General features: G+C 38.8%; 1 protein-coding gene and 1 long non-coding RNA gene across 2 annotated transcripts in view; one reads left to right on the plus strand and one right to left on the minus strand.

Moving 5' to 3' along the window:
* Nucleotides 1-27,723: 27,723 nt before the first annotated feature.
* Nucleotides 27,724-50,484, plus strand: EPYC (epiphycan). The gene is made up of 6 exons (XM_050913373.1): nucleotides 27,724-27,891; nucleotides 42,368-42,521; nucleotides 45,273-45,431; nucleotides 46,939-47,141; nucleotides 48,669-48,764; nucleotides 50,314-50,484. Exons 1-6 carry the CDS (start codon nucleotides 27,724-27,726, stop codon nucleotides 50,482-50,484), a joined length of 951 nt encoding a protein of 316 aa, XP_050769330.1.
* A 15,075-nt stretch (nucleotides 50,485-65,559) lies between these two features.
* Nucleotides 65,560-72,089, minus strand: part of LOC127029499 (uncharacterized) — a 19,227-nt gene continuing 12,697 nt past the window's right edge. The window contains exon 2 of the long non-coding RNA XR_007768203.1: nucleotides 65,560-65,999. This is a non-coding gene — a long non-coding RNA (uncharacterized LOC127029499). The remainder of the gene's footprint in view (nucleotides 66,000-72,089) is intronic.

Consider the following 72,089-nt stretch of genomic DNA (forward strand, 5'->3'; position numbering starts at 1 on the left):
ATATATATGCTAGAAAAATCATGAGTTGCATGACTACTAGTTATCAGAACTGCCACAGTCTTTTTTAAGGTAGTGACTAATGGCGAACAACCACTTAACATGTAAATAACTCCTAAATTGCTGTCATCCTTTGAAGATTGATACTTTTAAGGCATGAAGTATATGAGGCTTGGAGTCCAAAGCAATATACTGAATATATGTTATTGCATGGATTCATTCAGTGTATGATTTCAAAATTGGAATACACTGATCCAACTCAAATCCAGGGACAAGGGAACATGAGATGAAACCTTGGTCTATCAAGGTGCCAATTTTCTGCTGTTTCATTCTTCAATATTCCATTTCTAGTTTTGACACCATTTCTTTCTGTAGCTTTGGGATAGTCATTGAATATTTGGTTTATTTTAGTTTCCATAGAGACAAAGCCAAGAACAGTACTGATGACATATTTCACAGACTAGGTACTTCACAAAAATTGGAATGGCTAGTTAATATAACGGTGATAAAGAGAAAATTAAGAAATTAAGAGATACGTCCCCTCCCAATTATTTACTGAACTAGACAAATACTTGCATAGGAATTGTATCAGTTTAAGCAAATACGATCAACTCAGAGCAGTATTTAGCTATCTGTTAACTCATATACATGCACATAATAACATTGGATTTTAGAGAAGTCCAGGTATTTAGAATACAGCACATTCACAATTCACTAACAAGGGAGATATCAGCAGGCATCTTTTTATGAAATCTGGTTAGTTTTTTCCTATTTTTATAAGATAATATTGGGATTTCAATACACAACTTGAATATTAGATTCAACTAGTCACTGGGAGAGTATGACATTTTTATTTCTGATAGCCAGCACAACATACGATCCATCAGTCATATTATTTTAGTCTTCTTGTATTTGTAGATAGAAGCAATTAGTTGCTCTTTGATAGCTTGCATCTATTTCTAACATTTTAAGACTGGCCTCAGTAACAAGCATTTAAAGACTATGCATGTGGTATAATTTTTTCTTTGACGATGAAGCATTTTCTTAAAAGTGGATTTTTAAAAGGGTTGAGAACTGCAATTTCTAACATTCAATCTCTTTTTATCTGAAAATCAGGCCTTATTCTACTCCAGTGCACTTGTGGGAATAACCCAGTATAGAAACCCAGCACAGAAATAACCCATTCAGAAATCCTATCACAAAAACATTTATTTTTGCAGTTCTTCTTATGTGATTGCTGAGAAACTCCTGCCCTTCTAGCAAAATATTTTCTGTACCTCTGTGTTCACCCTATATGAAAAAAATACAGATTTAAAAAATCTCTACAATATGTATGCATGTTTACCTATGTTCTTTACTCAATAATAGCATAGTAATTTATTTTTTTGAAAAAAAATAATTATGTGACAATACTACTAATTAAATTATAACAATAATTATGTGCTTGTACTTGGAAATTAATTTCTACTTTAAACAAAGAACAAATATACATACTCCAAACTGAATATTCACAGGCATATATGCATATTATTAACAATATTTACAGTTCTAACTGATCATACAGCAAAGCGTCTTGAAGTTCCAGCCAAAAATTATGACCCTTTTAGGCACTATATACATATTAAAACAGAAAAGACGAACCCTTCCCCAAAGAGAAGTCAAGCTTATATATGAGAAGGGATGATATGTAAAATCATATAGGGACACTGGAGCATCAAGGTACTCAATTTTCTTGATAGGGGCATTATGTGATAAAATCAGGGGCACATAATCTGATGAAATCACTTTTAGCAGTTATTTTTCACCAGCTGGCATGATATTAATGGATTTTTCCAATCCACTGTGGAGCGGAAAGCCTTATAAATTAGTTCTTCAAAGGTCAGTACTATCTTATGGAACAATCTTTTGACACATGCAGATTGATGCTCAAGACTTGTCCCTGTCAAATCCCAGTTAATCTGAGTGAAGACAAAAATTCATGATACATCCTTGGACAAACTTTTATTGGGCTGAAGAGCTGCTGCTGCCCAGTCCTCTGTGTTTTACACCTTTGATGCAACCCGCTGACTCCACATCTGGGAACTGTTTAACAGAGAGAAAATCCTAAGTATTCTCATTTAGGCTAATTTGTCCCATCTTGATTCACTCTCCCAGAACCAGCAGTATGAAGTAGAATGAAAAATAGTTACGTTACTGCAGTGGCCTTCACAAGATAAACCAACCCTGGTTGGGGTTTGAGCTGCTTTCCTGCACACGTCTCTATTTGCAACAGTCTTAATGTTCTTAAACATTCTGGGAAAGTTGGTGAAATTTCCCCTCAGATTACAATAGCAGGCCTAAATTGCATTATTGTGTGGAACTAAACAATGCGGGCTTTCAGCCACACGTCATTCAATCCATTCGTTATGCCAGAAGACTATAAAGGAAAATGTAAAACACAATGTCCTTTTCCCTGTGAAGAGGGTCCCTAAAACAATGTAGAAAGCATCACTGTGCTTGAAAGTCTGGTGTTAATTCTTCTTAATCCAAGATTGGTCTAAGACTCCCCACTGATATTTCCTGGTTCAGAAAAAATTGCAGTCTCTTCCACTGCAGGGAGGGAGGAACAGACCTCTCAGCTGTCCTGTCTGAACCCATAGCTGCCTTCATAAAGCCGACATTTGTTTCACTTAATTGTCAGAGCACATCGCAAACAGTTTTGAATAGAATGTCATGTACAGAAACAAAGACATTTACAAGTATGGGACATTGAGAACGAAGCAGGCCACCTTAAGCACACTGCAGTTGTGGTCAATCGCTAACCAAACCACAAATACCTAGCGCTTTGCCAGAAATGCATATTATGTATGAGTTAATTTTGAAATTATGGCCGTTAACACAGATGTGCTATCACCTCAGCCCAGGGTACAGACAGTTGCTCTGTAAAGAAAAGCATTAAAGCAAAGTGAGAGGAAAGTGAGCAAAGTAAGCAAAGAACTGAGAAATACCCAGACGTTTCTGACACGTCTGCCAGCTTGATTGGAGGCTGGATGCTGGATCTATCAAAAGACTGTGTGGTTTTATAACGCAGCTTGCTCTGCAGGAAGAAAAGTCCTTTATAGATGCTGCCAGCATAGTTAAGATTTCAGCCATATGCATGAATCTCCCTGCTCCATACTCTCCTCTGGCAGTTTCTGTTTCTTTCTCAATATTCCAAACAGTTTGCTACCACTTTCTTCTTCAACATTTTAAATGAAAAACACCACCACAATAATCATCTGCAGAGATGCCAGTGACCACAGCAGCTTGTATGACACTTGAAGGAAGAAACACAAACACTAAGAGGTAAAAATCTGGAACACAACTAGAAAGCAAATTTGCATGTTTGTAATTACTAACTCCTACACATATCCTGTGTCTCTGAAGGGATTTTCATTCACCCTTGCTGCACCCAAATGGTTTCCAATGTTTGCCACAAATACTTACTGTCATTTTTCCAGCCTAGAAAAACTATTTGCTGATATTATATTGCAGCTAGTTTCATTATCTATCTGCAATTAGATTACTGTAACACCTAAACTGCTGTGTTGGTTGTTGCACAGCTAATATCCCACTTCTGCCATGTGTGGCAGAGAATCCTTAGCACTGTTGAAGTCAGCAAGTAAATCTCCTCTTGAATGAAAGTCTCCTCCATAATTGCATTTTTTCCCCAGAATTGCTTACCCATTTAAACATAAAGGGCAGCTCTACAAGGCACCACACTGTGTAATGATACTCAGGAGTAGTACTAACCACTTCAGCTCAAGCGTATGTCATTTGCATCATGTTCTGCCTTAGCTAATTTACCTTCTTCCCCATTAGTAGAGCTAATATTGCTTCCGAGTCCTGTGCTTGCTCTGTCAGTGCTAGTTCAAACAAATCTGTACTGTAATGAATTTGAAACCTTTCCCAGTACAGTTGTTTCTTACACCCCCTGCACTGTTGCCAGTATCCTGGGTATTCTTCTTACTGTTTTTGTCTTGGTTTCTGTAGCATATGCATTTGACCAACCTATCTGCCTATCAGGTTGATTTAGTTTTGTTTCTTCAGTGTTTTTTAGCTTAAGCATGTTTATGCGTGCTGCACTAATGGCTGTTCTGATTTCATCTGTTTCCTGGCAGTTCAGCTGCATCCGAGTTTCTCTAGGGGAAGCGCCGTCCTGACTGCTGCACACGTACCGCAGTAGAACAGCATGCCCCATTGCTCACAGCATTCACACCTCCTCCCACGCACTTGCGTGGACCCAGGCTGATGCCGTCATGTAGATAGGGTATATCTGGAAATCTCTTTTCCAAGGTTTCCCCTCCCCGCCCCCAGTCTTTTTTGTAGGAAAATTAGTGAAGAAACTGGAATTGCATCTTCCACAGACAAAAGCTGTTCCTAATTAGGGGCTGAGGCAATGAAAGTTACATGTGGAATCAGCAGCTCTCAGTGAAGCTAGGCTTTTTCAATACATTATTTATTCACTAAAATGCTCTATGACAGTTTTTATGAATTATTAGTGAATTCAAAAAAAATATGCAAATAGTTTCAGCCACGGGAAAGAAAAAAATAATTTAAAACAGTGCTCACGCTTCTTATTTAATAATCCTGTTGCTAAGACATCCATGTAGCATAATATGCCCTTCTCCAGGTAATGAAACCCTGGAATTTGTCTGAAATCATACTCCTACTACTAGGAAGCCTGTTTCAAGGAGAGTAATCTCCTTGTGATGCTCTGCATTGTTTCAGGACTTGAAATTATCACCGATTCTCTATGCTGGCAGTGAGGATAGCCTTCATGATATTATAGAATCTAGGCTCAAATCCCTGTCTGAATCAGAAGCAGAGTGTGTTGGAGTGTAGATTTTTTTCTCTGAGGAGGCTGTTTTGAGCACCGGACTAGAGGTTCACTCTGTTTTGTGAATCCTAAGATTTGTTTCTTTTAATAACTGGAACTGCTTCAAACGAAAAAGACTTACAACAACCCTTCTCAACACTGCTTAGCAGCAGAATAAGCAGGAGTTACACCTAAAATGTCTTCTCTGAGAAAGCTGCAGGCACAGGGTACTCAAATTCCCTGCCTCTGAATTACTGGCCAAATGGGGAAGTGAAAGCTGTTAGTGAAGATTTTCTCTGAAGGTCATGGTGTTTTGGAACTTTTAAAAAGATAGTCATTTGTGTGTTTGTTTTGGTTTGATTTAAAGTTCTTTAACATTCAGTTTAAAATACAACATATAAACATGGTGTGAGGTTTATTTCCCATTTCAATAAGAAAAGAAGATGAAAATATTTAATTCTTAGTCAAATAAACATAAATATTTTTATATTGGTCTGACCATCAAACAAACACACAGAAGAGCCAATTTTCTGTTCTCGAGCCAAGATTTCCATGCTTTCCTTTTTTCCTCCGTTGTTCTTTTTTTACATTTGCATTCTGTCTGGGATCATATAACAGACTTATCAGGTATTGAATAACATTGAGAATGATTTCAGCTGCAATATTATGCATGTTTCTTATTCTCTTCAAAGCATTAATAAGACTTGTGCCTGTATTCTCCTACTTTTGTGAGCTCTGCGTACAGGCCCCCTTTTTTGTGCTGTTTCCACTGCATTTGTCGTCAATGTTTGTGCAAGATGCCTGTGCAGGAAATACAGTGCTCCCACGGATTCAAGGCTTTCTGTGGTGCTTGCTTTCCTCATATTCCTCACTGCCTACCTCCTGAAGCTCTCGTGGGGCTTATTCCTGATGGTTTAACATTACCTCCATACTGGGATTTTTCCCAATGTTGGTACTGTGAAGGACGGAACAGGTTAATTCCTGTTGCTGCTGGGCTGCTTCTAACACGGGCCATCTGGGCTGATGGAGGAATGACAGCCTGTGGGCCTTGTGTCTGAGGAGCTGAAGCAAGTGACCAGCTGCTCAGGCTTATGAAGATGTTGAATTAAGTGGTAGGAATCAAGGCAAGAAAGGGGATTCAACAACTCAATGAAGTCTATTTTATCAAAAACATGCAGAGCAGAAAACCATCCAGTGCAAGACAGACGGAGATGAAGATGTAATCGGGGCAAACTGTCAGACTTACAAGTATGTGCAAATACTTGTATATGTGAGAGAGAGGCAACAATTAGCTCTGCCTGGCCAAGGATCAACAATGATGGAAAAAAACCCCATTTTTTAAATTTGTTTCAAGCTTGGAGGATGCTAATACTGACTGAAGTCCAAGAGCCCACTTGATGCATTCTGCTTGGCACATTAGACCCCTATAAAAATTCTATCAAATTTAGAAAAAAAACCCTAAATCCTTGGTATATCAGCCATGCCTTCTGTCAGCAGTTTTACAGAACTGCTCCCTGAAATACATTTTCTTTTACAGCAGACCTTAACCTTAAATGTGTCAAGAAGAAATTAGGAGACAAGTCCACAGTCTCATCTATATCAATGTCAGCAAACAGTCCCCTTTAGCTGGGAGCTGCATGCACTCTGGAGGGCAAATATACTTCTAAAGTAATTGCCTCGCTCCTTTTCATGTTTTCTTCAAGCAGCCATCCACACAGATTGAACTATCTGAATGTCCATGAACTACCTGGAGAAAAGACATCCCACTTCTTGCACTTCCATTCCCACAAAGGAGTCTGGAGGCTGAATGAGGGGCAAGGGAAGGAAGGATCCTGGTCTGGCTGGGGAAATTTTCATGGCAGCCCCTGGTGACTGGAGACACGAGCCAGGCCTCTTAGACTGGGATGTCTAAACAAAAGGAGGGAAAAAAAAAGGCAACCCAAAACCAGGGGATTCTTCTTAATTAACTTTTGGATTTTAAGCATTCATAGGGTTTATGAAATTGTACTTTATCCATGTGCAACTGGACTAAAAATTTCACTGTTTTTTAACCAAAGCTGAAATTCTCTACAATCAGTGACTTGAGGAACAGAATTTTAACATTGTCACTACCTCAGCCTCACTTGGTTCAGTGCCATTTGTCACTGAGTCCATGTAATGATCTGCCACAGCTGCCTCTTGAGTCATGCTAGCTCAACTCATCGATGCAGATGGGAGAGAGATCTTTGGAAACCTATGCATGAAGCTTGGGCTGTTTGCTGCTAAGGCATAAAACCAGAGGGACTTCAGAGAGAAGAAACAGTGGAAAGCTGTGAATGCAGAAATGATAACCTTTTTTTCCCCCAAAAACTGGCTCTTTTGATTGCACTGACTGACTTAACATTTGCAGAGTTTTCTGATAATACATAATGATTTGTCCCTTCTTTTTACTTTCTCAGAGGTAAACAGTAGGTCGGTGACACAGATGGGTTTGTGACATTATTTTTTTTTCCATACTGACCATTGTGATCAGGTCTAAACAGACATCAGTCAGCTCTTCCAAGTCTCCAGAAACTGTTTAAACATAGCAGTTCAGGCACAGCCCAGCAGTTACAAGTGCTGCTGAAAGCTCATGTAAACATATCCTTTGTTTAAAAAAAAAAAAAAAGCACCTCTCCTTTGAAAGCTGTTACTGTTTTCAGGGAGAATATGTCAAATACTCCTACGGTTTTCATTAACTTTTTCATCATTTCAGAAACCATTTCCATAACAGTTCTGATGAATTCATGCACCTTATTTAAAAGAAAATAAAATTTGAACAAGCATTGCTTATCATTAGCAGACAATTTGAAATGTTTTAGATAAATCTTCACATTGATCTGCTAGAAGACACATTTCGTATTGAATATTTGCATCCTATTGAAGTGAAAACACTTAAAATTTCTAAATTGTTCTGGCTCTGTGTGGGTGTAGAGACACATATTTTAATTTTAAGACTGTTCTCAAATTCAACAAAATGCCTGAAGGACTGAGAATCGCCTCAGCTGGTGACTGCAGTCTGCTTGCTTGCTGGGAATGGAAATTCCTATTCTTTCAAGAGAGTAAGCCCTCAGACCAAAGCCTCTTAACTTGTCTCTAAATTGGAGAGACATGGATTTGATGGATGGACCACTTGGTGGATAAGGAATTGGCTGGATGGTCGCACTCAAAGTGTTGCAGTCAATGGCTTGATGTCCAACTGGAAACCAGTGATGAGTGATGTTCCTCAGGGGTCGGTATTGGGACTGGTGCTGTTTAACATCTTTTGTCGGTGACATGGACAGAGGGATTGAGTGCACCCTCAGCAAGTTTGCCAATGATGACACCAAGCTGTGTGGTGTGGTTGACACGCTGGAGGGAAGGGATGCCATCCAGAGGGACCTTGACAGGCTTGAGAGGTGGGCCTGTGAGAACCTCATGAAGTTCAACAAGGCCAAGTGTAAGGTCCTGCACACGGGTCGGGGCAATCCCAAGCACAAATACAAGCTGGGCGATGAGTGGATTGAGAGCAGCCCTGAGGAGAAGAACTTGGCGGTGTTGGTTGACGAGAAGCTCAACATGACCCGGCAATGTGTGCTTGCAGCCCAGAAAGCCAATCGTATCCTGGGCTGCATCAAAAGACGCGTGACCAGCAGGTTGAGCAAAGTGATTCTCCCCCTCTACTCTGCTCTCATGAGACCCCACCTCGAGTACTGCGTTCAGCTCTGGGGCCCCCAACATAAGAAGGACATGGACCTGTTGGAGCGAGTCCAGAGGAGGGCCACAAAGATGATCAGAGGGCTGGAGCACCTCTCCTGTGAAGAAGGGCTGAGAGAGTTGGGGTTGTTCAGCCTGGAGAAGAGAAGGCTCCGAGGAGACCTTACAGCAGCCTTCCAGTACCTAAAGGGGGCCTACAAGAAAGCTGGAGAGGGACTTTTTACAAGGGCATGTAGTGATAGGACAAGGGGTAATGGCTTTAAACTGAAAGAGGGTAGATTTAGATTAGATGTAAGGAAGAAGTTCTTCACTGTGAGGGTGGTGAGGCACTGGAACAGGTTGCCCAGAGAGGCTGTGGATGCCCCCTCCCTGGAAGTGTTCAAGGCCAGGTTGGATGGGGCTTTGAGCAACCTGGTCTAGTGGAAGGTGTCCCTGCCCATCGCGGGGGGGTTGGAACTGGGTGATCTTTAAGGTCCCCTCCAACCCAAACCATTCTATGATTCTATGACTCTATGATTCTGATTCTATGAGTGGGACGTGCTGAAGCCCTGTGCTTTCTACAGCTAAAAAGAAGCTGAAAGCACTGCAAATTAGCTAGCTCATACAGCCCTTGAACAGGATTAGGTGGTGCTTCCCCCTCTGCATCACAAGGTCATGGAGTTGCATTGTCTGTTGTTGTTGAACTGTGAGCAAATACAAACAGCGTGGAAAGGGAAGTGATATGATAAAGCCTGGTCATATGAACAAATGGGAAATCAGTTAACAGATTACAGCCAAAGTGGCTGTGGATGGTATTCTTTACTTAGAAAGGTATATTAGCTTTTGCCACATTGATGGTCTTTTCCACTTGAAAAAAATGCCCTTTTACAGTACTGTAATTGTGGAAAAACTACTTGTTCAGGGAGAATTCTTAGAGATCTCAAAAATCTGTGCAGGAGCTTCAGCCGTAGTTGATATCAATTTTACACAGTAGTCCCAGATACATGAAAAGCCTTTTGTGGTGGCCAATATCTGGCCAAGTAACAAAACAACTATATTTGTAATTTGTCATGTCACCAATATAACCACAATTTGATAAGGAAGGAGAAAAAGGAAGTCAAATACTAGAAGAGAGAGAATGAGAGATATGAAAAAGAAGACTAGGGAGGGAAAAGAAGAGAAGGAATTTGAGATGGGGGGATAGAAGAGGAAGAAGGAAAATAAGACTAATTTGGAAAAGAAGGAAGCTTGACAGATGCCTTGTTGGGCATCCCTTTGCATGACAGTAAAAGGAGGGGGAAGGAGACACAAAGAGCTCAGATGCTCTTTGGAAGGAAAACTGAGAGCCTGGAATCTTGGAAACTACTGGTCCACAATGCCTCTTGTAGCAGTGCTGTGATCCTTCCTAAAACTTGAGACTTATAATGCCTCAGCCTAGTCTAGCACTACTTTTGGGAACTGGCAGGACAGCAAGAGCTAATAGTAACCGTTTAATATTTGTAATGCTGTCTAAAGCACTGTGATTAATACATAATCCAACATTTGAGCCCTGTCCAAACACAAAGAAACTGTGCCGATGTGAAAATAACACCCATGAGCTTTCTTCAGATCATGCATTACTATATTCTGTGCACTGTTTCATGCTGATGTGGAGTTGCCTTTTAGAATGAATTCCAGAAGGAATATGGTAATACGCCACAACCATGAATTCTGTTAAAGATTTGTTGGAAACCACATGAAGAGGCAATGTCAGCTGGCAAATCAACTCTGCAGTGTTCTCAGGCTTAACCTTTATCCTGTAAACCATATTCTTCTCCATGTGCTTAGTTTTATCAGCTAATGTTTCAGACACTGGCTGATAGAAGATCCACGGTCTACTAATTTTCAGTGGCATGCTTACTTGTTGGGTTTTTCAGAAGTGCTATGGCCCCTTAAATACTTTCAGGTGCTGAATCATGGCTCAGATGCACTACAAGCTCAAAAGCAAAGTTTTGCTTCTTGCTAGCCTCCACTTAAGAACATGCAATGAAAAAGTCCTCATTTTTTCTAGGAATACCAGAAAAAAGAGTGTGCATGCTGAATGAGAAAAGTCAACATTGGATGGTTATAGAAACAATATTTAAAGAAGTTCTAAGTACAGTCCCAACACTGGTTAATCATAAAATCTTTGACATCTCTACTCTTGTAAATGTCATTGCTTTGTAAATTCATCTTATTCATGACAGGTAGACAACTGCATACTTAATCTTGATTAAAATGGACCAATTTAAATTCAGATTGCAGAATATCAGAAAACCAACTTGCAGGAATCCGATCTTACATCCTTTGGGGTTCCAGGAATCTAGGAGTGAATTGCTTATTACATGAATAGATTGGGTTACTTTGGTCCAAAACGGATTCCAGTCAACAAATCGACAGTGAAAACAGCAGCACTGTTTTGAAATGGCCATGACAGCAATAACAACAAAATTCAGCTGTTTCCTCACCCTGGACTATGAAGTCAGTGAAGGAGTTGTTTCCCAGACAGTGAGAGTGACCTTATGGGCTCCTGTTAAAAAATGAAGGGAAAAGAAAGGGGTAAAAGGAAAATCGTGTGAATTTCCCTAAGTCCTTTTCTACTTTAACAATATCTAGAACAGTGCAAAAAGAGATTAACTTTGAGGGCTGAATTTCAGTGACAAACAAGAGGGAAGGCAGAGAAGAAAGGACTCAATAGCTCTCATGTCAAACCCCTCTACCCACAGTATTGTTTTTTGGCTCAACCTTAACACAACAGCATTTTTATCTCAATACATAATCTAGTTAAGGAAAAAAAATGTTGTTCTGGATCATGCATTCCCTCTCCACATCTACACATCTTCTTGCCAGAATCCCACAGTGGTAGGGTTGTTCTTTGTGTCAATAGCACATGACTGAGTGATATATATGCTCATTTCAGTACGTTGTTTTCCAATTAAATATATGTGTAGCACACAAAAGAAACATACTGCATACACATAAGACACAGGGTAGAGGAAGAGGCACAAGAGTGAATAAAAGATATTATGAAATGAAGACCTTCATGAAACTGGTTTTAGTTAGAGAAAAATGAAACTTTTAACCATAATCAATGCTTCAAGCTATTCCGGAAAAAATCCAAGAGAAATGAAATGAGAATGAGGTATGTGAAAGCTTCTGGGTTTGCAATAGTAACAGCTGTTTCTAGAGAACCTGGGCAAGGGGGTTGTTATTCAAATATGTCTGTTTAAAATAGTATTTTCAATTCAAGCATACATCTCTATCCATTAAAACAAAGAAAAAATCCAGGGCTAAGCACACAGGACATACACCATATGATCTTCAATAAACAGCCTTATAATCAAACACCATGTAATTAGTGCAAGAACTGAATGCCAAAAATATGTCGTGATTCCATGAAATGTACACTTAAGCATTTGTGAAAAAGAATAGATATTCTAGGACCTGTGCCCATTTATCCCGTTCTGTTCCACATGAAAGAAATTATATTAAATCAACTGAATATCTGGAAAGAATTAAATCATCATCTCTCATTGGCAAGCCTAAAGGAAAAATTCCCAAGAAAGCACAGTTTTATATAATAAAAGTTCTCATGTTTCATGGAGTAAAAGGGAAAAAAATAACTGCCAAAGGGAAAGTTTTTGTTGACTTTGGTTATTCTTCTTCTCAGACAATATATTATGGAGTTCTCCTCTGCTCCTTTTTATTATCTTTATTCAATGATCTAAAGTTGCAGACATAGTATCCAGAGTTATTTAAATGAAACCATTTCAAACTCTATCGCAGAAAGTCCTACAGGAACAAACTTTTCTCTCTAGCAGCTGATACAGTGACAGTCATTGGCACTACACAGTAGCGACCAAAACAGACCGGTCCCCTCAGCAGGATTCTTTTTAATGATAGAAGTGTCTGGCTTTTTTACTGCCCTCAAGTTCTGTTTAAAGTAGCATGTGGGCCAAAATCTGCCTTTGTTAATGGTGTTTCAGAGGTGTAAATGAAAGCAAGGACTTTCTCCAGCAGACTAAGCTCACCACGGGTTCCAAATGATTTACCTCAGAGACGGCTTCAGTTCAGTAATGGAGTTTTACAAGTCACGCTGCACTGTTCTTTAATTTATATTTAGTTTTGGTATATCATGCTTGCATATTAGCTATCATTAAACCACCATAAAATGTCCAGGGCTCAATTTTCATTTAATCTGCACTCTGATGTGAAAATCTAATGATTTTCACCAGCTGAGGCTGTGTCCCTCAGACTTGACTAAGAAGACATAATCTATGAATACTAGAGATTACAAATGAGATGCACATTTACATGTTTGCGTAACAGACATAAACTGAAATTTCTATTTTCCTTCCAGAAAATGATCGTATGAGCAACTGATGTTTCAGCATCTCATTTATGGGTTTAGCAGCAATATCCATTCCTGGGTGTCCTCTTACATCTCAGGTCATTCTTCAGTAGGTCTTAGTCCTTCCCTCACTCTCTTCCATGCCCTGCTGATCTTCCATTGCTCATTTTCCATAGACAAGTCAATTTATTCACACTACTTGATCTTTAACCTCTGTGGTGAGGATTCCCCAATCTCCTGCGGAAGGCTATACTAAAGAAACTAAAATTTGGAATGGGAAAACATGGAGCTTACTCTTTTTCTTCTGTAATTCTCCACAATGCTATCTGTGTGTCTTCCTTACTGCTATTAATTTCTCCCCCACTCTTCTTTTGGACCCCTCCTTCTTCCTGCTGTGGTCTGAATTTTGTCACTACATGCTATACTGTTTCTTATGCCTTAACTATTATTTCTACACATGGCTTTTGTCAGTATTTTTATAAAGCTCAGTTATTAGAATCTCTTACTGCTGGTCTCTGGTACAGCAATTCCTATTTTTTTCCTTCTCTCTCCTCACATGTGATCATTCAGATACACTTCATACCTTAAAAATGTACCGTTTCAAATCATCTTCCTTGCCTATCTTTTTAACCACATCAAGTTATCGCTGAACATTTCCACTTACTCCCTGTCCTGGTTTCGGCTGGGATAGAGTTAACTCTCTTCTTAGTAGCTGGTACTGTGCTGTGTTTTGGAATTAGTGTGAGAATACTGTTGATAACACACTGATGTTTTAGTTGTTGCTAAGTAGTGCTTAAGTCAAGGATTTTTCAGTTTCCCATGCTCTGCCAGCAAGCAGGTGTGCAAGAAGCTGGGAGGGAGCATAGCCAGGACAGCTGACACAAACTAGCCAAAGGGATATTCCATACCATAGAACGTCATGCCCAGTATATAAACAGGGGGGAGTCGGCCGGGAGGGGCAGATCACTGCTCGGGCATCGGTCAGCGGGTGGTGAGCAATTGTGTTGTGCATCACTTGTCTTTTCTTGAGTGTCATTTCTTTTTTTTTTTTGTTATATTCCTTTTCATTACAATTAATTATTATTATTACTATTAGTTAGCAGTGTATTTTATTTTACTTTAGTTATTAAACTGTTCTTATCTCAACCCATGAATTTTACTTTTTTTTCCCTCCTCCCCACCCCACTGGGTGGGGGGAGAGGGAAGCAGCTGCGTGGTGCTTAGTTGCTGGCTGGGGTTAAACCATGACACTCCCTTTCCCCAGCTGATGAAATTCAAGCTTATGATCTTCATGTAGGACTCGTTCATTTGGAGCAAAAATCTCAGTTACTTGCTATCACATAATCCAATTCAAACATTTCTGTGATTTTACACTAAAACTACCAAAGGCTTTTCACCGTCACTGGACAGTTGCTCCAGAATCTATTGCTCTCACGGTTAGAAAACTTTTAAGTTTCCACCTGAATTTATACGTGGCTGATGTAGGCCCTTTTGCCGTGGTGCCAGCAGATTTTTTTTTTTTTCTGGTTACTTACAGTGGACCAACTGACTACCAAAAGGAATCAGCAAAATAACTGTGGCCATCTGGGCAAACAGCACTATAATCACCACGTTGCTCATCAAAGGACAGAAACAGAAAGAAAGCACCATTTATACAATTAAATTTAACACTGTTTCCCTTGTGCTTGGACAGAGAGTTTTCCTCTGCACCAGAGCTGAAGTAATTCCTTCAGTCTAAAGCTGGATGAATCTGGATTAATCTGGGTTTCCTGACTCCAGGAAACTTGCACAAACTGAAAGTTGCCCATGAATGATTCCCTCACACATTCATCAGCATGGTTTTGTGTGAACACAGAACATTAGAAATCTTGAAATAGTACTGAGACACACTACATCTGCAGGTACTTTGAACCTTAAAACTTTCCTTTTCCCTTCCGTGTCTCATCCAGTCCTTGTGTATTTTCCCAACACTTGCTTAGAACTGGTACTCAAGTTTTGATTTGTCTCTTCTGGATGATATACAGTAGTGAAATTTCACTCAACAAAGTATTTTACCTGTATTTTAGCTATATTGGCTGTGCCAGATAAAAGGTCTTTCATCAGCTAACTCTGATCCTGTTTCTGTTAATGGCAACACAGAGATGAGATGAGCAAATGCTGATTGCAGTTTAATTTTAAGCAGTGAGAATCAATGACATATTGTGCAGGCAATGAAGCAAAACAAACAAAACCCCCTAAAAGACAATCCTGCAAATCAGACGTTTTAAGGTCATTTGATTACATTATCTTGAGTTCTGTGAAGCTACCAGGATCTGTCTGCGTGTCTGTGTGTGTGTGTATGTGTGTGTGCATAAATTAGAAAAACACTTTTGGAAAACGGCACATACATTTCAAACAGAAACTGACAAGCAATGTTTTAATACTTCAGTTCAACCAAAAATAATCACAAAGTATTAATTTAGGTATTTTTCTTGGATACTTGCCTTTAAAAATATGACTAATGTCTGACCTGTAAAATGGTAGAGAAATTCACATGTCACTCTTCAACCAGTAATAATTTCCTTTATTGTTATGCTAATAGCAATCTGCACTTTTGCTGAACTGCTATCTGGCTTGATATTTTCTACAAGCTAATATTTTTTAAAAGATGTTTTCCAAATACTTAATTGATAGAAATGGGGGTCTGGCTAACATTGTATTTCATTCTTGTTTACAGTCACATTATTTTATAGATAATAGACAAAACAACATGGTAATTCTAACAGCTAAAGAAAATTAACATTTTGCCTTAAAGCCTATGAGAAAAATCTAGATTCTCACGTTCTTTGTGCATTAGTGTCTCAAAGGACATGTTCCCAAGTCTACTCAGACAAGAAACAGTTTAAAGCAGAAATTCAGAACAAATAAACAGAAATATTGGCTGAAGGGTGGTGTGTCTCTTATTTACAGTGCCAGAGGTCCTGGAGTCAGGCTGTGGTTAGCCATGGCACAGACCAGCTATGTCTGTCTCACTCTGTGCAACTGGCTCAGTCACTTCTGCCCCGCGTTCCCCGACCGCAGCATCCACCTCCCATGCTCCCTGCCAAGTGCCACGGTTCCTCCTGTATCTCTCAACTGTGCCAGTCGAAGCTGGCTGGGTGCTGTCAGCTGGAACCAGGCATCCAAAAGCTGGAGAGAGCCTGAAATAGCGTGTTGTAGTCAAGGTTGGATCATCTAACAGGACCTATACTTTCTCAGAAGCTCTACTGGGAAATACATCTTTAGTTTTAGCCTCGTCGCTCCCCCATCAGATGACCTAGTGCTGGTGTGGATATAGCCATTGTATCACTCAAGCTATCTGCATGCATCTGTGAAGCAGGATAGTCTTTCCTCTGTCACATGAACTAACCTGTGAATGCTGTCTTTTGCTAGGAGCAGCAGTACTGAGGGCTACTAAAGCTGGTGTAGTCTCTTCCCCCTCTTCCCACTCCCTGGTGCCATGAGTCGTCCCGTGGGCCATGGTGGTGAAGCTGCTCCCCTCCTCTACAGCTTGTCTAAAACTCTTGGTGTTATTCCTGCCACCGCAGAGCAAGCCTGGACCATGGCCTTTTTTTTTTATATCAAATACTTCAAAGTCAGAAACTGCTAGTTAACAGAAAAGAAAATTTCCACAGAACGGAGACTGCTATGGGGAAAAAAAAAAAAAATTGCTAAAAAACCCCAACATCTTGCTCTATGAAAACATATGTAATTTCAAAAAAATCATTTCCATGTTATTAGAGTAATGGGAAGAAAACAAATTGTAGACAGTCAGTTGGACTGGCAATAGCAATCCTGCTGAAGTCCAGCTCAGCTCTGGATATAGTGACAGATCTATTTTGCTACAATCACTTTCAACTGTCATCTGCAGCTCTATTTTACAGTGTATGACTTCAATTAAATTTGTTAGAAAAAGAATCTGGTTTGCAGAGCTGCATATTTTGAAAACCCTAAATGCAGGGTTGCAATTTTAATATTTTATAAAATTCTATGAAACATATTCCAATACTATACATATTTTATTCCTGGCTTTTGCAACAGGATAACAATACTTTAAAAAAAAAATGTTAAAATAACTTTCAAGACGAAAACTCATTTTTGTTTTTGAAAACACCTGTAAAAATAGTTGGGGGGAAAAAAGGGAGCTATTTTACTGTCGGTATCCCAGCCTTACAATGAACATCTTTCTAGTTTTTTTCTTCCAGGGGAAGACACTCTTATATTCAATCCTTGATTCCATAAGAGATTAAGAGAATGAATATAATTCCCAAATACTAGACCAAAGCAATGTTGGTTACTGTCAGTAGAGCTTCCCTTGAGATCAATGCCCTCAGAGCCACTAACTTGGCTACTGCTAGAAGAAACAATCAAAAGGAGACAATGCATAGACACCACTGAAGGACACAACTGATACTATGATAACAAGAATGCCAACTGCATGTCTGACACACTGGTGCCTGAGCAAAATATGATAATGACTGGTGTATACACTGCACTAATAATCCCCAGATTATGTTCTGTAGGTTGGAGTAATTATAACTTCTTTGGCTCACTGTAGGTGAGAATTATTTGCTAGTGAGTTGTACTAACATTGTAAAATTTAAGATACTACAAGTAATTAATATTCATGCATTTTGTAACAAATTCAATGAAAGCAGAGATCATTTTCATGTTACAACTGTAGGATTATATGAAGGCATTCAAATGCAGACAATCGTGCTATCTTTACAAACATTTTTTGAAAATTTTAAAGCGTACGTAGAGGGCATAAAACACTGCAATATATGCAGTACAAAATGTAAACCTAAGAACACACATACAATTTCATATTCAAACATCACAGGAAACTGGGTAAAATTTATGCTAACGAGAACAACAACTTTAATTCATGACGTCAATTTCAAATTTACTCAGGATATTGAGGACATTATGACCCTCATTTTGCTACATATAATCTTTTACAGTCTCTATCCATGAAAATAAGTATCGTATAAGTCTTCACCATTTCTTTTGAATAAATGGGTATGTCAACATACAATATACAATACAAAGCCTGTGCTCTAGTGAATTCCAAATCCTTGTCTTATTGAACCTTGTTTCTCGTTTATTTTTCCATCCCAAGCAAAACATCATAGATCTTTTAGCGATAAATATGATAACCCAGCTCTGAACTGTACTTGTTTAGCTAAGCAAAAACACTCTGAAGTTTTCCATCTCTGGGGCCAGGAACTGCATTTTCCTGAAAGGGTCTAACACCACCAGTCCACAGGCTGGGCTGGAACAGCAGACAATAGCTCTGGATGTTAATAAAAACCATTCTGAGACACCACATGCTTGCATACTCAGCAGTGCTATCTTATGTTCAGCTATGATTAAAGAAAGAACAGAGATTTCTTTCCCAACTCCTTCTCAAAACTGATGCAAATTATACCTCTTGAACAGCAAACTGTAAATTTGGTTTTAGAAGAATGGCAGTCTGTCTAATGTGAGTGGCATATAACCCAAGTATGTGACTCTGAAGCTCTGACTCCCATCTTTGGCCTCAGTGGGAATTCCTGACACTGTCTTCATTAACGAGCTACAGTATAACCTGCATATATCTGTGTGCGTGCACATAGCTGATAGACCAATAAAGTACAAAATGCACATTTGTTGTAACCCAATTAATTTCAAAAGTATAAAAGGATTAGTAACAAGGTAGAAAAAACTTGACCCATTACGATTTCTCCAGCAAAATCTTCACAAAATACAGGTCTCCATCTCTCCTACGCATGTTTACATGGAACAAGGAAAAATGTTATCTTAAGCACCAATCTCAATTTAGATTATATTTCAGTATTACCTGCCAGTTGTGTCCAAACCAAAATTACTAAATATCCTGAGAAAAATATATTCCCTTGAGACTTCTGAATCAAATAAAAAGAAGTGGTACAAAGAATATAATTTATTATAAAGGCTATTTCAGACCTGTTTTAGCAGAGTTTGAATAATCAGAGTTCTCTGATTTTCTAAGTGCTTTTCTAAGCTAACCATATGGTTTATTCATATATAATATATAGTAATAATCTGACAAGCTTTTCATCTGCTTGAAAATTTATAACATACAGAAAGAGTGAACAGCATGCTGTGATGGATTTAACTTATGGGCTGATTACACAAACAAATGTTAGAGAGGTAAAACTGGAAATGTATTTAAGGAGGATCTTTGAATTTTACAGGACAGTCACGCCAGCAAGCCTGGCTAAAGATGAGTAAAAGTAACAGCTTTTGGATCATGCTCATAGTTTGCAACAAAGTTTAATAATTTCAGCAGCAGCTATTGCAGGTTCTAAATCATCCTTTCAAAAAGAAAAGTGGGAGCCATCCATTCCTGTTGTTGTAACTATGGATTTGTTGTTTGATTTTACTGTAAATGTGCACAGTCCCTGTTAAAGCTAATGCTTTATTCTTAACAACTGAGAAATTCCAGGTATACTGAACGTAATGATGAATCAGTCTAAATAGATATGGGCTTTACATATGCAAGAAAACAATATTCTGGGTGCTCATTTAGAAAAGCATCATAGTTTGGTAGACCAGACTGCATGAAAATATTCTGAGATTTCACTGTTAGTAATCAATATTAACCAGATCCAGCATACATCTGACAAATGTTAAGTAGGCACGTTATTTTTTTTCTGGAAGATAAAAAAAAAAAAAAAAGCATCTGGACAGGCAGTACAAAAGAGCAACAATTAATATTTGAATGACAGAAAAAAAGTCTTATACTACAAGATCTGACACTTTAATCTGCCTACATCAACCATGGAAGTAAGAGGTGACATAAAAGTAACTTTAAAGGAAAAGAATAACAGCTTCTAAGGGTATGTGAATTGTAAGGGTATTCATTATCAAGAACTGAAAATCAGGCAAACTGAAGTGAGAAATAAAGCACTTGCGTTGATCCACATGTAATGGGTTTTTAGTTATTTCTGTGACTCATTAAAAAGCTTTTTTCCTTCCTTGCATTCACTGTTTATGCAGAAATAATTAAACCTAAACAAGACTTTACTAGTAAAAACAATTGTAGCTATCTCACATTTTCTGTTTAACTCTCTTTTTCCTTCTGTTTATGGTGATTTGCACAAGGGATGGAACAGCTGGAGCACTCTAAATCCTTCTTTTGTACTTTGTTTAACTTTGATGAGCAAAATGGAAATGCTAATCCCTTCTGCAGACACATGATTTCCTTCCTTTCTCCTTCTCTCCGAGACATTTGTTTTTCTGTTCTCCAGCCTTTGTTCCCTAGTCCCAGTGAGGTTCATATGATGCACGCCTTTTCCCAAGGTCCTAGGGTGAAGGAGGTTCCACAATCCAGCAATTCATGAAATGCAAGTGATACTGAGACAGGCAAGAGATGTATCAAAGCAGCCTCCTACCTCTCCATCCTCTCACTGTGCCTTTAGAACAAACAAACAAACAGAAAGAGCCGGGCTGTTCAGTATCTCAGAAGGAAACACTCTAAAATACTGGCCGGAATTTTAGCCCTGAAATTGATTGTAGCCAACTTCAATGATTCCAGGATTTCACATCGTGGTTTCTTTGTTCAATATAATTCCGACCACATATTTAAAATTGGACAATAAATAATAAACAATGATGCAGTAAATAATAACGTCACATACCAAGAACAAGCTGTGAAAAACATTTGTTTGGACATGAAGCAGACTTTCTGGTACAACACGTAACATTCATGAAAATGCTGGAGGATCTAGCCTAGGATACTAGGCTTGAGGGAAGTAGGATGTCAAAGAATATGGATCCAGGTGCAAAAAGGGAAAGCTCTTTGCTATGAGCGTTGGTAAAGTTCTTCATGAACATTCAGTGGACATAGCTTGGAGTGCTAAATACTACTTTTATCTAGAAAACTAAAAACTATCCAATTGGATTAGGTTGAGGTACATATATGCAGGTGAAACTGCATTGGTTGAAAAATCATATTTTAAATTCTAAAATAAAATTTTTACAAGTTCATAATAATAGGTGTCTTTTCAAATAGTTTAAAATGTCTGTAGAAGGAGTTACATCTACTTTGCCGTCTCTTCTCTGCAGTAAAGTCAAAGAAAACAAGAATTCTTTGTGGGCATTTTATTAATAAAGGGTACATGTGTGACACCAAATAATCTGAAACCTGACCTAAATAGATAGCAGTTTATAGTCATTTAAAAAGGAGCAAAAATTTCTAAAATTAAATAGTATATATAAATCAGTAACCAAAGTGACACAATGTATGACATTTTATTACTTCAACTATGAATTCTTTCCTAGTATATGAAAAATAAACTACATATTATACAGGGCTTTTAGGGAAACAACACAAACTTGCTTTTCCTAAAAATAATCCTTGCATAGGTTTAAATATATATAAGGAATCTGCCAAAAATACAAATTTTAATGTTTAAGACCAATGTTATCTATACCCACTGAGGTGACATTCTCATAACAACTTTATTCAGAATAGATGGCTCTTGCCCCTGCTTGGTGAGCCTATCCTATAGTCTTTGGCTTACACCCAGTGCTTTATACCAATTCAACCTGATTATTTTTTGCCACCTTCTTTTGTAAGTGGCCCACATTAACTTCCTCACACTAACATTAATGTTAACAAGCTAATGCTAACATTAATATGTTAATGTTACATGCGTTTTGGTCGCGAGACATAGGATATCTTGAGAAATGAATACTTATGGACCTCCCACATATGACCAAAACACAGTTGTCCCCGCCACATAATGCGAGTGACCCCATTTTGTTCATCTGGCAGATGCGCTTCTGGTTACAGAATGTGGAAAAGAGTTGGAGGAAACCCAGTGCATCTTTTTAAGAAACTGTGTAGCCCAAGCAGCTGAACTTACGTCACAAGTACTGGAACACTCATGTATTTCCTCTCCCTTATGTAGACTGGCCCCTGGCCCAGGAGAACGTGATCTTTCATTTTGTTTCTACTGTTTTATATGAAAATACATCAACATCTTCATTTATTGCTCTTACTCTATAGTTTCAGACTGGGAGCATCTTTCAGCCAGGTGCCAAGTAGAAACAACCAAATGAATGACTCATTTTGGGACTCCCCTGTCACTCCTTCCAAAGCTGGATATTATCTTGCCCTCCTTGTTAAAAATCATCACTAGAACTTTCCAGAGCTGACATAGAAGACTAAAGACCTGTACTTCTGTTCAGGCTGGCAGATCAAGAAGGTGCCAAGAGGGAAACTTGGTACCATATACAAACGCTTTCTGAGGGTCAGACAGGATTTTTCATTTTACGGCAAAGCTAGTATTTTTTCCACACATTCTTATCACAAGTTCCTGGGGATGAATCTGTAAGGCCCAAAAGAAAACAAAGCAAAGAAAAAATTATACTTATATCAAGTGGATGCTGACAGTCTGAATCAAAGGCTCAGTGCTTTATAATCAAGGTTTTGGAAAAACAAGAATAGGACAACCCTGAGGCTTTGGCACTGAGTTCAAGTACACAGTTAGGAGCCATTACACCTCCAAGAACTGGCAGAACTGAAATGGAAACAAAGCCCTCCCAAAAACCAAGGGAATAAATTAATTCATTTAGCACTGCCAGCAATTATACAATGGGAATGCATTTTAGCTAAGAATGTGTTAGGCAATGACCACAGCTGGATATGCTTCCAGCTGAAGTCATGCTTCAAAAACCACTGAATGCGATGGAACTCTCCATTAACTTTAGTGAGCTTTTAATCAAACCCAAGTTAGTAAGTCAGACAGCAAGATTAAGAGACAACTGAGGAAGTTTGCAAGACAGTAACTTATACTGCACAAGGCCAGAGGATCTGGAAAAAAACCAAGTGTCAGGGAAGGGACTAATTAGAGGACATGAAAAGCTCACTCCCAAATGTCCTTTAGTCAGACTCAGGAATTTCATTATCTTCTGTGATAACAGGATTCAGAAAGCACAAGGCAGTGATCTGAATCAGTTCCTAGCTCAAGCACAGATTTTCTGTGAGCTTTTTTAAATGCTTGTCTTTCTGCTCAGCAACACCACAAGGGCTATAAGTAGTCTTATATTGTCTTATAGGCATAAATCTTATATGCATATAATGTCTTATAGGCATAATATTCTTGAACTGCTTAAATGTTGGGTCCCTTGGGTTTCTAGCTAGTCTAGGGTTGCTAGCATCAGGACTTCTAGCATCTAAACTCAAACAAAATGCCAAACATTAATTCCAGCATCAGCTAAGGCGTGTCCCCTACAGATATACCACTCAATCTCCAAGTTCTGGTTCTTTAAAGCATAAATTGAGTCAAACAAAACTGTTTTCTTTGTTTGACCCTTACTGGCAAAATTTGTGTGCCATATGAAACATCATGATCATAAGCTTGTAAAATGCTTTGTATAAAATATATCCTTTTTCAGATAAGTTTCCATAGCTCTAACAAAACGTAGAAGCCATTTCAATGTTTCTAAGTTAATATTTGCCTTCAATTAATTTTACTTGCTTAGTGTTTCTGGAAAACAAGACCAGCAAAGCATATTGTAGTCTGACAGGAATACAGTAAGCCACTAAAATCAAGATTAAGTTAAGATCCAGAGCCAAAGCAGTTTGAACTTCATTGGTCTTAATAAAAAGCAAACCTACAGACCAAAAGATATAAAAGTTTCAGGCCCTAGATCACAGTATGTCTAAATCAACTTAGTTGTGTAAGAATGAAGAAAAAACATTAATATAGATATGAAGAATTTGTTATAGATAAGAATTTTCCTTCAATAAAGAATACAAGATTCTGGGGTCTTTTATACAAGTGAAATCAATGAACACTAGGCCTATCTAGAGAGAATGTTTTGTAAATGAAGAAAACATATCGGGGGTGAGGATTTAGTAGAGTAAATCTTAAATGACCAAACACAGCAGCAAATAAAATACTTAAAAGTGAAATAATGTTTATTACTTCAACACATTGAGCAGCGTAAAAATTACCAGTAGCAGTAAGAAGGTGAAATGATGCATTTAGCTGCAGAAGATATAGCTATTTGCTTTGTTGCCAGGAAGGAGCATACATAGATGTTGAAATCAACTAGATCACTAACTTAAGGAGTAAACTGAGGCCAAAGCTACCAACCTGAAGAACAGCAACAGGACACAGTAGTGTGGTGCTCCCACTGTACTTATTGCCCTGATTCTTCATGGAAGAAGCTGCTTTTACAATGGGAAGGGACTGTGAATAAGGAAATAAAAAATATCTGATTTAATGATTCAAGACCCTCATTTTCATAGAAGCAAATCATGCTGAACCTTCCTTAGAAATAAGTCTGTCATCCAGGAGCCGTCATAGTACTGTAAGGCACTGCAGACTTGACTCAGTTGCCCAAATAGCACGATATCTAGTGCCATTTGATATGTCCTACAATATCCTACCCTCTATGCATCTGCTAACAGAGCTGTTGCTCTTCTACACTTCAGCCTATCTATCTGCCAAACACTTTCAAATGTCTTGGATTCCCTAGGCTAGCACTAGAGGTTTGATGTTGGACATTCAAATTATTAAGAGCTGGCTTAAAATTCTTAACGTGCTTTCAGTGCCTCATACAAATTTGGCCTTCTAGGATGGTCTTCCTATTGGAAAAATTTTGATGTGGAAATTATATAAAGCAATGGGAATCAACTTTGCTTAGCACATTGGAATCTTCTACATGAATCTTATATTCCTCCGTAGATAAGGAATGGGTTCTGCCTTTTCCTAATTGTTAATATAGGACATTGACAGTATTAAGAGGTATATTTCATTGAAGAGTTGGAGGAATGACAAAAAAGTTCAGAGGAATGGTTGTATGTTGTACAAAATACCTGTAATACAAAAGTAAGCACAGAATTAAGTAGGAATTGATAATAAAGAAAATACCAAAAATAAGGAAAAGCAATAGCTTGACTTCTGCTAACGTTGTAAAACGTATTACTGGTGTAATAAAGCACATGATGCTACGGTGTATGCCTATCATTTCCAGCATATTATAGCAGTTCATATCTATTAAGGAAGTGGTATTTCCCCTTCAGAAGGAAAACATACTGGAAAGAGTAGATTGTATGAGTATTGCCTCATAAGTACTCATAGAAAAATAAAAGCAAAAAAAGTACCTCTAAATACATACCAGATAATACCCACAGCAGATGGAAATTCATTAAACATTATCACATACAATGAGCCCCAAAACAGAAATGTTACACATAGGAAAAGATATTCCTATGTAATCCAATTTGCTTAAGCCTTGATTTTGGACATTGGAAAATATGCATTTCTAGATTATCAGGACACCCAAACGATTGTTTCCAGAATGCAACTGAGAATGTTATTGGTATATTTCTGTATTGGTAGGAGCAGTAAGAAATTTGAGGGGAAGGGGTAAAAAGCTGTGACGTGAAATAAATGCCATCTGCTCACAACAAACCTCTGTTTGACCTTCCTAAAATTCAATTCAGCAAAATCAAATATAAAGGTGTTTGAAGTCTGAGAAACTCCGCGGACTGAGGTCTCCAGTTGAGGGTAGACGCTGTACCACCTCCCACAGCCCCAGAATGCCACTGCCATTGGTCGGGGTCTAATACCACTGGCTCTGCATTCTCAGTAACTCTATCCCATTTGAGAGATTGGAAGCTAAAGGTAAGTTTTGGTACTTCTCTCTTAGAACAGTTAATTGGATTTTTAACGCTGGAAATATTTTTATAGTATTTGTTTTATTTTACCATGCATAATACTGATTCAAAGGCTGCAGATTGAGGAGACTATTTATTTTTCCCTGGATATGTCTTAGTTCCTTCCTGTGAGAGGAGTACATAATCTTCATCAAAATATTCGATCTTACAGCTACTGCAGATGCCAATATCATTACAGCGTGTTCCAATGTATTACACATAAGGGAAGTAGAGAGACATGCAAACTCTGCAAGTTAGTGAAAATACTATAGTCATAGGTAAATAGTTTTTTTTTTTCACAGAGATTATCATTATATTTGCTGGCTTTGTCTATATATATACATAATGAAATACTTATCAAGCCCTGTACCCTTTAAAAACCTTTTATTTCTAGGCAATGTGAAATGAAAATAATTCTGAATAATGAGTAATTTTTTATTTAGGAATTGTTTATTCAGAGGAAAAATTACACCAGATATGTTAGCATTCCATTTTGGGTTAATAGATAATATCCTTTATAGCTGAATCATTTGGGATAAATGACATGTAAAAGACAAGCAAGACCAAAAACAGTCCTGTCAAAAATAGGCAGCAGAAAATATAAAGACAGAAAAAAACCGAGCTCCAGTATACTTCAGTTTATTTCAGAAATTGGTTGCATTTTTATTCTAATTTCATTTCATTTTTTTGTAACGAAGCAGAATACCTTTAGTAATATTGGAAGCTAATACTGAAAGGTGCAATTCAACTAAGTCTTCTCAAAGACAAGCCCAAGTGACTCTAGCCTCTCCCAGCAGCAACTGAAAAGTCTTTTTGAATAAAGCAAATGAGGGAAAAATGAACGCCTTGTGTTGCTGACCATCCCCAGAAGAATTTCGTATCCTCATGCCTAAATCAGCTTCATAAAGACCTCTTTTCATGAAGCTAAAATTCAGCTTGTCACTCAGCATACACATTCAAAAAAGTCTCATGTATTTCTTATACTTAATCTATTTTAAGTAGCTACAGTTTAAAAATGAAATATTTAAGTGTGTGTAATATGGCATCACATCAGGAGTACAATTTATTAGACTTATACACTGCTCACTATCAATGTGCTTTTGGTGAAATTAGTGGGAGCTGTAGCTAAATCAAGGTGCAAGTAAAGAATGCTGAATAGAGCCTTGTGTCAGGCATCTTACATGATAACAGGGAACACATCACTTACAAGGAATATGGAAAGCAAAAACACTAGTATTCAAGCCTAGCATGAATTTTCTACTATTTTACTAAAATATGGAGCTTTTAAATGAGTGATAATTTGATTTTACAATTCTGTTCTCCAAGGAGAACAGGTGACTGTACTATGCTACCATTTCTCACTACTTTAAAAATGGTGTTGATTGAATAATGAAGGAATGCAGAGTACTGTCACTTACAGGGCTATGGAGGACACAGGCTACTTTTCATTTTGCTCCCCAGATCTTTGCAGAAATGATGGTCCAAATATGCCACACCATTCAACCAATTAAAATTATATTCTAGCAAAACAACTACTGGGTGAAAAGTGTTTTGATTATGGTCATGCAGAGACAACAAAGAAAGAGGTCCTAATGTTTTCTAATCTTTTTTTTTTTTTTTATGGTGGAGGAGAAAGACAAAATTACATTGTTGTACATTTCAAAAGATTATTTATTGTGATAGACACAAATAATATTTTAGCTTTTGGCTAGTTTCTCAAAAATCCTTTTGTAATGGTGCAGTGGAAATAGGTGAAGTTAGATGAAATGGGAAAAAGATGAATATGTATCTTCCTTTCACCTTTTCAGGTACTTTCTCATTGAGGCCAGTTTATTTTTATACCAATAAAAATCCATAGGTCTTTCCTAAATTATCTAAATGTTAGTATGGCCAAAGCAGTCTGCAGAAATTCTCAGATCCAGGGACTCTTCATGAAACAAAACACAATAAACCATTGAGTCACCATGAATAAATATGAGTTATTCATCAGAAATATTGTTGCATATATATGAACACTGTATTCATGAGATTAAATTTTCATAGATTCCTTGCAAATACCAGATTATCCACATTTTGTCCATTTTCTTCTCTTTCAGAAAAGCAAGCAGAATGCAGACATTTGTAAATATTTTCCTGGGATTTTTTATCTTTGAGTATGTTGGAGCTGCGCCTATCACTGATACCGTAATTTATGATTCTGAGCTCTATGACATACCGCTTGGAGAGCTGCCTCACCCATTTGTCTATGATGAAAATGAGCAGTCTGACCAATTAGAGGTAATCAGAACTTCATTTATTCTATCTTTCCAAAGTGCACAAATTCAGTGGCTACTGATGAATTTTTGTTGGCCATGAAAAAATTTGTCAGGCAAATCTACTCATGTGGTTGCTATTGCCTTTGGTTGATCAACAGTTTTCTGTGCTAATAACACACCATAGTTCATTCACATTTTCCATAATCTACAAATGTGGCCAGAATATTTCCTGATTTTTTTTTTTTTTTTTTTTTTTTTGGTGGTAATCTTTGACAGCAGGTGAAAACTACCATGCTTCCCTCACGTCTCCTTGCATTGCCACAAATTCTGTTGGAGATTGTCCTTGTGATTTATCTGTCTGAATGAGGCATGGAGGCAGCTGAGATAGGACATCCCGCATTCTCCATTAAATGAGGTTGCAAAATGCTGTTTCCTGAGGTTATTTCTTATAGTAATAGATATATTCAATACAAGTATTTCAGGCTATAAATGCTAGGGGTTTCTATTTCTGTTGGGAAAGTGGGCAGAAAGAAGTAAAAAAGAAAGGGAAAGCACTTGAATTGAAAAACAGGAAAAAAAGAAAGATTACTGAAGAAAAACTGTTGAAATCCTGTTATAGCATGAAATAGTAAGATGTGTTGCCTGTACAAGCAAGGGACTCCTATTTGTTGACCTAAAATGCCTCCTTCCCCTCCTACATTCCTGTATTTCTCTACATTACTAAAAGGCTACATTAATTTTAATCTCACTCTGCTGTTTAGACATGGGCACAACTTCCCTGAAGGTGATATATGCACTGTATGATTCAGGATTGAGTGCGAGAGAAGTTGAGTGAAAAATGTAACATTTAAATAATAATATGAGATTTTTGCTATTACACATAATATTTTAGTACTTTTTCACATAACAGTACATAATTCATGAAAATATGTTCCTTTGAGTGATTCATAAGTGCAGCAGGACAGGAACTAGTCTTTCATCAAGGTGAGATCAAAATTGGATAGCAGCCTTGAAATCAAAGGACAGAGACAATTTAAGAATAAATATATCCCAAAACCAGAGAACTGAAGAGATAAAAATCATCTCAAAGTTTGCACTAAGATCAGAACTTTACAGTTTGGAGGAAATAAATTTTCTCATCTAAGAAGGACTGAGAACAACTTTGCTCTAAAGAAATTACTTCGCCTTTGGCCTGCTTCCTTGTGCCATGCAGAATCAAAGCTCTTCACACACCCACGCGCTTGAGCTTTCTTCCCTGATAAAGTCACCCTCACTTTTAGCCACTGGATACTTGTGCTCTATTTCACATTGACTAATAAGTCACAGTTTCTGTCTTTCTTTGCTCTTAAAAATGAAGCCTTTACCAGTCCTACAGAAATGGCTTCCTTCCCAGAAGTGGGAGAGGCTATTTTCTATGTGCCTCACCACAGAGCTTTTCTCAAACAACACATTTCTTAGTTATGCATTGAATGGTCGGTGGGACTCTCCTGTGCTGTGCCCTCTCTGTGAGGTCCTATAACTCTGAAGCATGGGGTGGCCCCTTCCAAGTTTCTGAGTGAAGGATAGAGACAAGGCAAGGCTCCTGTGGTTCTTTTCCGGCTGAAAGGAAATTCAGGATGATCAATATCGCACCCAACAAGAAAAGATACAACAGGTCCTATCACAGGTTGCTTTCTTTAGGGAAGCATGGAATAGGCAGAGTCCAAAAGGTCTTTTCATTTTGTCTTGTAAATGTCTTTTCCAGAGCAGGATTGTCTCCCATTACTGAGCTCTTCAGACAGCCTTCTTAAAATTCATCAAGTGAAGGCCATCCATCATAGCAGCTGGAAGGAATGTTACTTTGCATATGGATGGACCTCCCTGTGAGAGCCTTTTTTTCCTAGATGTTTAGCCAAAATCTTTTTTTGCTTACATTCCTCTTACCATGTACCACCCAAAAGAAACCTAAGCATTCACAATTCCCCTAAACCCAGGAGAGCTCAGAGTGGTCAGTGCTGTAGAAATCAAGCAGCTTTTATAGACATGCATGTCCGTCTTGCGCAAGTTATCTTTTAGACACTGAATATTATTGACATCACTCAAGTTTTAAACAGAATACATTTGATTTCTTGATCGTGGTTATGACTTTCCTCCCTACAATCTTGTTATCGTAAAGATGTGAACTACACAAGTGGCTCTATGTGTAAAACCCAGTATTTATGTAAGGTCACAGGTTAGTTTTTATTATGCATAGCTTAAATAATGAGCAATACCACAGAGACTCAGACAAACAGCAGGCCTTCATTAGATACAGCCTGTGTACAGTAACTCTTTAGGGCCCGATTTAAGCCCTGCATTTCCTTTTAGACAACTCTGAATCATGTCTTTAGTCTTCTGAAATAGTGGAGAAAAAACAAAATAGCATTTTCTGTTGTTGCTGTCTTCAATCTATGACTTTAAAATTCAGTTATGTGCAAATAGAGATCATTCTGTTTAACTTGTTTTTAGACTCACTGGAGAAATGCAAACTTTTCCAAGGTTGTGCGTCCAACTGATTTTCAGCAGCTCCTGCAGACTAACTGGTTCTAGGACTTCAGATGCATTCGGTGTGTTGCTCCTGTTGATTTTCATAGGAATCTGGCACCTGTGCATCTTAAGGAATTACACTAAAGCACCTATGTCAGTATGTCCTTTCCAGAATGTTACCCATTGGGTACTGTACTCACTCATTCAATGTGTAACTACCAAAATGAGGAAAGACCTAGAGGTAATTAGGGAGGGATTCCTCCCACTCATTCTATCTGGCTAAAATTAGGCACTGCATCCCAAGACCATCCTCCAAGACAAGTATGAATCATTCTCCTGGGATATCTGTTGTGGTGGGTTGACCTTGGCTGGCTGCCAGGTGCCCATCAAGCTGCCTTCTCACTCCCCCTCTTCAGAGGGACAAGGGAAGAAATTAAGATTAAAACCTCGTGAGTTGACATAAAGGCAGTTTAATGAAGAAAAGCAAAGGCTGCACACAGAAGCAAAGCAAAGCAAAGCAAAAAGATTTATTCTCCATGTCCCGTCAGCAGGTGATGTCCAAACACTTGCTGGGAAGTAGGGCCCCAGTACATGTAGTGGTTGCTTCGGAAGACAAACGTCTTAATAACGAAGCCTGCCCGCCCCAACCCCCCACCTCCTTTCTCTTAGCTTTTATTGCTGAGTATGACGCCATATGGTATGGTACATCCCTTTGGTCAGTTTGGGTCAATTGTCCTAGCTATGTCCCCTCCCAACCTCCTGCCCACCCCCAGCCTAGCAGCTTTGGGGTGGGGAGGGAGGTTGGAGAGACGGCCTTGATGCTGTGCGAGCACTGCTCAGCAGTAGCCAAAACATTGGTGTGTCATCAACACTGTTCTAGCTACAAAGTACAGCACTATGAGGACTGCTATGGGGAAAGTTAACTCCATCCCAGCCAGACTCAATACACCTATCTTCCTCAAATAACTTTACATGGACCCTAGGCACCTGCCTCAGGCTTAGTACCAAAATTTCAGCTTAATAAAGTTAATCAAGAGTGACCAAGTCCAAGTTCATGACTTCTTTTCTACTTCTCATACTCTGGAAGAATTTTTTCTTGTGAAGTATGTATCCCAAAAATGAAGTGTATGCATGTACATACACACACACTTCATTGGCTTGCAAACATTTTTCTGAGAACATTTTATCTAGATAACGGCTGTTGATATTTTTCCACTCGAAATCTGTCTATTTTTCTCATAGGTTTTAGACTAACTTTAAGGTTTGAAAAAGTTACTTAACAATGGATATCAGAGGTTATCCAGCATTGCCTGCTAACATCAGCAGATCTCTCATTTCTTGCATTCTTTTCATTGTATTCAATATGGGTACATGGAACCTATTTTTTGATGTAAAGAATATGCACGGGGAAAATACTTGTAGCTGGGAATTACTTGACAGAATTGTATTGAATCCTCAATCAAAGCTATATATTGTCATGTATTAGATGGGTCAAATCTGGGCTATAAAATCTGTGCTTTCCAAGTTCGCAAGTTAGTGAGACATGGAAGACCTAGCTAAAACTTTGCATCCAAAGGACAATTGTTACTGAAAAAACCTTAAGTAATATAACACTCAGAAATAAAATGTGTATAGAGGCTTTAGAGAGAACAGTATCAACTCTTTCACAGATAATGGTAAAAAAAGGCAACGTAAAAGAAAAACCTATTACCAAGGAAGAAATTCCAAGGTCCTAAAGGAGAAAGAGACTACAAAGGATTGTCACTGTAAGGTAGTGTACAAGCTTTGTGTTGGATTTATCTTCTGAAACTGACAGTTACAACAGTATAAACATGAGCTGCTGTATCACCCCTTTTCTTCACACTAAGTTTCATTATTATTTTCAATGAATATTTATATCACAATAGGGTCCAGAGGCCCCAGACAAGACTGGGTCTTCATTGTCCCAACTGCTCTGCAAACATATACAAAGACAGATTTCCTTCTTTAAAATGGATACAATCGAGCCAGACTGTCAAAGGCATTCTTGTGTAAGCTTCTCATTGGTAAAACAGAAGGCTCAGAGTTTTTCCCTCTTTGAAACTAAAACTTTGTTTGGCTAGTGTGTGAGAAAAACAAATTGTAGAGAGAAATTCCTATATACATCAGCTACTAATGTCTAATAAAATCATATTGCAAACTTTTGATTACAGTGCCTCTTAAACACAACCAGTCCATTTTCCTTCCAATAGGAAAAGCTAAGTTAGAAAAATAAGAAGTGAAAATATAGGGGCATCAGAAAAGTATTTTCATCAATAAGCTAGGCTATCAGTGAGGCTGAGAAGCAAGGGAGCTATCCTAGCACTGAATAAGCAGCAAAACAAGAGAGTTGAATACAGGTTGGTCCAGGTCTGTGTACACAGAAGAGGTGAGCTGGAAAGTACGATCCATAAAATAATCAGAAACAAGCACTGTGAAAGCCTAATATTTGATCCTGCATTAGCTTGTTGAATTTGAATCAAACTGATAACAGGATATTCAGGTGCCCACACAAAGCTCAGACCTTGAGTCGTACACACACGTTCACTTATATGTATGTATGCATACACACAAAGCATCTCTGCTGTTGCCATAACACACATGAAGATGGGTCTTACTTGTGCAAGAACTCCCTCTTGCCATTCTGCAGAGCTGAGTGAGGTTTACACTGCTCTTTCTATCTTTGTGGCAGGTATCTGATTAAATAAGAGATTTCAAGGTGGATAAGCAATGACTTTTCAGAACATGTCATATATACTTTTAAAAAACTTATGAATTGGTACAAGTAATGTAGAAGTCAGATAACTACGTAATTGATAAGAGAATTAAATTTACCATTTGAAGCTTTATCCCCAAATAGGAATTTTTCTGCTTTTTCAGAAAGGCTTTAACTGCAGCTCTTACATTCACTTGGTTGTTCATAACTGATTCCATATGCTTCAGTACAGATGTCTTCACAAAAGGTGAACATTTCTGTGGATTAAAAAGTAGTCATGAAATACCTGAGTGATATTTCAACTATTTTGTCATATAGCAAAAGCAAATACCACAAGATGAAAAGGAAGGATTTGAAATAGCATGTTAGTCCTGAAGTTCTAGTACAACAATCCAAGAAGAGATCTTCTCACTCAGCTATCTGAAGTGTTATAAAGACTAAGTGTGCTGGCTAAGACATTCTTAAGCACCTAAAACTCTGATACTGGGTGTGCCATTAGTTACCACTACCTTAGCTGAACAGAGTAAACACATCCTTTCTCTTGCCTCAGACTGGGCGAGATTCTCTAAGTAGTCATCCTCGTCGGAAAACACCTGAATTGGTCCATCTAGGGCTCATTGCTTAAGAGTAACTATCACAATGTTTGAAATTACGTGAGAGAGGTGGCAGCTGAAACTCCACAGTGAGATTACATAGACCTTTTACAGTAGATGCTTGTTACCTCGATTTCCCTGGTCACTTAAACTTTTTTTCGTCCCCAGACTTCCAGTTTTGTGGCTTCTTCCAGAAAGAAGTAATGTGCATCATCCCTACTGATGTAGAATATGAAACAAGGATACAGATATTTTAGAAAATTACCCCAAATTCCTAACTTGTACCCATGGCTATATATTTTTTCTGAACGCTGTCAAGTTAAATAACATGTGCATTTCTATCCCATTTAAAAATCATTTAAGATAAGAATAATTTTAAAGCCAATCAAAACAGAATCCAGAGTGTGGTATGGTACACAGCTTAGACGGGGGAGTGCTGTGGTTCTGCTCTGAGTCTGCTCTGAGTCATCTGTATCTTTGTTCATGTTTAGTGATTATCTAATGCATGGGACATTAACAATCCTTTGAAAAAGGTCCCAGGTCTCGGTTCCTTTCACATTAGGCTACATAATCATGTTTCCTTTGGCTTGTTCTACTTCTCCTGCCATGAGTTTTGCCTCTTTGGATGTATTCTGGCATTGTTTCAACATCTCATCCAAACTCTCCTCTGGCCCCTATTTGATGATTAGGATGTCTACTGGAACAGAGGTTTTTGGGGTGCCAGCCTCCTCAGGCTAGCAACTTACGTCTCAGCTCTCTTGCTTGGATGAATGGAGAACCAGCACCTTTGTTTTCACCTGAGCTGAAATGGAGTAAAACAGTCGCACAAATTTAGCACATGGGTTCTTTGAATTACTTAGGTGCAGGAATGCCTCATTCCCTACACAAATAGTCTTAAGTGTGAGATAGATAGCTCAATAAATTCTTTGGAACATGCACAACTGTAAAGCCCTAATGAAATTTCTACCTGAATCCTTAGCTGCACAATATGTATCAGGCACCTGAGTTAGCTAAGTAAAACTTCACTGAATTTCTTTCCCTAGATTCATCAATGCAACCTAATATCTTGTTAGATGCTTAAAGACTTGGTGGACTGTCCACCAGTTATCAGCATAGCTGTTGTTTTTAATGATCTGAACCATTTTTTCTGTTTTAAGAAAAAAAATAGTATAGAAATGGTACTGCAGTAATTGCATATATTTCGTAACAGCACAATCCCTATTGTGACATCACAGAAATCCGGGGACTGAAAATTTACATTGAATGTTATTTCTCATGAGTGGTTTTGGCTCTGGCTTTCTTTATGGGAGATCCAAGCTTGAACCAGCTTCCATTTTCTGCTTTTCAACTTCCACTCCTGACTTAGCTCTTATTAATAGAAGAGGAAATACTAGCTGTGGATAAAATAGCTGCAGCTACTGATCCTGGACACAGATTTCAGACCACAGGTTCAAGAAAAAGTAGGAAGTACAAAAAACTAATGTGCAGGAAAAAAATGTTCTCTTATTATTATTGCTTTTTTGATATTGGTGTTCCTTAATTTTAGAGTTGTGTAGTAATGCCTATTGTTATGATGCGGAATGTCCCTCCCAGTGGCAGAAAATGCAGCACACCTGTGCCCCTGACCTCAGCACTTTCTCCCTTGCACCATATTCATGTCCTGGACCTACCACTAAATGATTGATCACTGACCTTATGCTGACAGGACATTTCTATATAGCCTAACAGGCCACACTGTGAAGACAAACCTAAACTATTAGAAACTTCTCTAGTTCTGGAGATACAGCAGCTTGTGAGCACTACGTCTGTATCACTGCAGGCTACAGGCATCTACTGGATTGGATCAAATCAGATGAAATGTCTTTGCACTATAAGCTGTAGAAATGAGAGGAAGAGCAGATCTGATAACAGACTTTGGCCCTGATGTCTGGTAAAAAATATGGTTGCCTCTATATGGTCTCCTTTACAGCCAAAGAAAGATGGACAGGCACCTCAGGGAGTTGATTCACAACATGTGTGTCCTGAACCTCCCTCAGGAAGTGATTCTTCCTCCACTGTCTGCATCAGGAGCGTAAGGAGACTAAGCCACCAAACAGAACACTTAAATACAATGTGTGAAGTTAAATGGAGTAAATCCGGTCGTTTTTGTTCATGTTTCTAACATCGTTTGGTTGTAGTTCAGATTGAAAACAATCACAGTGCATTTAGGAAAAGCCAGGCTGGTGAACTGGGCAAAAGCATGTTCAGCTCCAGCAGTGCCTGGTCTGCCTGGACTGCATGAGGAAATATGCTTGAGAGCCTGAACCCTCCTTACAGTGAGTTCTGGAAGTCCAGCTGAGGCAGCTCCTTACCACAGGTCTGAGGGTTGACAATGTTTCTGGTAGATACTCTGGTCATCTGAGTGATCTCCAACTTTGTTTATCTAGCTGTGCATGTCTACTTTGTGGCTTGGATCAGCAGGAGCTCCTGTGGAAATCTTCATTAAATAGCTGAGACTAGTTTTCAGTCCCTTCGTGCCTTATAATAGTGCAAAGAGCCCTGTTCTGATTTCTAAAACTGGCATATTTCTCTTTGAAATTTTATGTCTTGCAAAACTTCAGCACTGTTCCAAAGAAAAGCATCTGCTGTAGACTAACTTAGATATTACACAGCCCTCAAAGCAGAATGCTAGAAATAAAATCTGTAATTTCAAATACAGTGCTGGAATGAGACTTTGACTTCATTTGTACTCATGGAAATCCAAATTAGCTCAACTTATATTGGATTTCTTCATCCTCAGACAACAGAATTAGTAAGTAAAATCTCTGTAGCAATGCTGTGCAGCATAAATGTTTTTACTCAGCTAAAATCAGACATGACATAGATACACTTGCTTTTGAGACAAGAAGCTTTAGGATATTCTGTGGTCAAGGTGCTAAGACGACTACTTCTCTAAGACCAATTGAAAGAACCTCAGAGTCTACCTATATTTTCCAAGGCAGAAGCCACAGACATTAATTTCTAGAGAACTGGGTTACAACCCTAGAGCTCTGTAACTTTAATATTAAGGTTGGTCTGACTGAAGTATGAATGGAAATTTATGTGTGTATGTGTGTGTAAGACCCAGCAGAAACAACAAAATAACTTAAAAAAATTAGAAGGCTTAAAGGGTTAAAAGAATGGCCTGCACTGATAATGAAGGACACTGTACCCGACAGCACCACTTCCAGAACACTGTTCCCAGCAGCAAAACTGAGGAATGTGTTGTTTATGCCAAAATCAAAGGTCCTGCACCCTGATAACGTCGCAGCACAGATGACTTCTCTGTGAAGACCCTTCATCCTACCACCAGCAGAGAGAAAATAAGATTGTAGAATACAATATATACCATTTATTTCCATGTTAGCCATCATGAGATCACATTCCCAGTGAGGAAAAAGACGCAATGGGCAGCAACCTGGTGTAAGATTCGTGGATACTGGAGTATCCAAGACTCTGAGGAAAAAGACTGCCCCATAACAGCCAGTGAATCTTAGAGATAAAAACCTGTCCAAAGGCTAGTCTTCAATACTTGTCAAGAAGAACCCCAGAGGCACTAAAAGGACTCAGTAGCTTCTGTCCCTTGTCTTCCGTGTTGAACACAGGTGATGCTGGCCAGACCACTCGGGCATACACTTTCAGGTATGTGGGAGTATGTTGGTGTAAATGTCCAAGTGACTAAAATCTGAGAGAATGAGTGTGGGTAGGTAAAGTGAGTTTACTGAGAAATTTTGTAAACAAATATCACCTTCCCTGAGATCTCACTGAGTTTATTACACTAATTTATCCACAACTTATTTATGTAGCTCTGTACAAGAAAATGACAATTTATCTGAGCTGCATAATTTGCAATCTAAGTAGTTATTACATTAACATGCAATGGCTCACAGATCTGTTTATTTTTAAGATAGAACAATAGGAGAAAATAAGACCTTAAATGCAAAATTCAAAAAGAAACAAGTATAAGCCACTTTTGGAAAGGAAAACAAACCAAAAACCTCTACCATAATTAGACATTTTCTTGTAAGCCTTTGGTAGTTCCAGAACAGCTGTGGGGGAAACTAGTTCCTTTTGATGGGTCAGTGTGTGGTACAACTGTCCCTTCAAGTTTATAATGTCTCCTTTTAAGTTCTGAACTTTTGTTTGTGTTTTTAAGTATATTTTTTGCAGTAAAAGAAGCACTGAAACAGGACACCCTTCAGATTCTCCTGTGGATTTAAACTTATTATCAACTTTGATCCTAAAAGATATAGACATAAAACAATAGACAAAACATCTGCCACTGGAATTACACCACCTCAGAATAAAAATGTGGTAACTGACGGCTTCCAGCCTTGCCGTTTACCTCTTTAAATCTATTTATTTTCTGTATTTTATTACTTTGCATAGATTATGTTGGTCCATAATCCTCATATAGGTTACTCTTATCTACATTTCTATTCACCCCTACTGAGTCCTAGCCCACAGATAACTCTTTCATCTTATTTTTCTTTTTCCCACAGCTCAGCCTCCTGAGCCATTTCTAATCTTAAAAATCTTTTCATTGTCTTGCCTCCTTTTCAGCCAGTGATGAGAGAGAGATACCTAAAGAGCCCATCCTAAAAGAAACATCTGTGGTCAGTGGCTGGAGCTGCTTTTCCGAAGTTTCGACTCGGTCTCTGCTGACTGTGAAAGGATACTAGCATAGACTAAATGCCTAGCCTATGGATGACTGAAGTTATGAGTTGATACATTCAGATTTATGTGCTCTTGACTTTTGTAACTTCCCGGTCTGAAAGTGTCTCTAAATTGGCCATCCACATTAAGCAGTTTCATTTGTAAATGTAGTCACATTGGATAAATATAGGAGGGGGAAAAAAATAGATACTCCATGTAATCTTAGGAAAGATATCACTCTCCTTTGGCATGCTCTGTGGCTAATACTCTGCACTGGTATTCTCTAACTCTCTTGATTGATTCCAAAGACAGAGTAAGGTAACTATTAACCACAGTTAGATAGCTGAAGGTAGGTGATGTGATTCCCTTTCAGTGTTTTCTTATGCCATGTATTAAATCTGGCTTGGAAGGCTGATTATGATTTGAAGACTTGCAACTATTGGCAAAGAGAAACATCCTTTATTGTATTTCTCTACAATATTCTTCCTGCTTTGTGATTTTTCATAAAGAATATTACTTAGAGTAGCAAAGGAAATACAATCCCACCACCAAACCCCCAAAAACCCTATGGAGAATAATACCATTAAGTGATATAGAATCATTTCTGTTTCAATTTTTTAGTAAAGTGCATGTTGCCAAAAATAAACAAACATCTGGAAGATGAAGGATCATTCTGTACAGTATGCAGTCCAAGAAACATCTTTGTCTTGTTACAACCTTGCGTGATTTATCAAATACGTAAAAGACAGAAAGCTGCATGGATCAGACGACCGATAATGGGAAACACACTTTTACCTTTAGGTTACTGGTTCAAGTCCAACCTATGTACAGCAAGCAAATACTGCTCATGCTCTGGGTCTGGTATATAATACACATATATCAGTGAACTCCTACTCCGTTACCAGTGTAAAAATGGCAATATCATTAAATTCACTGTAATAATTGGTATTTTTTATGACAGTCACAACAGGTGCAGGAGACTGAATAGACAATTCTACCTGCTTGGAACAGTTTCTCTAGAACTCAGATTTAGCACATTGGCAAGGAAACTATGGGGAGGCTTTCAACTGTGCATCTCCAAAACAAGAGAACATCCTGTAATAAGAGAGAGAACATGGTCTAGAAATAGAATTACTAGAAGTTGATACCTCTGCTTTGGTACCCAACAGCTGCAGTCATTAATCAACTAAGAACACCTGAGAAAGCACAAAGCAAATCACAAATCCCAAGCTAGTAAGTTCCATAAAGTATGCCCTCAAATATTCAGAGAAGTGGCAGTCAGTGTAGATGACCCAAATCCCATGACAAGTGAAAGGAACATTATCTTAGGTCTGAAGCCTATTTACAAACTGTATCTTGAAAATGCTCTTCTCCAGAATATTGTTTTCAGTAGAAATGCCACAAAAGATGCATAAAAAGCCATTAATAAGTCTCAAAATCTCTGGATTTTGTTCCAAAGTTTAGGATAGGGACTCTTATCTGATTTCCACAAAACTGATGAGGTAGTAGACAGCATGTGCAAGCACTTTAGTGCAGTACTACCCTGGGTCAATGAAAGTCTGGAATGCATCTCTCCCTCTAGGCTTCCTGCATTCGGAGAACATCTGTCCCATTTCCTTTGTTCCCAAAGTCTTCTTTTGATTTGTCCCCAAGTCCATTCCTGGTTAAGCTGTCTTACTGTCAGTGCTGCAGATGGGAACATTGTGTATTTGCCTGCACAAAGCAACAAGGTACACCCTTACTCTTACTTACACCAACAGGTTACTCAGTCATAGTTCAGCTGAAGTTCATTTTGCTCACTTGATCACCCTGAGTTTTGCAAAGTTATGATCGTAGTAACTGTATCAGGGCATTCTTATCCATAAACCCTACTTGGTAATAGTATCTATGGTTTATTGGAATACAACCAAAGAATATACAGAGAACCTGAAGTGTGCTCAGGCAAAATCTGAGTCTGTAAGGTTCAGAGTGCTTCCTGGTTTTTCATTGCTTCCGTATGCTCTGTCTTCACGGAAACTAATTGATGCAAAATATTTGAACCTATGGCCACTATATAACTTAAACCAAATTATTTCTGTGCAAAAAGTAGATTTTATATGGTTATTTAGATGTTCTCAAGCAGTCCACAATCATCATTTTTAATACTGCTAGTAATGACACATAGCTACACTGCAAGATCCCGAGAGTCTATTATGAAGTGTAAACTATTTTCTTCGAAAATTGTGGTAAATACATATACACATACAAATGTATATAGGTATTTCAAATAAATATATTTAAAATCTGTCCTATCCAGGAATAATAAGACAAAAATAACTCCACTTGCTGAATATTATACAGTTAAGCTAAGAGATTCAAATAGGGATCAGAATATAGCAAAAGCTTTGCACGTGCTTGGGACCCAGATCTCAGGTGTGTTAGTTACTTTAACTTGTGTAGTCTATATAGAAAGCCTAATTTAAAACATCCTAACCACTTGTCCAGTCTGGATGCAATCTACTTTTACCTGTCTTTTACAACTAGAATTTATGAGCACTAGTGTGAGTGATTTCAACAACCGGTTCTCCATGGAGACAGTAAAGCCAGCAGTAGCTGGGGGTTGATCTCAAAAAAGGAGATGTTTGGTCAGGTGAAAAACTCAGGATTCAATAGTTTTACGGTGATGTTGTGCTAGAAGGCTGCAGTGGAAGAAAATCTTTATTAAAGCATAATTTTAGGCTTCAGTGCCTTCGCACGTGGGATAAAGATACTGTGACAAAATTCCTATTTTTGGTCATGCCTTAGATACAGGCTAAGGAGTGTTAACTGCAGCACAGGGGTGCAGCATCCACAGGGGTGGATGTATTACCTAACTTTTAAACAGTACCTCAGATGGGCAAAGCCTTGTAAGGACACTAATTCATTGTCTGGAATTTAAAAAATAAAAAATGCATTTTCAAAGGAGGCCCTGGCATGGTCAAACAATATTTTTACACATGTGGAAATCAAGATACAGTGGTAAAGTAACTTGCAAAGGTCACACAACTAGAGTGGATTCTCAGTGTCTGGGTGATTACAGTAAACCACTCTGCCTCTTTGCAAACGTAGGCCCCTCTGCAACAAGCCTGGCAAGTCTGCAATACTCTTTTTATGATGGGCGATACGATGCAAGAAAATTGCTACATCTTCTTTTTTATCCTGAAGTTGTCATACAGCAAAATCAACAGAATGCATCTTTAGAATTAAAGTTAACACAATAAAATTTACTGGTTTGATTAATTATGTTGAGTGGAGAAGAAAAAATAAGGTTTCTATTTCCATGAAAGGATCTGCCAAATTTTATAGGATTTTTCTAAATCAAGATTTTATCTAACATTATTTATTTATATTGTTAATTTTTCATACTACATAATGCAGCCACTGATGAATGAAGCTAACCAGAGCCTTCTGGTATTCAGATTGAGGAAAAAAAATGACAAAAACACTGCCAACATATTAGCAAGTAGTATGTGAACTTAGACTTCAGAATTCTTAGATAGTAAGATTTTTAAAGCATGTTAGTGTTCTTAAAACAGAGCCTGCACAGCTACATTGCATTTGGATTTATGCTGGTACAATTTACAATTTTATGGTTAAATTTCTTGCACCTTTTTGATGCTTCACAGCAAATTTTCTTTTGTCACACAGAATATATCAATTTTTATCACAAAACTGATTTAATTTTAAATAAATGTGGAAAAAGCATTTTGTAGTACATGTTCTCAGTAATGAAGTGTATGCATGTGTGCATACAACAAAACATTTAAAACACTGAGATAAAAAGTGAGTAAGTATGTTGGAGTTTCATGAACACAAAATTAGAATTCATTATAGGTGCCGGATAAAATGCAGCCCAAGCACTAAACCTCAGAACATATGTGACCTCTAGTGGGAGAATATGAATAACTGGAAGAGAAACAGCTGCCAGTGGAAGCAAACAGTAACACTTCCTGTTCCCTCTTAATTTTCCCTAGACAGAGATTGGGACAGCACTACCTTCTAGAATTCAAGAGAGTTACTCTTCTGCACCATTGACAGAAGAACCTGAGGAGGAAGCATCAACACCGAAATTAAGCTATGGGTCTTCAGCACAGGGGTCTGGGGTTCTTGGACCCCAAACTCAAGAGGGTTAGTAGGAAAGAGAAATTAATTTTGCGTGTGTAGCTTTGCTTTTGAGTGAGCCCACTTTGCTTGCTTATGAATGTCTACCTCTTTTACTGAAGAGGAGGTATATAATTTCTGTACCTCTCTTACTGAAGAGAGGTATAACATGCCTATCTTGAATACTGTGAAGTCAGATAAGTGCCTAGTCAAAATGTTTCCATAGTATTTCACTACGAAAATAACTATGTGTCAATGAAGATTTTTCTTCAAGTAAAATTTTAATTAACACTTAAACACTTAGAACTTAAAAATTTGCTAATTGTTGGCAAATACTACCAGTACTTTTTTATTGACTTAGATTTCAATATCATTACCAACTATATTTTATAATGCTTTGTTACATGGTTTTTATAAATGTGTTCATACAAAATATAATTAAAATGTTGAAGAATTTTTGACCATGAAAACTAGAAACTGTGAAACTTAAGGAAAGGGAGCTATTTAGAAATTTTGGGTGAAGCTGATTTTCTGTTCTTCTGACTAGCTGTAGTGAAATAAGAACCTTCTACATCTCACAGGGCAATTAAAATTGTAAAACACTATCTGTCCCTCTCCCACACAAACATTGTGATGCCAATAATTGGCATTTGCAGCAGCTACTCTAAATTCTTGCAGTTGAAGCTCACTAGGGTTATCCACTGCTGTGATGGGTCTTTGTGTTTTATGGTGATCAACATAAAACAACAGGAAAATCCTACTTTTTACTATGCCTAACACTGTAACTGAGTGCCACAGAAGACAAATGAAATGGGGGAAAAAAAAAAAAAAGAGTTCATGCTTCCAAAATTGTGTGTTCAGTGAAGTTAATAATTCCTAGTCTTGTTTTTATACATATTAGTAATAAGCCTTGACCAGGCAAAAAAAAAAATACACTGATGTCAAAACAAATAAAAATGGAAAAGAGAATTTCCCAGGAGAGTTCTGAAAAAACCACACAATTTTCTTCAATTTTGAAAGCTGCAGGATGTTACAGCACATTTCACGTAAATATTACATATTATTAATTCTGTATCTGTTAATATTTTTAAGCACTGAATGCAAATCAACTAGTGCATCGGCTAAAGATATGCATGGGAGGCTCAAGGCTGTAACATCAAATTAGATTTTTTTTGTGTCTTTATTTTTTTTCAGCAACATATTTTCCTGTCAGATGTTGCTGCTGTTCTTGGCTTGGTACTGGATAGAAGACTACAAGGCTCAGGAACATCAAGCCAAGTTCACTTTTCTTGTTGATATCTTTTTGAATCCTTCCCATACTTCTGTCCTTTTTCAGTCTACACCAGCCATAGGCGACAAATACCACTCCTCCAAGATCAAAAATAGGACAGAAGGGGAAACTTTCTTCCCGTACTACACTGCAATATTTTGAAAAAATGTTAGCCATGCTAAACTCTACATTCTTTTAGGCCTAGATTTGCTGGAATGGTTCAAGGTGTGACAATTTATTTTCTCCCTGTGTCAGGCTTGCTCCCTGTAGCTAATTTAAACTGTCCTGTGGAGGAAGTTAGGGAAAGTGTAAAGAGAGTCTTATCTCTCCAGAAATATTATTCCTGGATGCCCAAGTAGAGATTCTCAAATAAGAGAGTACTCTGGTCACTGATTCTTTAATCTTGCCTGAAAAGACACCACATATATAGCCCGCCCTTCAGTTAGTTACTGATGCCTGTTGGTAACTGACACAGATTAAGAAGGCAAATCTTCCATGTAGCCACAATTGATCTGGAGAAAAAACTCATCTTCAAGAATAACATTTTCATACTCATTAATTATGCTACTATTCTATAAAGTAACCAGAACAACCAACCAGCCATCTGCTACAAGGAGGAGGAAAACATGAAACAGAAAAGTATTTCTATGGGATCAAAACCTGAGAAACAGATATGAAAAACTGAGAAACAGATATGCTGATTTATACCCATAATCAAAGAAAAGATGTATCAAAAATTCAACACATATAACAACTAACAACTTTTCCTACTGAAAATGACATTCAGACAAACCAGCCAGTGTCACAATTCTCACCAAATTTGAACAGTAGCATCAAAAGAAGCTTCTGAATTCACGGTATTCACGCAGTTTTATGACTGAGATGAAATGGCTTAATTTTTCATTTTCATGAACTTCTGGTGGTAACCAAATGTTTTGTTAACATGATCTCCAAATTACCTTACCTCAGACTGACAGAGAAATTTTTCATGATGCTGAATTTCTGAATCAGAAAATGTAATTAAACAACATGCAAAGGAAACTGAGGGTCTTCTCCAAAGCTCTGTAGGAAAATATTAATTTCCCTACAAATTATTCAGAAGTACTATTTACAGAAGCAAACTTGGGAAATCATAACAAGTTTCAGTCATCCACTGTTATTTCTCCATCTAGATGGAAGTGCACGCTTGCCAGCTTAGGGGGAAATTGATCTTTGGTTGGCTGCTGTCACCTAATATTCTACTGTTATAGTCTGAGAAACACTGTATCAGAACAAGTTAAATGACCTTCTAATAGGCATAGGCAGCAAAAAAATTTAGTTTTAAGCAGAACTTAACCACTTTCTTGTTGTATTTATATGACGTGGTGATCAAAACAGAAGGGAGTGAACTTTATCATCAACAAAATCTTATCATTATGTGCTTAGGTGAGCATTTCATTGTAGTGATTTACATTTCATTTTTGTACATTCTTTTTGTAACAAACTGTTTTCTTTAAATGCTTTGATAGGTCTTCCCACTTGCCTTTTGTGTACATGCCTAGGGACCACAGTCTACTGTGATGATCATGAGCTTGATGCTGTTCCACCATTGCCTAAGAAAACCACATATTTCTACTCACGCTACAACAGAATCAGGAAGATCAACAGAAATGACTTTGCTAACTTAAGTATGGATAGTAGTATTGTTGCAATTAGCTTTAATTTCTATTATTTCTGGCTTATACTAATCTAAGACATAAGGATTCATTTTATGTAATGTTTGATGACGGTAGGATTATACACAAATGCACATATGGAAACGTGGTTTGCTACTTTTGAACGTAAAGGTCAGTACTTCAAATGCAGATTCTCTGTCAAATTTTTGAATTATTAGAAATAACAACATTCATCTATCTTTTTGCTGTTACTTGTAATCAGCTTTAGAAAGGCAGAAAAAAACCCAAACCTCATGAAACATTTGTAGCATATTAGAAAGTACTGTTTTCCTAAACAAGACAAGTTCTCAGGTAGACATACTTTCAAATATTTGCAAAGTATCTGTGTGAAAGATTTTTGGTTTACTCCAGAATTATCTAGGGAAATCTTCACTAAATGAAAACTGCTAATCCAAAACCGTTTGTGGCCTAAAACTGGCCCAAACTGGTGATTTAGGGAGCTTATATTTTCGCATTTCCTACTTGAGATTCTTAAAGATACCTGATTTTTCAGGAAATATTAAGCCTACCCTGGTTAGGGATAGGGACTGATATACACTCACCAGCTTGAATACCAAGCCACATTCTTTGATTTTTGTTTTAGACCTAACCTTGTGTAACTAATGCTTATTGATTTTGTGATGAGAAGTGTGGAATCGGGCCCAAAAAAGGCTACTACAATAATTTAGGGGAATGCAAAGATCCTTTTATGAAAGAAAACTATAAGAGTTTGGCTTGTTCAAACCAAGATGAAGGTTGGGAAGGAACACAACTGGTATATAAAAAACCCAAGGGGAATAAATACTAAGAAGAGAGAAAACTTATTTAGGCCAAAATATACTGTTAGCATAAGAGTGAAATAATAATAAAATAACCATGAAAAACATTCTGGGTAGAAAACAGAAGCAAGCTACAGAATAATACATTTAAAATTAATGCATATTAATGCACTGATATTTAGACACTGTTCTCTTTTGCCAAAAATAAGTTTAATTTTCTTTTTTTGATTGGAAAAAGTGTTTGAGTGTATTTTAGAAAAAAGTCAATATATCAAATTTCTTACATTCAGGAAAATGTTGAAAATGAAGAAACATGGGGAAGAAAGTGGTAGAAAATATGTTTATTTCCCTTTAAATGGTATTTTTCCAAAAGATAACCATTTAAAAGTCTCCCAGAACACACAGAAATTTTAAAACTATTAACTTTAAAATCTTTCACTGAAAGGTGTATGAAGAATGACACAGGCAATTCTAAACAGGATGAGAAGGAGATGTTAGTCCCCTTCCTTAGGAGAACTGTTCAAATATGGATTATTGCATTACACAGAGAGAGAGAGACATTCCTGTCACATAGTGGGTCAGGAATGGATCTGATTCAAGACACTTCACCTGTAATTTAAATAACCCATTTGCCTTTTTCTTTTTTAAAACTTTCAGGAAATACATTCTTACATGCTTGCTGTATCTTATTTCTCTGTCAGACAATTTAAAGAGGATTGATTTGACTGCAAACTTTATATCAGAGATCCATGAAGATGCCTTCCGGAGATTGCCCCAACTTGAGGAGCTGGTGCTCCGTGACAATAGGATAAGGCAACTCCCTGAGTTACCACCTACCTTAACATTCATCGATGTTAGTAAGAACAGGCTTGGTCGCAAAGGGATACGTAATGAGGCATTTAAAGTAAGTCTGGTTTGATGGGAAAATCTTTTCTTCCTCTCTCCAAAGGATGTGGTCAGAAGAGCAGCCTAAGTGTCCCTCTACAGTAGTAAACCCACTAAGATTATAGGCACCATGACTGTGCTGGCTGCTGGGTAATCTATAAAGATGGAGCAAGATGTATGAGCACTATCAGCTGGACATGAGAACTGTTTTTATTCTTCTTTACAAAGATCCACACAAGACATGCAATGGCACACTATGTTTGTATCTATGAACCAGCTACCCACATGACTAGAAAGACACCAGAAAGCTGCTTGACGTTCCCTTAAAAGTAGCCAAGAGGGAAGGCAAAGCTATGGATGCCACTGCTTCAAACTTACTCAGCTATGTATCTACATGGGAACTTTTCTAGAGTATTCATTAAATATATATACTTTCTTTCCACCTTGAAAAGCAGGGAAATTGGAACCTCTGAGTGATCAACCTTCCTCGAGATTTTTGGTGGGGAGAAGCAGCCATGTACTGCTCCTAACTGCATGTGAAATCTGAAGTCATTATAGAATATAGGCTAGCTTCATATGTCAGACCTGGCTCATATGCACTATTCAATTGCACCTAAAAAGGTAGTTGTAACCAGCCATCTCTGAATTCCTGCTTTGGAAGACAGGTTCTTAAAGAAGCAACCGACAGCAGTTACTGAACTAGGTATTTTCTCCTAGCCCAGCATAAGGCAGGTGTTGGGAATACAAATGATGGGCAAAAATCAGTCCCCTAAATTGGAACTCTGGCCTAGCGCCCTTTTCTTCTGCACTTTCCTGATTTTAGCCATGAAGGAGTCTCAGCCTTTATCTTCCGTATTTGCCAAGAACCTTTACCCTGGTATCTCAGAGTTCTATCAGTAGGAATTAAACTAGGATACTGCACTCAAAGTAGTTAGGTACTATGACAACTTGTGTGTGTAAAAAGGGGGCAAAATGAGAGTATTCTACTGAGCCTTATTGACCTAGCCAAGTTTATCTCTTACTATTGTTATAATTACCAGATGAAGCTCCTTCTTCCACTAAGTCAAGGGAGAAAATGATTTACCTTTTCAAATGGAATGAGAAATTTATTTTAGCTCAGGCATTTCTTATGCAGTTATACTTTGCTTCAACACCAATACACTTCTGCAAAATTGAGTGAGCTTGTCACAAAAGCAAGAAAACAGAATAGGAAGCCTTTCTGTATAATGACTGGAAGAGGCAGTATTTTCACTTTAGAACAACATCATTGAAAATACATCTCTAATTATTAAGTCTCTAGACATTCAAAGAATTTTTTTCCTTCATTTTAATCCAAACACCTAATCTTTAACAGCAACAGTTCTCAGCCTGTGCAAATGAAAGTTCATGACTGTCTTTGAATTTCTGCTTTTTCAACCATATCATGCTGAAAGAAAATGTGTTAATACCCAGCAGTGCTCATTGCAGTGACAGCTTTCAAACTTATTTGCTAGAGATTTTTAAAAATGTCTATCATTTTCCCCTGCCTTTTCCCTTCATCCTCTAGGATCTGCATGAACTGCAGCATCTTTACATCACTGACAATAACTTGGATCACATTCCATTGCCGCTCCCTGAAAGCCTCCAAGCTCTTCATCTTCAGGTATGCTACAAAAGTAATGGCTCTATATATCATGTTCAAATAGTAAGTAAAACTGAAAAGGGTAACTACTGTCTTGTTTTGTTCCTTCTGATTATCAAAAGTGTACTTACTTGACTAAACAATTGTAAACATACAAATAACTAGTGAATGCAGTGTTTGAAAGAAGTAAAATTTAGCTCCGCTAAGCATTAATTATTAGAATTTGTAAAACAGTATTTTTCAAACATAAAATTCTAGATTTATTGTTAGTGCAGATTAAAGTTAGATTCACAGCTGTCATGAGCAACATTAGTCTAAGAGACTTCAAAGACAGAAATCCCTCACACTGCTCATACAAATCTTCCAACAGGAATACTTTTAGATACCCAAAAAAAGTTGCTTTACATATTGGTTGTATCTATACCCAGTGCATTTTATTCTCTTAATAAAGATCGTTCCCAGTTGCCAACATTTTTTCAGACAAACTTTTCCATTTGACTATGTTGGAACATCCCATCCATCATCTTTCTGTAATCCTTTTTCTTGTATTTGCTTTTACCTAAACCTTTGTTTCTGAATTCTTCCTTTTAACCTTTTCCATCTCTGCTTCTTTCCCTTTATCTCCTCTTGTACCAATGCCCAGTTTTGATTATCAGAAGATGTTTTTATTTATTACATAATACAGCAAAAAACCTTTGAATAAGTAACCTGATGTACCATACATAATTTGACCTCTATCTTTCAATAAATCTCTAGAAATACCCTGCCTGCTAGCTGACTATTTTTTTCACTTGCTCATGCCTGTAAATTAAATATTCAGTGCTATGTGCTACAGACAAAAGCTAGTAAGCTGGACTTTTTCCACACCAATTTCTGACTAGCAAAGGAATGGAGAAGGGAAGAATTTTCAGACAGCCCTCATTTTGGGAGATGACCTTTTTAGTCTCAATTTCCAGACAATATTGTATTCTAGCAATTCATTATTGAAAATGATTCACTTCAAGAACAAAAGCTCAGTGAAGATAGGGTATATAAGAGGAATTTAAATCAAAGGAATAAAACCTAAAGCATTCAATTTTCCCTGTACATATACAGATGTGGGTTAAGCTAATGTGAGAGGGCCTGGGGGAAAGAAATTTGTCACAGATCAAATTGCAGATTTCTGCCTTTGCAGGTTGAGGCGTATCAAGCTGTCAGGATGATAATTATGGTTCTATGATTTTTGGACTGGCCTATGCTGGTTCCAATTTGCATTAATAAGACTTTTCAATATGATCCCGGAAATGAAAATGCCTTCTGAATGAAAATACTTCTACCAGGCCCCTCCTGCAAAGCCTGTCTCTGCTACATGGTTTGAGTTACTTAGTTTTGAAGCTTTGCACTGGCCAAGAAATTTCCCCCCTGCTTGGAAGTTTTCTCTGTTGATGATTTGCAGCCACAATCTGGTCCCTTGGGTTCAAACAAGTATCTCTCTAGGCACTGAAAATGCATCCATAAATGTATGGATTTTACTTCAAAGAGTAAAAAATTACTTTCAGGCAACTATTCTGATAGCTTTTTTTTTTTTTAGAACAACAACATTCAAGAGATGCATGAAGACACTTTCTGCAAAATGAAAGATTTTACTTATGTACGTAGGGCTCTTGAAGACATCAGACTGGATGGTAATCCCATCAACCTGAGCAAAACACCTTATGCATACATGTGTCTACCCCGTTTGCCAGTTGGTAGCCTCATCTAAGCTTTGACAGAAGCCAATACTGTAATACGCTATAAGAATCTTTAAAGACATATTGTTAACTCACTGCTACACTAAGCAAGAAGCATTTTTTCAAATCTCATTATTTGGGAAATATTTCTATTAATAATGAAATTAATTATTGAGATACAAGAATAATATGAAATGCTAAAAGATAATTCCATTATCTACCCAACTATAAGTTGTATAGCAATATCAAGAAAAATATTTTACTACAAAAACTGTACTGACGGCAATAAAAGATCAATGTAAATGCAAAATCTTATGCTGAATTACTTAGATCTAATGTGTGAATTCTAAAGTTAAATAATTTTATATGTTAAAATCTAACTACAACATAATAAAGACATAAAAATAAAATGTGTACACAATCGAATATTTATCCTCTTTTCATTTAATTAAATATTTTTCTCTCAGACACACATCCATTTTTCTACTTCTTTCCTTAAAGGTCCCTTCATTTTGGAAAAGTACTAGCAATATTCCAAAAAACATGTTTTCTTTAGCAAATAGAATCTCTCCTTGAATCAATAATGAAATACAGAGCTTAAACTTGTATCAGATTACCCCCCAAAAGTACATAAATTATTTATTTATACCTTTGCAGTAATAATTGGTCTTTGTAATTCTGATGAGGCCCAAAGCTGTCTTCTGTATCTTTGGTAAACTTGCCCGCCAGATTATCTGGCTAATAAAAATCTCATGTAAAATAGCCTATTTGAGAAATACTGAACTTTATTCTGCATAGGAAGTGGAAAAAACTCCCCTTGATATATTTACACAGTCACACAAAATATTGCAGTTCAACATACTAAAGACCAGAATTCAGGTACCCAAGTCACAAATATCCTTGTGGAGCCATGGCTCAGTTTCCAATTATTTAAAATAGTTTTGCTAAGCTTTTCTGCTTTACTGTTTAAGAGCCTTACCAGTTAAAGATTAGGAAATTCCCTCCTTTTGGATAGTTTGAACAACTCTCCTCCTCTGTGGGGGAGCTTTAATATGTTTTTCTAGAGAGAAAGCCTCCAGGAAAGATCCACTAGATACAACATAGGTACTTGCTCATTCTGTTCTACGGTGACAAGCAGCAAATAACACCTGCACTTCTTCAGTGATAAAGGTTTGGTGAAAGACTTCAGCTAAAAAAATCTCCATAAAACATAACAAATCCTTCCGCTTACACAAGTTGATATTTGTTTAGTATCAAAGTTCCCTTTCATCTAACTGAACATACAAGCTCATTTAAAACGTAAGTGCAGGTGACTTGCTAAATTTCTGTCGGGCCAGGCAATGGAAACTCTGTTCACAGAGACCACATTCTTCACCCTCACCACCCCACCACTTTCTAGAAGAGAACACACGGGGAACACGAACAGCAGGTTTGTACACAACAACCTCAGACAGGCTAAAATCAGAGTTGAAGAAATACAGCAGGCTACAATGACTCTGCCTTTATGACCGTACCTTTACCAATTTGGCAGTCTTACCTGAAATCTAGATAGGCAAAAAAATCCCAAACTAAACATAACAGCTGGACCCTTGACATCTGTTTAAAATAATTATTCTTTGTTTTCAGACACTTACACAGAACAAACTGTAGAACAACCGCAATCTTCATTGTAGCATTTCCTTCCAAAGACGTGAGTTGCTCTTAGATACATGCTCTTAGAGCTGAGACAATGTTTTCCTTCCACCCTCCAGTTCTCTTCTCTCTAATAGTAACTGAAAGGTCAATGATTTAAAAAAAAACCTTCTGAGCTACAGACTTCGTTTCAGGCCTAAAATCAGAACCTATGAGACTGCGTTTAGTGGTCAAAGGGATGATGAGCAATACATCCTTAAATACGCAGGATCTACAGTGCTTTATTCTGTAGCCATTTTGTCTTACCTTTGGGACTCAGTTTCCCAGTTCTGTCAATCTCTATGTAAATAACCTGCTTTGTATTGTTTTGTCAATCAAATGAAAATTAATATTGAGGAGGAAAAACATTTGTTCTATTGGATTGTTGTTTTCTTTGAAATCTCTGTCTCTGTCAATGTGTTGCACTGATAGTGGATACTGCCTCTAGAAGGTTATTATCTCTTAGGGTACATATGCATTGCTTTCTAAATACCAGCCAGAGCTTGCACCCACCATCACTTTCTGTGCATCTGCATTGCTTGGGCATATGCCTATGCTCAGACACAAGCTTTAGGCAGGCTTTGGGGCACACTTTAAAAAACCACCATGATTCTATGTTGGGTTTAAATGTCTATGCACTCATGTCCCCGATACACAGACAGGTTGAACATTGCCTAATTTACAGTCATTTAGCCTGCAATATTAACACATCTTTCAGAGCTCTCACAGATGTGGCCAGTGCCATGCAGACAAGCTTGTTCCTAAAAGAGTCCTAATATTGCAGTGTAAATTTATCTCCAAAGACTCCAATATCTCTCCAAAGAGAACTAGCTAGTCAAGTTCACATGGTTAACATAGATGCGGACACTGCCTTACACTCCAGTTCAAGTAAAGTGTTTTCACAGTGCCTAGCAGGTAAGCAGAAGTTCTCAGAACTGGCTGTAACCGTGCAGTTAACTCAACAGTATCACATAAATTAAGGAAATGGTCAGAAAACAACTGATCCTGAGAAAACATTAAAAAAAAGAACAAACAAAAAACCCCACTCTATTGCAATGTTTTATGGTAATCTAATTAACATGAATATTAGATTCCTACAGAACAGGGACATTTTCATACCCACATGTGTTTCATTACCTATAAAATGTATCTATGAATGAATGTCAACCTCCACTGGTTACTTCACACCCTGATTGTGAAGCTCTTTCCCCTCCAGCAAATGGAGGTGTAAGCAAAAGAATTCCTAGGTTTCAATGAGTGACGTGCCTACCAAGGGTGAGAAAATGGATAAATAGCTTTCAAATGGTCACAGAATATAATGCAATAGAGGGAACTGTGCTGCCAAAGAACTTCTGGGAACTGAGTAGGGGATGGAGCTGGGAGGAAGGAGGTGAGCTGAGGCAGGGACAGGATATGGTGCGACATGATGAAGCAAGACACGAAGAAAGCAGGGCTGAGTGCAGAGAGAGATTATTCTTGTTCTCTCCCGTCTTGCTGAAAGGCAGAGGGAGAGCAGAAAAAGTCCCAGAAGTCTTAGACTCTAGCTGCATTTATTCTTATGCTCAAGAGATTCTAGCCTTTCCTTTCCTTTCACACCTCACCCCTCATGCCATCACCAGCTCTTCATGTTCCCAGTGGAGCACGTGTGCTCTGGGAAAGATAAAAATTCAAGAGTTGAGGGGGAAGTGAGGGAGAGCACTAAAGCCCCTTTCAGAGTTGCTGCAGTAGGTTGAATCAGCCCCTGAGCTCTTGTGCAGAGGTCAAGGACCATGCCACGGAGATGGATTTGCTGCCCGTACCACATCTGTTTCAGGGAAGACGCATATCAGTCAGAAAGGGCAACCCTTGCTAATCACAATGAGTACAGTGCACCTCAATTATACAAAGGAATGTGGGTGTTCAGACATCTGGCCTCCAAGCATATTCTATGGTGTGTACCTGCAATCTGAAGACTGTTTTGCAAGCTAGTCTCAGATCAAGGACAGTGAGGAAAGAGTATGTTGCAAAAAAAAGCAGAAATTTCTGTGGTAGGTAAAAATCAACCATTGTACTCCAGAAGTCAAGAAATACTGAATGGAATATAATCTCTCTAAACTCTGCCTTGGGAGAAACTTCCAAAGCCACAGACCAGAGCTCCATCCCTTGTATAGTGGTCAGCTGTACTAATCTAATACAGACCTTATCCAGTTGTGGAAATCTAGCCAGGGAGTTCACAGTTTCTGTGTATATATTTTTCTATTTTGTGTGTTTTTTCCGAACATCAGTCGTTGTTCCATGTTACAAATCAGACAGAGTCTCATGGAACTCAGTTGTGATGCTCAGGTGTAGACCTGCTTCATGTGAACAGACCTCCTGAAGCTCACTACCAAATTCCGTTCTTCAGAGATTTGGGAGAGGTGCTCAGCATGCAGAGTGCTTGTGCTACCTGCTCTGCTACTCTTCTCTGCCGGAGCCTTAGCTTCTCTTCCTCTGCAGTTCAGTATCCAGCCACAGCACCGCCAAACATAAAGTCTAAGCCTGTGCTTGTCTTTCAAGCAGTCTTGCAAGTTCCCCATTCAAGTACATGCCAAGCGTATGCCTGTGTTATGGAAAAGAAACGTTTTCATTTCTGCAACTGTGATTGTGTGATACAGGCAAAAAGTAAATGTGAAATTTCACCAGAAGAAGTTGTACCAAAACTGCGCCAAAGGAGAAGCAGACAAAAACTCCTACAATGTGTCCTTTGGTCAGAAATGTCATGTCTGGCATACACGAGAAGTACAGTGCTGGTGATGCAGAAACTAGACAACTCTATTCTTACTGGCTTCTGTTTCCAATGACTGTGAAGACTCCCAGGGAATATTATCAAGGCCATGAGCAGTAGTGTAGTTGTCATTTTCCACTGATTTTTGTGAGAGAAAAGCCTTTAGAAATTTTCTACTCAAGTTATCTTCACACTACTTTCACAAAGTGAATGTGCATGGACCTGACTGATTTTAGCAAAAGATAGCTAAAACCAGAACAACTAAGAGCCTTGAAAAAACTGTGTAACGGAAAAAACTAAGCATTAGAGACTGTGCCCAGTCCTGTGGCCATACTATAAGTCTCTGCTTCCTAGGGAAAACAAACAAACAAACAAAACCATTAATAAGGACAATATTCTGGTGCAAGTTCACAAGGCCAAGCACACTCACTACATTCTCGATTTTATTCATTATACATATAAAATATCAGTTGTGATCCATTTTTATTGTGAGTGGATGATAATGCAAAATTAATAATCTCTTCTGTTCTCTGCCACGAGTCTACTACCTTTCACCATTCATATTATTGACACCTGCAAGAACAGTATCCTTACTGCTGTTTGGTTGCATTTAAAAATGATGTTTGCTTGAGTTTCTGTAAGTATTGCAAGAGCGATGTATATGTGATTTGGGGTTCTCATTTATTAAAGAGAAGGGAGGCTAACCTCAATTTCAGGCAATAAAATAGAAAACTCATAGTAGGTAAAAGGGTGTGTGCCGAGGTGGGTGGGTTTGAAAAAGAAAGGAAGCCAGAAGGATACAATAAAGGGAGAGAATCAGTTCTCTGAAGTTGAAAATGCAAACACTTCTCTTAGCAACTGAATCAGGCAGAATTTTTAGGAGCAAACCCAGACCTAGACCACCCTAACATCAAATAATTGCTTCAAAATTAATTCATGGGATACAAAGGGGTACATTTTCAACACAGGAAGACAGGTGTACTGATTTAATTTAAATTCTCTGCCCCTCCAGACTGAAAAGCATATATATCCTTTGTATGCAGAGTCTAAGTACCTGAGTGACAAATGAAAGGTGTTAGATTTGCAGCTAGTTCTCTTTGACAAATATTCAATATTGGGGCAAGAACCTGGAAAGTCTATTAAGAACAAAGAACTGAATGAAAAATAATTTAAAAAAAATCAAACAAATGGTGATTCCCAGCTTTTCTGTAGCCAAGTCCTATTTGAGGAAATTGGCTGTGCTTCACTGAATTCAGTTCCTTATCTCTCTCCCTTGATCCTTTGTGCACTATTCTACCCTTGTAACACAGAATTTGGGTGCCTGCAGGAAACATCTGCAATGTTTGACTTATTGGCTCCAGAGTGGGACATCCAAGTGAGGTGTCTGATGCCTTTCACGCTGCAGGACATTAGTGCCATGGGACATAACCAAAACAGCTGCAGCTCCCGCCAGTTGGTTACTACGACATAGTGAGTTTGGCATGAAGTCTTCAGACTTGCCTCATCCTGTTTTACAGGTTGTAGGATGGTACTTCCACTTATTCTGAATCCACAATCTGAAAACGTATGTTCCACCCTAAATTCCTTAATCGACCAGGCCTTACACTACCCTTATAGCATCAGAGTGTTATCAGAGGTAATACAGTTGATGATTTTCCCACTTCAGAAAATAGTTCAGAGGTTAGCACTAATAATGCCAAGGTTACGTGTTTGAGTCACGTATGGGCCAATCTGCTGCTGTTTTCCACCATTCCTGTCTGGACATGTAGCAAAGTCCTGGAAGAATACAGAGCCCTGTCTCTTCAGGGGTAATTTCTGCCAGTCCCTCTCTGCTAGGAAGACCACGCTCTCAGAAAAGCTCTGTTAGTGAATCACAAAAGTAAAACCAGTGCTGGTTTAAAAAAAAAAAAAAAAAGATTGCTGTTACATTTTATAGACAGTTCAATGCAGCGGTCGTGTGTTTGACATCTTTTGAGAGTATCTGCTGGGACTGTCGCAGGAGGAATGAATAACTTGTAAATCAGTTTTTGGCCTGGGGGACTGAACTGTGCTGGGAGAACATCAGTTGTCTGAAACAGTGGAGCTATGTTACCCTTGTGCCCTTCTCAGTAAATACTGTTAACCTAGGCTTTCTGCAGTGATGTAGCTATTTCTGCTGGTAGGTTCTGGAGCTGGGAGGATATAGAGTTGTCTCAGCAGCACAATCCATTGATCAGTACAAATGTTCCTTCAGCCACAGGACCAACCTGACTCAGCTTAGGAGACCCATGAGAATCTCAGCCGTTCAACACTGTGCAATTAAGTTACAGGGAGTTGACATTCAACGTCTAGTTCCTATCAAAGAGCTCATCCAAAAGGAAAACCATGCAGACACATTCTGCAGAAAGGCTGAAGCTGTCAGTGTTCAACAAGGAGAGAAGTAATGACATCAAACCAAATCAAACTGATCATTGTGAGTACTAAGCTACTTTTACATGTCTAAGACTTTTTCTTGACATATTGAAGATGAAATGACAATGCAGTTTGGAAAAAGTTGTATTTGCTTAGTCAATAAGTCTCTCCAGCAAGCACATTTGATCCTCACTCAAAATTGATCACAGGTAAGGGAACATTATTAGCTGAATGGGCTGCTAAAGAAATCTTTCTTTTGATTTGGGAAGGTCCCCAAAGTGCCACAATCTGACCAGGAGGTAAAGAATGACTACAGAACTTGCTATAGTTAACACAATAAGCCAGAGAAAGCTTTCCAAAAAGTCACCATGGTTAATGACATCACCAGACTGCCACTTTATACATCAAGTTTGAGATCACAAACTGTATCTGGAATAACAGTTAGGGCCACCTTGATTAAGCAAAGACTATGAACCTTCCTCTTCTTTTTTTTTCTTTTTTTCATTCCTCTGTGGAGCTGAGCTCGGAAACTGTCAAGATTCATAAGCAAAAACTGTAGCTATCTCTAGAAAAAAAGGCATATAAGAGATTTTGTTTTACTAATGTGCATCATCAGTTAATCATTTCATGGACTACTACTGCCATCGTGTGTTGATAAATAGTAACACTTGGTATCATAGCAAAGCCTAACATTAAGGGTAGATGTGACTTGTCTTTGTTTATGTTTGCTAAGCTTAATCCAATGTACATTTTTTTCTTTTCATCTTTAATGAAAGCTGAAGGAATGGGAAACTCTTTCAAGACAAAAACAAAGGAACTTTGTGTGGATTTGGTTTTTTTAGATCAGCCTAGGAAATAAAAAAAGGAAAAAAAATCCTTTTTGTATGTAATATTGCAAACAAGTATTTTATATTTTTAAAAACATTCTACTATTTTTCTTATTTTGTATTTAAATAAATAGACTAGAAAAGCCATCAGAACAATTTATGTCTCAGGGCATCATACTATGCAGATGCTCTAATCATTAAGTATGAAAATTCAGAGTCCTTGATAACATCTCTCAGCAAAAGATGGACACAGATTCCGCTCTAAATGTGGATTTGCATCACATACTATGAAAGCACAAGCCTGATCTGACAGTATCAGTGGATGGACAGGGGGGCTAAAACAATAAATCCCCACTTCTTCCTAGCTACACAAGCCTTGTGAACTTCCACAGAGACAAACACAGCCACATAAAACACCACCCTTATATTTGTCTGGTGAGAATGAGGACACATCACCTGTTTTTCCATAAATAAGTGTATTAGCACCTGTCTTCAATCTAGCTGTGTTTTATAAAGCTTTTTCTCTCACCATAGCAGACAAATTTATTTATTTATTTATTTATTCTGTACCCCAGGAAGCCGACAAAAGGGATGCTACAAATAGCACCTGGTGTGATGTAATATAGTGTGTATAGAAACTGAATCTTGAGATAGGCCTGCTATCCATCTTGCTACCTTTCACAATAAAAGGACAGGAATTAATCTCAACAGGTGATGTAAAGGACTGGATGCAGGATTTTCAGTCAGGAGAGCAAGAAAGGCTTTTTGGCAGCGCTGACTTTCTGTGCGAGCTTGAGAAAGTTACTTAGTCCCTCCACATCTTTCTCTGCCACATGGCCAGAATAACATTCACTCACTTTTACAAGGTGCTTTGAGGCGAGCAAAAATTAGGACTGACTAACATTAAAGCCAGACCTGGACTGGTGCCTGGGCTTATGCAGGAGGGAGGCGCAGATGTGTCCTGTCCCCCCTGCTGGCTGAGGCTGAGGTCACAAAGGCTGGTGCCCTTGTCACAGCCATCACCCCTATGTCACAAACATGCCCCGCGGGTTCCACCAGGTGGGGTGGCAAGGCAGTCTGTCACTTTGCCCCCAGGCCACCCCAAGCGAAGACCCTCCGCGGGACGGCAGGGTGTCAGCATGGGGCGGGCAAATTACAAGGCTCCCTTCCAGGCCTCCCAGCTGAACATCCCCCATGGGGACAGGGATGCTGCCCTCGCTGCAGAGCCAGACCCCAGCAGGAGAGGAGACCACCCGCAGCACAGCCCATCCAGCCGTGCCACACCGCTGGCTGCGGTCAATCCTGGACAGCACGAGGATGCACGGCAAGGCGAGGGCAGTGGCAACAGGCAAGGTCGGCAGCAGCAGGTGGAAGCAGACGATGTGCCCTACTCGCTCCGGTGGCGCAACAGGGCTGGCAGGGGCAGAAGACAACGGCAGCGACGACAGCGCAGGGGAAAACAGCGTTTTAACAGAGACAACAAGCCAGGGCAACAGGAGAGGGAGAAAGCCCTCGCAGAGCAGGACCCCTGTGCATCTTCCTCAAATGGCTGCGGGAGGCAGGGTGGCCAGCGCAGGTGTCCTGTGCATGGACCGCGGCGTAAGCCTGGGAAGGCACGCTGGCGGGGTCGCAACTGGAGGAGGAATCAACAACAACAGCAACAACTCACTAAGCCCCTCCACCAAGACCAGGCAGGTGGGCAGAGCAGCGGTGGCCAACAGGAAGCGCTATTCTGGAATGTGAAGAAGCACTGCTGGGTCATGTCCTTGCACATCCTGGCAGTGACGCTGCGAGAGGCAAGCATGCACCTCCGCCCCATGAACATGGCAGGGTACTGCCTGCCAGGGATGTGTGTGCCCCACAACACCGGCCAGTACATCATGGATCAGCATCAGTACACACAGAGAAATGAAGAGGAAGCAGCAGCAGCGATGTCCGGAGGAAGCGGTAACTACAGAACTGCGGGTGAGAACTTCTCCCTCATGGTCCCTCTCCCTTCCGTGGCCCAGGAGGATGAAGGTACATTAACAGAGGAGGAAGAGGAGAGCACGCAGCCTGTCCGCCAAGACTAGAAGTGCCAAGATGTCTACTGTGAAACCTAAAAAGGAGTGACAGCACAAGGAAAGCATCTGACTTGTAAAATCATCAGCTATTAAGAGCAGGCAAGCTCTTGACATTCAGCTTCCTAAATAAATATATATCTGCACTTCTAACCCTGCTGCCTACTGCCTAGTGATTCACATACACTGAGATAGGGCTGGCAGAATAAGAACCAGAAAAACAGAAAGGTTAGCATTGCATATGCCAAAGTGGTCAAAACCGCTACCCCAGAGATTTATCTTTTAGACACCCTGTGTTCCCCTCAGGTACATACGTTCCATTCAGGAAGGCTTTTAAGTACATTACTATGTTATACTGAAAACAGAAGGCCTTACTAGATGATTAAAACCAAAAAACCCCAACATATATTTCAGCACACTTTAGAATGGAGGCTTTTTTTGGACATTAGAAAAAAGAAAAGAGTATGTGTTAGATAAATATACTTTTTGATATAAACAAACACTGCAACACTACCCATGGCTAAAGTGTGTGTTTGCATATATACATGTAAGCAAAATAAACACAGCTCAAAAATAGGAGAACGAGAACAAAAAATCCCATTTTGGGGCACAGCAGCCTAGTCACAGACCATGCACCTTAACCTGTCATGAATGCTCATATCATTTTCCTTTTACCAAAGGTCAAGAAGAGAAAGAGGTTTGGTGATATGCCCTAGCTTCACTTTTTAAGGTGACTGAAACTATAGCCACAGGAACCATCACAAACATGCTAGTCTTTCCATCTCAAGGTGAAAGAATCATACATGTCTACTAGCCATCGTAAGAGAAAAGCAGTAGTCAAAAACTCTTGGCTTAAGAGGCTGCTTAAAAGAGAATGATGCTGATGTGAGCTAGGGATTTAAAAGAGGGATAAGGAAAAATGGAGTCAGTGGGAAAGGCTGTGTTTCTGACCTTTATATTTGTGCACAGACAAAGATAAAATAAGGTGACGTAAGCCTTTTCTAAGTTTGGTCTAAGTTGAGACAAGGTCTAAAACTCAGCTAGTTACAGAAGTATTCAATTTTTCATGTTTCTAGTGAAACAACCCACTAAAAAACAGAGACAAATAAAATCAATATTAAATACAATTTTGCTATAGATATCAATATGCTTTCTGTGTAAAATAACTATGTATAAGTATATAGTTGTATATATAAATATACATATTTAAATTTCTTTAATACCTTATGTATAAGTGGCCATGTAGATCTGTGGATCTATTTTTTCCCTTTGGGTTCTTTTCTCCAACTAATTGTTTAAAAACCCCAAATGCTCTTACTGAGGTTCATCTTTAAATCTCATAATGCTGTAATACTTTTTGCTCTTCCTCCTTCGCACTCTGCTTCACTGCTAGTTAATAGAAGCCCTCTCAAAACATTAGAACATGAACATTTAGCAGTAAGCAAATCTCTTATTTGGCAGAAATCCTCATTTTTAGCTCCCATATCTTGACATAACCCATGAGATGATATCATGGGCTGTAATGGGATAGGGTGGTGTAGAGTGTAGAGAGAGAGGCAGTAAAGCAAGGAAAGGTTTGATACACCATAAACTAACTAGCAGAAACTGCTACTTCATATTAGACTTCTCAAACCCCTACTTAATTGAAAACCACATTACTAAATTTATTCCTAAATCAGTGCAATTTTCAATCTTTTTAGTGCCTGTAAGAATGATTTGAAACTTTGCTAATCATGAAGAAAACAATATGAATAAGTGTAAGGTTTATAGTCTCATTATAGTATCCCCTTTTGGTGTATTTCTGCCTTTGAAAGGCAATAAAAGCTTGATAAACCTTTTAAGCTTATCAAAGGGGATCTAGACAGATTGGAGCATTGCGCAATCATTAATGGGATGAAATTTAACAAGTCCAAGTGCCGGATTCTGCACCTACGATGGCGAACGCTGGGCACAAGTATAAACTAGGAGAGGAGAGGCTGGAGAGGAGCCCTGCAGAAAGGGATCTGGGGGTACTGCTCGACAGCAGGCTCAACGTGAGTCAGCAGTGTGCCCTGGCAGCCAAGAGGGCAAACCGCATCCTGGGGTGCATCAAACACAGCATAACCAGCTGGTCAAAGGAGGTGATTATCCCGCTGTATTGAGCGTTGGTGCGGCCTCACCTTGAGTACTGTGTCCAGTGCTGGGCCCCACAATTTAAGAAGGATGTGAAGGTCCTTGAATGTGTCCAGAGGAGGGCAACAAAGCTGGTGAAAGGGCTGGAAGGAACACCCTCTGAGGAGCAGCTAAGGACTTTGGACTTGTCTAGTTTCGAGAAAAAGAGGCTGAGGGGTGACCTCGTTGCTCTCTACAGCTTCCTGAGGCAGGGAAGTGGAGAGGGAGGTGCCGATCTCTTCTCCCTGCTATCCAGTGACAGGACGCATGGGAATGGTTCAAAGCTGCACCAGGGAAGTTTAGACTGGACATTAGGAAGCATTTCTTTACAGAGAGGGTGGTGAAACACTGGAACAGGCTTCCTAGAGAGGTGCTCGATGCCTCAAGCCTGTCAGTGTTTAAGAGGCATTTGGACAATGCCCTTAATAACATGCTTTAACTTTTGGACAGCCCTGAATTGGTCAGGCAATTGGACTAGATGGTTGTCCTATGTCCCTTCCAACTGAAAATATTCTATTCTATTCCATTAGGTTGGAAGGTTAACAAGAACTGCAGTGTCACAAGACCAGAAAAGACAGCTTCCCTAAAAGCATTTCAAATTTAGTTCTCAAGTATTTCACACTGTCTTTCAGAATGTTTCTATTCAAATCTTATTTATTTTTAAATGGTAAGATTAAGGTAAAAACATTTCCTTTACCTTATGGATAAGGAGAGATTTGTCCAATTTTTTTTTTTTTTGAAGTGTCTTTCCCTATCAAGATGATTTCTAAGACTGCCTGAGATAATAACAGGAAAATGTTTTTCTTCTTTCTCCCTCTTAATTAACTTTTAGTTGTATCTAAGAGTGAATCTGCCTGGAGAAATACTTTGGCAAAATTACCAGTGACATAATGCTACTGATCACTCAAAATTTGACATTTTGGTCAAACTGAGTATTCTATTAACCCAATCTGTACCGTATTCTTGAGGTACTTATTTTGATGCAAATTTCAGTTCCAACGTGCTGAAAAATACTTGGTTTATGAAAAATGACAGAGGAAAACTGTTCATTTCGGCAACAGAGATCTATAGATTTTGATGTGTAAGAAGGTATCATAGCTGATATGAAGCTTGAAGTAAGCGTATTAGCTCCAAGTTTCTGCTAAAATGAGCAGTGATGCACCGCAATGCTTATTACTTACTATATCTTTCACTGACTTCATTTTGAAAATTAACAGAAAGTTCAGACTTCCATGTTTTATATTGGGGGGGTGTCACATCCCACCTGTGGGAAGGGGGGAGTGACTCAGATTCGCAAGTCCCCTCCATTTGGATTAAGGTGAGACAACACTCAAGGTCCGTAGAAAAACATCAGCTTTAACAAAGAACTTGAGAAAGTTCCATAAAACGAGTATTTTTTAAGTGTTGGCCCATGCACAAAATACATGTATATACCTAAGCTACGCGGCTTTGCACAAAATCAAGGTAAGCCTTATGTTAACAACTTCAGGAAAAGGGGGACAGAGAGAGAGAAAAGACAGAAAAAGGAAAAAGAGAGGAAAAGAGAGGAAAAGAGAGGAAAAGAGAGGAAAAGAGAGGAAAAGAGAGGAAAAGAGAGGAAAAGAGAGGAAAAGAGAGGAAAAGAGAGGAAAAGAGAGGAAAAGAGAGGAAAAGAGAGGAAAAGAGAGGAAAAGATCACCAATCCTGGATCCATCGCTGGCCCCACCAGCCTAGAGTGTTCAGGTGTGGACAATCCCCACATGGGGTTCAGACGTGCACCTATTTATTGGCCCCAGGCCCTGGACTTCTGGAGCCTTCCCTCACTCCAGCTCCAGGAGTGGTTGAGACACCCGTCAGTCAAGTCAAGAGAGGTGGCACTAGGCCCCTCCCTATGACTTAACCCTTTCTCAGGGCATCTCCCGGGCTTATAGCAGCGTCACTTGGGGCCTGTCCCTTACAGGGGGATTTGTATGTTTGCTTGGTTTTTTAATTGTTTTTCTGCTTACCCAGACCAGTAGTATTAAACGATCACAGTTTAGCAAACAGTTCATAATGTTATCATAGAACAGTGGCATTTATATTTCAAGCAATATGAATTAGTATTCAAAATTCAGAAAAAATAAATTTTGGCTTCTTTACTTAATAGTTCTTTGGTCATTGAAATAACAGTGCTCTATGATGCTGGAATGACATACTCCTTTTCTCTGTTTTGTTGTTGTACTAGAAAAGATGAGATCGCAATATACCACAGTACAAAATATTTATAATTTTGCTACACAACTGAACTAGTTTGAATTTATTACAGTCTGTTTTCCCCATTCACAATCTACAAGTTTTGTGTCCTCTTCTTGAGTTCAATGGTGGACCATTGACACTGTATTGCTCAGGTGTTGCCATGCAGAAGACTGTTTTAAAAGATCTTGAATAAGAGCTCAGTTACAAAGTTGAAATGCCTTTCTTCAGAATTAATTCTGCCATTATTTATATATAAAAAAGTTAATCTTTCAGAAGTGCTTGTAATCTGGCAATAAAACTTTTTAAATCCCAAGTTTTGAATATCTGATTGTTTCATCTATTTCATCTGTTTTTGTGATACAATTGGGAAAAACAGCTCTGTGGTACTGCTCAATCACATGGCAGAGCATGGTTTAAATATTGAATTTTTGTCTAAAATGCTTCTAGGGAAAAAATGCTTATTGCATTTTTAACAGTTTCATCTTCTGACTAAAGAAACTACAGTTGTTAGATGAGTGCTGTTCGTGAATATCATTTTATCTCAAGAGAACAAAGAAAAATTTGGGTTTTAATTTACTGGTGTGAATGGGACAAAGAAAAAAGTTAGAAAGTGGAAGATGTTCTTACAACAGGAAAGAGCCTGGGCAAATTCTGCTAAAGGAATTACCTATAATGGTGTCCCAAGAGGGTATGAGCCAGACATAGGAAACTCACAGTGAAGAACAACAGCTGAGAGAAAATAGCTTCTTCTCCCCCCCTCCTTTTTTTTTTTTTTTTTTTTTTTAATGTGGGCTAATACAGCAAAATAGTTTGCTCTAAAGTGCTCTCACAGGTAAGAGGCTGAAGCAACACTAACTTTATGGCAACATTTTGAATTGGTTTTGTTTATCAAACTACATTTTACATTTAAGATAAGTTCTCCAGACAACCAATATCTATTAATTTCAAGCTGACATGTAAATACTTTCAAACACGTGGCACATCAGCAAAATGAGAATGTGAATTATTTATGTATAAGGATAACATTTCTTAAGCCTCCCAAAATACACACTTCCTAAAACATGAATTTATTGTGAATTGTGTCTGAATAAGTACTTCTGATGACATCTGAAGGTACATAAAGATCAGCTTGGCGTTGACTTTTACATTAAAAAGCTAATTACATAAACATCTAAATCACTAATATTTTTACTGTACATAATTAAATATATACTCAATTTGGTAAGTGAGGCCAACAGGGTATTGCTATGAACGCCATTAATGGCACTCCACAGACCTGCCAATCTCTCTGTGTTGTACATTAATGAAGCAGCAAGGCTATTTTTGCTATTTCTTTCTTCCTGATAGTGGTGCTCGAAGACAAAGTCCTATTCTTCATTTACTGAACGTGACATTGACAGAACTAGTTATGACCTTCTGCTCCTGCTCCCTGGGAGTGTATCACACAAGCAGCACAGCAAGGTGGCCTCTCTTCCTTTCCATGGTCTCATCTGTCAGAGACAAGAGATCAGACTAATCAGTGTTTCATTTTAGGTATTACGTGCAAGCAGTTACCAAAAATAAGCTGAGAACAACCTTGCAGCCACTAGTTTAGTGTATTACCTCGAGAGATGAGAGATCTGGATTTCTAGCTGTGCTCCAGTGTGCAATTTATGGTACTACAAAGTCATACAGAGTCAAGAGAACGGATGAAGGTCACACTGAAGAATGGACATTCAGGTCTCCTGAATCCTAAGTACCGAAATCACTGAGCTATTAAATGGTGAGGGAACAGTATCATCCCCACCTTCAGAAACTTTGAGAATCTCTTCTTTGAATCTTCGTAGTGTAACCATATTAGAAATTGAGCACACACTGTCTCTAGGACAGTGTTGCTAACAGATGTATTGATATGAGATAGCTATGACGACATCGGTTATTGACAGGTTCAGAGCGATAGCTAACTCTTGAGTAAGGCTACTACATCACCAGGGACAATTCAGCTAAGCACCATGTCTCCTTCACAGAAAACTTATCCTACAGCTCTGATGTCACAGTGACTCCTGAAGTCTCGTTGCTGCTGTTGGCCTGATCTCTTGAATACCCCACTGTGACAAATGAATGACTCTATGCTGGGTGTGAGGATGGGCGCCTGAAGGACCCTTCAGGTCCCTTGAGAAAACTGCTGGAGAAAATGGAACAGGACTATTCAGAGAGCCTTTTAAAGAGAAGCAGTGGGATGCACCCATCCTTATTCCACTTTCACGTCACACTGATACAAAAAAGCTGTTGAGAGAAAGTCAGACTAAGCTAGGTCTGGAGGCATGGATATAATGGAGGGAGTCCAGTGAAGGGCCAGGAAGATGGTTAAGGTATTGGAGCATCTGACATATGACGAGTGGCTGAGAGAGCTGGGACTGCTCAGCTTGGAGAAGAGAAGGCTGAGGGGGATCTTATGAACGTGTATAAATGCCTAACGAGGACAGTAAAGAAGACAGGGTCAGACTTTTCTCAGCGGTGCCCAGTGAACAGACAAGAAACAATGGGCACAAATTGAAATACAAGCAATTCCATTTAAATATGAGAAATACTGACCACCTCAGTGAGGGTGGTCAAACACCGAGACAGATTGCCCAGAGAGGTTGTGGAGTCTCCATCTCCGGATCTTCAATACCTGACTGGGCACGGTCCTGGGCAACCTGCTCTAGCAGTCCTTGTTCTGAGCAGGAGGGTTTGACTCTGCAATCTCCAAAGGGACCTCCCAGCTTCAGCCATTGTGTGATTCTGTAAGCATTTTACCTTGGCTATATTTTTCTCCTTTGGCAACACAAAGTAGTTGTTAATCACTACTCTAATAAACCTGGCAATTCTACTGAAAACACAGCTCCACACCATTAATGATTGCATAATAATGCTCCTTTGCATTTACCTTCCTAACGATCACGAATGAACTTTTTGAAAAGCAATAAAATTCCTGCAGGAATTATAGTTTAAATGGGAGGCGTGGCTTTGAATATACATCTGAAATGTAAACATTAAACAGTACTTGTAATTGTTTCCAAATTAAGCCACATAAATTTAAGAAATTACAAGGTTAAGGATATGCTTAAAAGAAATCCAAACAATGTAATAATTTTTTTTTTTTCAAATGAGACATCCACATGATTTATGTTCTATTATGTATTGATATCATTACAAAAATACAAAAACGTACCATCCTTCAAAATCCATGAAATCTAATCTGGGACTGCAAAGCACTAGACTGATTATCATTCTGTGCTGACTGCTGTTATTGCTACACTAGAACAGAGATTTGTGCACCTTGCTTTGACAGATGTTTAAGAGATGAGTATACAGTATTTGAAAATTATATAGTTGTTTGCAAAGACTGCAATTAAATTACTTTCTGATCCCAGCCTTCCCCATCCAGGAGCTCTTCAACCATGGTAAGCACTTTCTCTAAAGACAGCTCTCTCCCAGCCTCCCATTTCTTATTTAGACTCCTTCCTCAGTTGTCTTCTCTAATATTCCCAGACTGAGCGGCTGAACATTTTCCCTGTTCCCACCTCGCTCCCACCATAAGCCTTCATCTACACTAGAAAACTAAAATGCTCAAGGCACTGTTGTGCAGCTCTCCATACCATTAACATGGAGCCTGGCATCATTTTGGCCTGAATGAACTAGTGCTCTTCCAGCCAATACTTGGAGGTAGCATGGGCGGGAGACCACTCAACGCCCCGTCTACATGTGGCCATCCTATTTTGGGTGGGAAGGGATCTGAGCTATATAGAAATAAACTATGCTGTGTCAGTTGGCTTCAAGGCCATAGAGGCCTATTTTATCTATTAATATAAACGCAGCTTCAGAGTCTTTGTTCCAATCTGTATATCCTTCCTTTCCTTATTTGATCCATCTTTTCTCTCCTCTAGGTTCAAATTAAATATTTTCTCCTTGGTAGAAGCATGAGGTCACGTAGAACAGTAGCAAGCTTCCTACCCTGAGTTTAGACCCCAGCCCCAACTCAGCCTGCAATAGATCAGAGCTGCCCAAATCCTTTTGAACCCCTTCCAGCCCTGCGTTGGAATACGGGCTGATATGTGTACCTGTGTGGACAGCATGTGTGTGCTCAGAGCAGGTGGAATCTTCAGACAGTCAAACTGCAAAACCTTTGCAAATCTCCTATAGTCATAACTAAACTGCACTTTCTTTAAAGATTCATAAACGGAAGAAAAATGAGTGATTTTTTTTCATTCATAACAGAAGAGGTATGCCCTAAAACAAAAGCCATTCTTCAGTTCAACATCGAGTTCCTGCTCTAAAGTACAGGAGATTGAAAAAGAGGGACCATAAGGATTTTTAACAGGGACATGACACCTTTTCATAGTCTTGTTCTCAGAAACAGCTAAAATAAATTTGACTATAAGTTTCCCAAAAGTTAAACCTGAAGAAGATACCCAACACGGAAAATTTCAGCCCCATGCTCAGTCAGTTACAAACACCTGAAGACGGGGTATTTTAGTGAGAATTACTATTGATAATAGGTAGTGCTTAAAATTACAAACTAGTGAACTACCAACAAAAACTACACACATGTAAAGTAATTGTTCTCCCATGAAATTACACCTGAATAAAAACATATTCTGAAGAACACAACAGTATACCAGATGCGAATAAACAACTTCGGTCTGTGCCAATGTTTTCATATCTAAACCTGAGATGGAAATCGTCCCACCTAACTTTAGACGTCTACAGTGTCAGCTGTCCCCTACAGGGCTTTAAGAACAGGGTCCAGACACAAAAGAAGAGAAAAATGAGCTTCAGCCCTGCAAGTGCAAGATACATTCTCTAGGTCACACTGAGCTCAGCTCCATGCCTCATCCACAGCATAGCTGCTTTTAGCCCTGAGAGCAAAAAGTGATTTCTGAGGCATTACGCAGTTCAAATTGGTGCAACATTTTGGCAGACTAATGCAGGTATTATGGAGATATTAGCAGGATACAGTATTTACGTATCCACTACTTAGGATGCCCATGGAAAATTTTGGTCATCTAGGTAAGAACAAGCCGTAGAGACCCATGAGTTTTTGACGTTTTTCAGTCAGAGGACTGGCCAGGTTGTGATACTTAGCTATGACAGATTTTTTAAGATCCCAGTACTGTACCATTTCTTCAAAACCATGGCTTAAATTATCTACTTATCTTTTAAAATCCTTTTGAATCTGAAAAATCTGGATGGAAACCCCTAAGTAATTATGTAGCCAGCATAATGACACAACAGAGGAGGGTGCATTAACGAAATTAAATGTGGCGGGTTTTGGTTTTTTGGGTTTTGGGTTTTTTTTTTTCCTTTTTCTGCATATGAACAAACGCTCTCCTTTCCAGCCCCCCTACATTTTGCCGTTGCTTTTCAGAAAGAGTTGTGCCCGATTCCCAGGCAACGGGCTGGCGAGCCGGGGCTGCTGCCGGGCGGCGGCGGCGGCGGCGGCTCCGTCCCGCTCCCTGCCGGCGGCGCTGCGCGCACGGGAACGCCGCGCCGGGCAGGCGGGGGCGGCCGCCGGCAGGGAGGCGGAGGCGGCGCTGGGAAGGGAGATGGTTCCTGCTCCTTTTCCCAGCTCTCTGCTCCTTCTCCCAGCTCCGGCAACACCGCCTCTCCCTGCCTCTTCCTTACGGCTCGGCCGCGGGTCTTCTCCAGCAGCGGCCCCATTGCAGTGCGTTCAGAAAGCTGCAAAATAGGCGAGTAGAGGCGTTTCAGCGTTGTTAGTTTAACGCGCATTTTTCACGGAGAAAGTGGAAGGCCTTTTGCAGAAAAAGGTTTTATTTGAGATTGTAGCTTTTTGTCAGGTCCAAGTGTTCGTTCCTTGCACTGAAACCCTTCTCTGTTCAGCAGAGATTTTTGCACCAAGTGACAGATTACAACTTCGAGATATCCTTTCAGTTTCTCTAACAAATGACACCTGGGCACTAAAGCACTACGTTATATGGGCATCGAAAGGACAGTCCTCTTAGGACAAGTCCTAAATAGTTTGATACTTAAGAGACAAAATAGTTCAGGAAAGCATGAATAATGTGCCCACAGCGATGTAAAACCTGAGTTTTCATCTCTACTCCAGTCCTGGCACGCTGAACAATGATGAGTGAGTTGCCAAACTACTTTGAACTTTGATTTTTCTACAGGTAAAAGAGTGATCTTTTGCTTGGTATTACTAGACATGTCAGTGTGTTTAATCCACTCATAAACTGTTTAGAAAGCTCTGGATGCACACTGCAAAAGAAATACAAGTGCCTGTGTATCCTGGGGTCTTATCCCCTGGCCCCATCCCCAGCTCTTATCTGGGGTGGGGAGTATTTTTAACTGTTACTAAGAAGGAAGAACTGAAAAACAGGAGAAAAAAAATCTGGTTTCAGCCCCACAGAGGATTGAGTGTTGGGAGTGGGAGCAGAAAAATTTTAAGCCAGTAAAAATTCCTGGGAAGTGAAAAGCATCAACCCCCTGAATCTCACTGCTGGTGGGAGTAGTAGAAGTAGCTTTCCATCTGCTCAGCTCGAGTATGCAGAGCTAGTCAGAGAGTCCAACAGAGCATTTGCCTGCTTGAAAACACAGTTTGTCAAAACTGAAACACAGTTCAGGGTCACACTGACAAATTGTCATTGTTTAACGAATAACAATGGTGACAGAGGGGAAATTCTGCTAAAAGCAAAATGGAACATATTTTGGTTTTGTTTCCAAATAATTTTTCATTTCTGTTAGCATGAGTTTGGGAAAAATGAATTATTAATTATTATGATAAGGCGAGGATCAAGTTACATCATGCACCCCAAAAGACTGCTCAAAATGACCGTTATATTCCACTGCCATGTTTTCTGGATATACCACAAAGAGTGCATAAAAACTACTTTAGACATGGTTTAGAGACTTAAAAAAAAAATCCACACACTGATTTTTAATATCATTGCCTCTATAGAATAGAGCTTGAGAGCACAAAACCATCCTGAATATGAAGTACAGTGATAATTTTATGTCCATAGGCTGAAAAAAACCCATAGAGATTTGTTTATAGAGATGCCTATAGTTGATGTAATATGCCACTGAATTTGGCAAAGCTGCACACACAAAAAAAGTATTACCATTCTAGGGCTGAATCTTCTCCCTTTTAGGCTCAGCAAAATACAGGCTAGGCATGTCTCTTCTCTTAAATGTAGAAGAAAACCTACTTATAATCAATTGTCTGAGGCGATAGAGGCATATTGAAATATAACAGTAAGTTTCAGAAAAAGAGGGTGCTTGGCCAGAAAACTTGCGAGGTTAAGGAAGATTCATGAGGACTTCATGCATTGGCAGAGTAAAAAAAAAAAACCAAAACCCTCTCTGTTCTCCTCAGAAGTCTTTCTCTTCATAATTTTGCTTCTTCTGTAGGTAATCAAGCTCACGCAGACTTTTTACAGGCTCGCAAATTGTCCAGTTTGCTGTAGATTTTCAGCAGAATGGAAGGTGCAACAAAATTATTCTTCTCCTACAATTTCAGTGACTCCACTGGGAGGCCCTCTGACTGCCCGGGGAAATAAACTGCCTGACTATTTATATTTCATCTTCTCTCCCTGCCC

The sequence above is a fragment of the Gymnogyps californianus genome, chromosome 1, assembly GCF_018139145.2.
Source record: "Gymnogyps californianus isolate 813 chromosome 1, ASM1813914v2, whole genome shotgun sequence".
NCBI classification, from domain to species: Eukaryota; Metazoa; Chordata; class Aves; order Accipitriformes; family Cathartidae; genus Gymnogyps; species Gymnogyps californianus.

What these genes read in the sequence shown, in the direction of transcription:
- EPYC (XM_050913373.1), top strand. Translation starts at nt 27,724, where the DNA reads ATGCAGACATTTGTAAATATTTTCCTGGGATTTTTTATCTTTGAGTAT. An exon ending in AAATGACTTTGCTAACTTAA is followed by an intron (nt 45,432 to 46,938) that starts GTATGGATAGTA and finishes TTTCTCTGTCAG; the next exon opens with ACAATTTAAAGAGGATTGAT. An exon ending in TCCAAGCTCTTCATCTTCAG is followed by an intron (nt 48,765 to 50,313) that starts GTATGCTACAAA and finishes TTTTTTTTTTAG; the next exon opens with AACAACAACATTCAAGAGAT.